Raw genomic sequence first — 72,089 nt, 5'->3', positions numbered from 1 at the left:
TTTGTCTTTCTGTTTCATGCATTAAACTTTACCATTACTGTTATTAACTATCAAACTTTCAACCAGCACTAAGTTTGGTTAAGTTATATTTGGGTTGAAATTAATAGACAAATGATTCACCCCCCCTCTCAGTTGCCTCTGAGTCCTAACAAGTGGTATCAAAACCTAGTCCTCTTTTTGTAGAAGTTTAACAACTTGAGGAGATCCTATGTCTACTAACTATTTCAGGAAGGACAGACTGAAGCTTGATGGAACCAACTATGGTATATGGAAGATCAAAATGGAGAAACATCTAAATTACATTGGAAAGGACATATGGGATGTTACAAAGAATGGCTATGTTGCTCCTACTCAAGGTCAACCTAATCCACCAACCTTGGCTAAAGATGAAGAAAATGATTGCAAAGCAAGAGAAGCACTTTTGAGTGCATTGTCAGATCAGAAAATCATGGGATTATCAGACTGATCTACTACTAAAAGCTATTTGGGATAAATTGGAGATATTAAATGAAGGTGATACCATTGTCAAAAATTGCAAAACTGGAATGCTTCTGGGTCAGGTATGAAAATCTGAAAATGGAAGAAGATGAAAGGATTTTTGCTTTTATGGAAAGAGTTAATGAAATTGTTTTGGGTATACAATGTTGTTGAGGATCCTTAAGTGAAGATGAAATTGTTTCTAAAGTTTTAAGAGCTTTGACACTGACATACAAAATGAAAGTAACTACTATTAATGAATTAAGAACAATGCCTAATGCATCAGTATCTAGGGATACTTTGGTTGGAAAACCTTCAGCTTTTGAACTTGAGGAATTTGGTCCTATTGCTTCAATTAAGAAAAATTTGGCTTTCAAAGCTTCATCATCTACAACATCATCATCATCATCTGAAAAATTTGATTGGAAAACACTTTATGCTAGAGAACTTGAAGAAATCAGAAGAGAGAATGAAGAACTTGAAGAGCTTGAAGCACTATTTGCAAGGAAAATGACTAAAGGTCCAGTTGGAAGTAAGTATGAAGGTAAAGCACCATTTAAATGTTTTAAATGCAATAAAATTGGTCATATGGAATCTAGGTGTCCTGATAGACAAGCAAGATTGAAAGAAGAAGCTAAAAGAACATATAAGCCTAACCCTAAATATCAGAGATGCAGATTTAAGAAGAATAGAGACTGTAGACGTATAAAAATGACCACATTCCTAAATGAATATTTTATGTTCATTTCTCTATTTAATTAAATCCAATTTAATTAAATTATCCACATTCTTCTATTTTATTAAGTAAATTACTCAATTTATTTAAATAAAATTCACTATATCCATTTAATGAATAAATCTTTTTATTCAATTAAATCCCCCTAGCCACTTTTAATTAAATTCAAATTTAATTAAATAATTATCCCAAATTGAATAAATCAAATTTATTTAATTACAACCAAATTGAATGAAAATCAAATAATTTCAATTAAATCCTATTATCCCCCCATCCACTTGCAAAATCCCAAACCCCTTCCTAATCCCTTCTAGAATCTTCTAATCAATTCTAATTAACCTAACCCTCCTCTAAACTTTGTCACATCCCTAAGCAAAGGGAAGTCACTTCTCAAATGGCCCAAAGTCTTGGATAACCATTAAAGGTTTTCAACCTTCAACCACCAAAACCCTTAAAGTCTTTGAAAACCATTAAAGGCTTCCAACTTTCAACCACTTAATCCCCAAAGTCTCCAATAACCATTAATGGTTAATTCAAACCCTCCCACATGGTTAAAACATTTGTTTTGACTCAACCTCTATCCAACCCAAGGGTCTCATCAGGCTTTCAATGCTTTGACCATGATTATCTCTTAATCATTTGCACAAAGGTTTATCCTTAGATTAACTCCTAATCCAGTGGGTAATCCTAACTTAGACTTGACCCTTAGCCTCTAGATAACTATGAGGTCTTCTCAGGCCTTTAATGCCTCCAACCTCTTCTCTCAACCCAATCCTATGTTGACACTTGTCACCATGTCATTGGTGCAAATTGTGCACATGGATCCCCAACTTTCAAACTTAGCCCTTGATTAAACCTTTCAATATTGACCATCCATTGCCCTATTTATGCTATAAATAGAGCTCTCATTCCTCCATTCTGAACAATCATCTGTCAAATTTGAAGCATCACACTTATGCTCAAATTATTTCAAGCTTTCATATCATTTTATGCTCATCATTTAGCCTATCTTTAAATCAAGAAATAGACTAAATATGCATGTTTAGAATAAGTTCTTTATCATTTTTAGCTCAATCATAGACTAAATATAGTATGCTAGGATAGTATTCATACTAATCTCGTCATCTTATCATCTAGTTTATTGCATTTTAGCATCATACATAGCTTCACATCTATTTCATACTAAAATCAATCAAAAGCATCTCTCGTTCTCATATTTGCCATCCCTAAACCATTTTGCTCAGTGATCTGAGAGCAAAAACATTGGTTTGAGGGACATTGTGAGATAGAGAACCATGGGACCCTCCTTGGGAAGCTGAGTAATACTACGTTACTCCATAGCTTGCATCAAGAAGTCTTGTGTGTGTGTGTGGACTAGTATTAACTAAATTTTCACATTTTAAGTTTTATTCACCCACTTTTCCCGCATACATTTCTGGCGCCCACTGTGGGGCCTGACCCCCAATAACACATCATTTTTTTGAAATTGATGACTTTTGCAGGTCCGCGGGAAACGAGAATCAGCGCGTCGAGAAGATATTTTAGCGCATCTGCCTAACAGTTTAGCGCTTCTAGCCTACTGTTTAGCGCGTGTGCTCTCTGACTTAGCGCATGAACACTGTTCCTTAGCGCATGATACTATTTTACAAATTTTCTTGTAGGTGTCGACGTAGGCGAAACACATATTAGCGCATGTACCTAACAGATTAGCGCATCTGCTCAACCTTTTAGCACTTGTAATACATATTCCAGCGCATTGCAACCGAAAATTAGCACATCAGATTCAAATTTTTCCTGCATAACAGACCGCAGGAAAAAGTAAAACACAGATTAGCGCGTACGATACACATAGTAGCGCATCCGGGTAACAGGATAGCGCAGAGAAAAGAAACTATAGCGCATCTGCGGCATATTGTAGCGCGTACAGTTTGTTCTGTAGCACATCACAGACAAAACAAAAAAAAAAAGAAAATTTATTGTAACCGAATTAAAATTCTAGACTTGTAGAAGTCTCCCGAATCAACTGACCATCTTATCATTTTGTTTATTTGCAGGGTTTTAACAGTTTCTTGCAGGTAAAGCAAGGAAATTTGCTTTTACAGCAAAACGATTTTCTTTTGTTGACCTTCAAAAACATCGAATTTTCTTTGTTGACTATTTATTTTTCATAGATTAGACAATTATTGCTTTGAAAGATTAAAAAGAACATCATGCTTTTGTGGAGCAACATCTCTGCATAGGTTTTAGAAAATCACTGCTTTAAAAGGATAAAATAAGACCTCATTGTTTGCTTTGTCTCGAAAGTGGAAGGTATATGCTCTCCCCTTAACTGGGTGATCAAAAAGCAAACCACTCTTACGCTTTCAGTACTTCAAGCATTTAAAATCCTTTAGCAGGTTTGCCTTCCTGAGGAGTTGCAATCAACTCTTAAAGCCATTTATGGTCGGTGTGAAGGGAACAACCTAAGTGGGGAACGACTTTGACGCCAAGAATTCCAACCCACTATAATCAAATGTGGAAAGTGACGAAAGTCCTTTTCAATGGTTGCACGCAGTGATTAGCCTTCCCCCAGTATCCTCGAGATACGTAAAGCCTTTGTTCTAAAGGTTGGGAAGCCTCCTGAGGGAGTTTATCACTGACGGCCGAACAGGAAGCCTAATTACGAGCCATAGAATTAGAAGCTTTGAGCCGAGTCAGTATCCAAACATTTGTAACATCATAGTGCAAGGGTGGGGAAAAATCTGCCCCCAAGATTACTCACCATATATCTCCCAAGATAACTACTCAACTGTGAAGCAATTCACTTTGGGTTAACTTCTGGCAAAAGGCAAAAAAATGGGCGCTCTCTAGGGGGTGACATGGCTGTTTGAGCTGACGGAGTATCGAGACTAGTGGGCTATGATGTTACTTATGACCCTTGAATAAAGAGTCTTTCTGAAGTGTTTAATTTTGTATCCAACCTGTTAAAACATTGGGGATTTGAACACATCCTCGACAAAACATACACTTTCTGTTAGATTAGGCGAAATGATTGTACTTTGTGTGCCGTGCTTGCATTTTTTATTTCAGAAAATCATCCATCACACTTGAAAAATCTCTCAATAAAATTCAAAATCCTCACAAAAACACCAAAAAGAAAAAAATCAGGGCAGTCTAGCGCATAAGAGCAATATCTTAGCGTGTATAACAGTTCTATTAGCGCATCCAAACATCAAATTAGCGCATGCAACTAAAACAGTAGCGTTTCAATCCTAAAGCAAAATAGTGAACAATTCTTTAGTGCATCTAAAACACATTCTAGTGCCTCTCAGGAACATATTAGCGCGTAGGTATCCAAAGTTAGCACATAAAACAAAACAGCTAGTGCGTATCAGGCCCAGTGTAGCGTGTAGATTTTCCGAAGCAAATTCCACAAAATTTTCCACAGTCCTGTTTTAGCGCGTGGAAGATACATTATAAAGCGTGGAATATACATATTAGCGCATTCGTCAAAACAGTTAGCGCATCTAATGCCCAGTATGGCGCGTATCTTTTCCAAACAAACTTAACATTAAATTCCAACGGCCTGAGTTTTAGTGCGTGAAACAAACATCTTAGCACGTGGAAACCATATTTTAGCGCATTAACCGAAACAGTTAGCGCGTGTCAATCCCAGTCTAGCGCATGAATTTTTCACCTGCTAGAGCAAAATTTTTCCAGAATCAAAATTTTAGCGCGTATGGAGGGGAAGATTAGCGCGTGTGTTTATTATTTTAGCGCATCAGGGAAATTCAGTAGTGCATTCAACTTCTGTTCTAGCGCGTGATCCAAAAAAAAAACAGAGAGTTAAAAACTGAAAAATTTTGAAAAATTCAAAAACATTTTTAGAGGACCTTTTCGTTGAAAATCATCTTTTTAAACCAGAGTTACAAAAACAAACCATTAAAAACTTTTCTCAAGTTCAATTTGTGTCAAACAAAGTTGTCAGAATCTGAAAACGAATCGAGCAATAGAGGACGTCTCTCCTATCATAATCCGGAAAATTTTCATCATCAGTATCAATCAAATCCTTTACCATCTTATGGATTTTTATCTCAAAACACTTGTCTAAAAATTTTCAAATTGTATCCAGTTTCCAGATCGGGAAACTTCTTATCCATATCATTTGACATGCTTTATCGTGAAGGGATATCTAAACCTTCATTTTGATAAAGTAAAATTTGAAATTTTCAAAACAAGAATCAACTAAATCCAAACAAATCAAAGGAAATCATTGATCACTCATGCATGACTAATCCCCTTATTCTGAGAAGAAAGAACCTCTATCGTAACATCGCGTTGAAGAAACAACAACCTAGCTTTTCCAAATTCATCAAGAGAAATAAATTTTTATACATCAATCGTCAACTCTTCAAATCCCATCGGGTATTTCTTCATCACGTCAAACGCTATATCCAAAACAAATCCAGCGAATTTAACAAAGAACCCCTGAAAACAAGAGCATACTGTCAAAAGTCTGCTTTTAATCAAAAGATAAACCGCGGAGGAAAGATCAATCCAGCATTCCTGCCTGACGAGTGCATCACATATAACACATCTCGACCAGAACCACCAACACCCGAGCAAAACATCAGCGAGGACTTTGTTCCTTTCATCACTGAAAGTTTCTATTAACATGCCTATCACTCGCTCTCAACGAAACAAACAAAGCGAGACACTCGCAGAATCAAGTATGAATCGCAGATTATCCAATCCTTTTGAAGTTCCATCCTCAGACGAGCCTGAAATTACTGACACAATTCTTTAGGAATGTCAAGAAAATCCTTCATTCCAAAAACTCATCGAAAAACTCATGGAAAATGACAAAGAAAAATATCTACTCATGCTTACAAGTAAAGGTGTCAAACTTCCTGAAGATTTCGACGCAAACGTCTTTCAAATCGGGTCTCAACAATATACATATCAAGAACGACAATGAGAAGAAGAAACTCGCATACCTGAACAACATATTCCAGAGCAATGTATACCCGAAATGCGCATACCTGAACTCAAAACCCCAGAACAACACATACCATTTACTACACCTTTTCAGTTAAGAACAAATACGAGGGAAGAACTCTTCCCTCGACAAGATAATGCGCCCTTGGTTGCTCTTACTCAACAAATGCAAATGTTGCAAAGACAAATGCATGATATGCAACAAGGGACAACAGTGCGGTACTCTATAAATGAAATCTGTCCTTATCCATTTGACAGAAGCTTAAACATGGTACCTTTCCCTCCAAACTCAGACGTTCCCAAATTCGATAAATATGATGGGAAAAGTGATCCTCAGGACCATGTTCGAGAATTTTGTACCATGAGTCTTGAATTTTCTCATGATGACACTTATCTGATGAGGTTGTTCCCAAGAAGCTTGGGCGGACAAACAATGGAATGGTTATCCAAGATTACACCACCTGTTAGATCATTTGACGAATTGGTTAACAAATTCATCACCCACTATTCTTACAACATCCAACATGCCATAACCATGCTAGATGTTTGCAACACCAAACAAAAAAATAACGAAACATTCATGTTATTCCTTCAACGTTGGCGACGCATGGTATCAAGATATCCTCGAGATATTCCTGAAAAAGAAAAAATGGAAATCTTCATTGATAACTTAAATGGTGAAATGAGTTACAGACTCAAACTTCAATGCATACCATCTTTTGCCAAATTGATTGAAAATGGCATCCAAGTAGAGGAAGCTTGTGTCAAAAAGGGAACACTCAAGTTCTACAAAGAAGGAACGAACTCATCACATTACAATAACCAAAACAACACTAGTCTGGACAAAACTCGATTTTGGGCTCGAAACAAAAACGAGGGCAACAATGAATCATATGATCCCAAATCTAAATAGCCAGTGCTTGCCTTATCAGGAAATACTCAAAATACGAAAAACCCTAAAAATGCTACTCCCGGTGCTAACACATATGCACCAAACAATACTCAAGGACAACTCAATACCAATAACGCCAACAATAATCAAAACAAAAACCTGAATCCAGGGCCTAACAACAATTCACGCAACAACACCAACAATTTCCAGAAACGTATCTTCACACCATTGGGCCAATCATTAGAGTCCGCATTCAGAGAACTATTGGCAAACAAGATTCTTTCTTTGCCTCCAATCAATAATTATGAACCCCCAATCAAACCACCTTGGTGGAATGATTCACACTATTGTGATTTTCATCGTAACAAAGGTCATAGAACAAACGAGTGCATGAGATTGAAACACATAATCCAAGACATGATTGATCGAGGTGACTTAACGGTGGATGGTCTCAAAACAAATAATGATCACGAAGCCTTCAAAGATCCTCTCCCAAATTATAACAAAGATGGAGCATCAACTTCAAATGATACACGCGGAGCTCGTATTAATCACATCTACAACAACACAATCAACCACATATCAGCCAAAGACCATCAAGTCAATGTTATAACCATTCGAGATAAACGTGATTATGAATCTGTCAATGTAACAACCCGGACTCAGAAATATGTCTTGAAGGGACACACTGCACCTCCAACTAACACACCAAAGATCCAATACGACTTAGTTAACCAACTACGCAAGACTCCGGCTCAGATATCTATCCTGGAATTGTTGAAACTATCTCCAAAACACAAAGACATATTGGAGCAAGCACTATTAGAAACAAATGTACCTCAAAATCTGGATACAAACAGATTCCAAGCCATGGTTGCCCATATGACAGAATCTCATAACATCACCTTCTCAGAGCATGATAATACTTCATTGAGTCATCCGCATAATACTCCTCTACATATTGAAGTCATTGTTTGCAAACACCGTGTCAAAAGAGTCTTAATAGATGGAGGAGCTGGACTTAATATATGTACTTTAAAGCTTATCCGTGCACTAGGTTTCTCAGAAGAATCTATTGATCCTTGTAAAAAGATTACTATAAAAGCATATGATGATGAAGAAAGGTCTTCTAAAGGAACAGTGATATTGCCTATTCAAGTAGGACCAGTGCAAAAGGATACTATATGTCAAGTCTTAGATATTGATCTCACCTACAATATCTTATTAGGCCGACCTTGGATACATGAAATGCAAGCAGTACCTTCTACATATCACCAGTGTGTCAAGTTTCCTTATGATGGACAGGAAATCTCCATATCAGCTGATCACAATCCATTTCAACATTGCAATGCAATGGGGGCAGCCCAAGACAGTTTGGTTCCTTATAATAGAGAAAAGCAGCGGTCTTCAACATCTGATCCACCAACAGCAAAATCTAACTCCTTATGGGGAGACTTCAAACAGAAAATGCAAATCAAAGACCAAGGCATGGGCAAATATTCTATGGAGCCTTTATGTTTGACCAGATTGCCAACATCACCTAGATCGCATGGTTTACCTACTATATCAACACATCTGGCAACTCAGCCCATAACTAAATTTGATGGTACCTTCATCCAATTGGGGACTCTAGCACATGAATCAGAAGATAAAGATGTTCTTAACTAGCTATACAAAGATGAAGAAGAAGCTAATAGAGCGACCGCTCTAGACATTGTTCTACCGACGCACCTATATGGAAAAGGCTACTTGATCATGAAACAAATGGGATATGGCGATAAAGGACCTATTGGGAAATGCCAAGAAGGAGTCACTGAACCTATAGATCTTCCTTCACAACCTAGTAGAAATAAAGAAGGATTAGGTTCTAAATTCACTTTCCTATTGAAAAGGCCACCACACACAAATGCAAAACCTCAATGGAAGGAAAAGAAGAAGTACAAGGAAGAATCCTGGCAGGAAGCACTCTTTGAATCAACTGAAACAATCCGTAAGGCACGAGAACGTCAAGATCAGAAGTTACATCAGGGAAAGCTTTTAAATCATAAGAAGGCCATATCTGCAGTAGTGGCTCATGTTAACACATCAATGGCTCAAAAACAAATCATGTCATCACAAGAAACCGTTATTCCTCCCCGAGAAAACACAATCTATGAACAAATCCAGACCGTGGAAGATGGATCGGATACAGAATCAACACAGAATATCAAAATAGTATCCATTATCAAAGATTTGTTTTCGCCATACAACATACCTGTTTACAGCACAAAAAGAATTTGGGATGATGACTATGAGATAGATTCAAATGACTATGAATGGGGTACCTGCTCTAATACTACTACAAATATCCTAGATGATACTGATTTCATATCCATTTCTCAAGAAGAATATAATGCAGAGGATAGACCTCTTGATTTTGGACCACAACATATCTATGACGTTCAGGAAACCGAATAGAAATATTACGAACAAGTCTATGTAGAAGATGATACCATCGAAGACCTCGATAAAACCCTAGACTTCTTTAACACCAAGACCCATCACGATGATAACTCTATCCTAACACTTACAGTAGCTGAACTTAACCCACCCAACGATTCCTTACCGCTTGTCTTCCTTGATCTCATCGACTAGAATGAACCTGAGACTCATGATATACCAATTTTCCCGGATGATGAATCTATTATCCATTACCTATGCACCGTCAATCCCGAAACAGGCTCTACCAGTGAACCAAATAACGATGTCTATTCTTCAGGGAGTGCCAAGTCTCTCAGTCACAAAAATGAATCAAATAATGAATCTAATGCTGAAAACCCGTCAATGGCAGCTATAGATCCCAAAAAAGTAAAAATAAAGGACGCATCTAAGGGTGAAAACCTTTTTAAGGCACCTAACGATGGGAGACTTGATACTCTTCCTGAACATTTTCATGAGCGATCACCCATATTGATTGAGCCCACTCAATAAATCAACATTGGTACCATAGAGGCAGTCCGAAACATTCACCTTGCAGAATCTCTGACAGAGGAAGAAAGATCAGCATTCATCATCTTCTTTAAAGGACAACAAATTAACTTTGCCTGGTCATATGCTGATATGCCTGGAGTAGATCCACACCTAATCATGCATCACTTGTCCATCTCTACAGGAATCAAGCCAGTCAAGCAAAAGCTATGAAAGATAAATCCATAGGTAGCACTCATGGTCAAAATGAAATTGAAGAAATTATTAGATGTCGGATTCATCCGACCTATTGACTATGAAGAATAGATTTCTAACATTGTTCCAGTCTCAAAACCAGATGGTAGTATCAGAATATGCACTGACTTCCGAGATGTCAATAAAGCTTGTCCAAAGGATGACTTTCCCCTGCCAAGTATTGATATAATTGTAGATCTTATAGCAGGTCATGCAATGCTCTCATTAATGGACGGTTTCTCAGGATATAATCAAATCAAAATAGCTCCTGAAGATCAAGACAAAATAGCATTCACCTGTCCTTGGGGAACATACTGTTGGAATGTTATGCCTTTTGGCTTGAAGAATGCCAGAGCCACTTATCAAAGAGCAATGACTACCATATTCCATGATATGATGCACACATTTATGGAAGACTATGTGGATGATTTACTAGCAAAATCTTTCACCAGAGCTGAACATCTCGGCATCCTAACAAAGATCTTTGATCGATTGCAAAAGTTCCAAGTCCGACTCAACCCTAAGAAGTGTGTCTTCGGGGTTACATCAGGCAAGTTACTAGGTTACATCGTCTCAGCTAAAGGTATTGAAGTTGATCCAGCCAAGGTACAAGCCATCATGGATATGCCACCACCAAAGAATATCAGTCAACTTCGATCTCTCCAAGGACGACTTCAATCAATCAGGCGATTCATCGCTCAACTAGCAGATAAAAGTCTGTCGTTTAACCACTTGCTACACAAAAATATACCATTCAGATGGGAGACTAAGTGTGCAGAATCTTTTTACCAAATTAAACGGTACCTAATGAATCCACCAGTTCTAGTACCACCAGTTGCAGGAAAGCCTCTTATACTATATATCTCAACAACAGATGTTTCACTGGGGGTACTATTGGCACAAGAAGATCAACAAGGCAAGGAACGCGCCATATATTACATCAGTAGAACATTGAATGGCTATGAACTCAATTATACATTCATTGAAAAAGCTTGCTTAACAATTGTTTTTGCATCTCAAAAGTTCCGACACTATATGCTAGCACACACTATCAAGCTAGTGCCCAAAATTGATCCTCTCAAGTATCTACTCAGCAAGGCAGCTCTCACAGGCCGATTGGCTAAATGGGTCATGATTCTCAGTGAATTTGACATCCACTACACAGAACGATGAGCCATCAAAGGACAAGCAATTGCAGATCAACTGGCTGAAGCACCGCTACCAGGAAAACAAACCATGGACATTGAATTTCTAGATAGGGACGTTTTTACTCTTTCCTCCAAAAAATGGACCCTATACTTTGATGGATCCTATACACAACATGGTTCAGGGGCCGGCATTCTATTCATCACCCCTGAAGGACACACTATGCCGAGATCATACAGGCTTATGTTTCCATGTACAAATAATGTGGCTGAATATGAAGCATTGGTCATAGGCATCAAAATGGCTGTCGAATGGAAAATCACAGAATTAAAAGTCTACGGAGACTCACAACTAATCATCAATCAAATCAACAACAACTATCAGACAAAGGACGACAAGTTACTACCCTACAAACGGATGGTGGATGACTTCAAACAGTATTTTGTGCACATCACTTTTGAACAAATACCAAGGTTGAGTAACAAAGCAGCCGATGCAATGGCTACAATCACTTCATTACTATTCCAGAACAACAGAGTCGTTATGAGTTCCTGGTAGAGCAACTATTCTCTCCCACCTATGACCACTCTGAATCCCAAGTTATATATGCCTTAACCGGTTCAGAATCTCCGTTATATGGACCAATATACGACTACCTCAAGCATAATATCTTACCCATTGACCAATCCCGTAACCAAAAACGTAACTTTATCCGCCAAGCTGCTCGTTACACCCTTACCGTTGATACCTTATATCGTCGAGGTCTAGATGGTAATCTTCTTCGTTGTCTTGATCGTAATGATTCCGATTGAGCTTTACATGAGCTTCATGAAGGTATTTGTGGCACACATTCAAGTGGCACTACTCTTGCTAAAAAGCTTCTACGAATGGGATACTACTAGCCCACAATGGAGAAAGACTCATATCATTTCACCAAGAAATGTCCTAAATGCCAGACCCATGGCAATCTGATACATGCACCAGCACAGGAACTGCAGCCATTTACAACATCCTGGCCCTTTTGTCAGTGGGGATTGGACCTGGTTGGCAAAATACATCCTTCATCTTCAAATGGACACAAGTTCATTATAACTGCAACAGAATACTTTACCAAATGGATCAAAGTAGTTCCCATGACCACAGCGACCGGGAAACAAATTGCCTCTTTTATCCTGAATTATCTGATCTGCAGATATGGTATTCCAAGTTCAATCGTCACAGATAATGGATGACCTTTCAAAAACCAAGATGTGCAGGAACTATGTGACAAATTCAAAATCCAACATCGGTTTTCTACACCATACTATCCACAGGGAAATGGTCAAGCAGAAGCATCTAACAAAACAATCCTAAAAATCCTCAAGAAAATGGTGAATGATGCAGGCAAAGATTGGCACGTACAACTTAATCCAGCACTTTGGGCATATAGGACCAGCATCCGCATGCCTACAGGGGCAACACCATATTCATTGGTATATGGATCCGAGGCTATTTTACCCTTGGAGGTAGAAATTCCATCTCTTAGAGTCTCTTTGAAAGGTTTAATCCCCGATGAAGAGTATCGAGTTAACCGACTGCAAGAACTGGCCCTATTAGATGAAAGATGCCAACATGCTTATACTCATCTCAAAGCATATCAGCAACGCATGTGCAGGAGCTACAATCATAAGGTCATTCCTCATAACTTCAAGGTTGGTGATCTAGTCCTAAGAGAAAATCCAAGAAATCAGCAAGATAGAGAAAAGAAAGGGAAATTTGAACCTAACTGGTTGGGTCCCTATGTCATCATCTCAGTCTATGGATCAGGTGCCTATCAGCTAACAAATTCTGAAGGAGATGTGCTCGATGATCCAACTAACAGCATTCATCTGAAGAAGTACTATACTTAGGATAGCCTAGTTCACGGAAAAAGCCAAAAACAAACAAAAAAATCAAAAAATCCAGAAAAAGCAAAAATACAAAGTACAATAAAAACAAATGGTGAAAATCTGGTAAACAGGCGCCCTTGTGAAAGACCGGCTCCTTTATCTATGTCCATGCCATTTTATCCATCAAAAGACTATCGGCCATAGCCCGACACTTAGCATATATCCATTCAGGACATACTTAGCGTAGTCACTATCCTGAGTTATCCATCTACTGCACTCCACCATGGCTTGGAAATCACTGTACATAATCATATCCAGAGGTACACTCAGCTAGGGGCATTAAAATTGTTCAACCACTTACAAACATTCAAAACATGCCAACTATTGCAAAACTCAGACATATGACATCCAACAAACACAACTACACTTCATCACAACAACCAAAACACAAACAAATACACAAGAATCTCAAGGATGGATGATTTTCTGAAGTACTAAATGTTGCACTATCGCATACAAGTCTTGATTATTTTGCATTTTGAACTTTTTAAATTGTTGGAATCTTCTTCTTCTCTCATAAAAAGCTTCAAAGCTAGGGATCATGAGGAACTTCCAAAATTTTCTTAGTCTTCTGTCTGGGAGGCCATCATTTGTACTGTGTGAATATTTGCCTCGAGACGTGATACATTACATATCACTGAAGGCCTGATTCTATTTCACGCATATAAATGATCTACTCTTGTATGTTTATGCAATACACACTCAGGTCGTCCTGGTTCAATTATACCTTGATGCTTGTGCTATCTTGCAAAATCAAATATCATGTAAATTTTACTCAAGTCATTATGGTTCAATTATACCATTATGCTTGTATGAATTTTTAACATATCCCAAAATCAATAAATGCTCCATGATGATATTTACAAAGAAAGCAAATAAATGGTTATATCGGATGGCAAATATAGAATGAGAGATGCTCCAAAAAAAATTAGTTGCATATCATTTACAATTAGTTGCATATCATTTACAATTAGTTGCATTTCATTTTACAATTAGTTACTTATCATTTTGCATCATTATTTCATCATTTTACATCATATCATATTACATGTAATAGCGTATTAGATCGTACATCTCATTTTCAAGATACATCTCACAACATATAAAAAACATCCATCCTGCATCATACATTACATCATATATGTAAACATTACTGTAGCGTCCTAAAATTGCGACTGCATTTCGGTCTTCACGATGGCGACGCAACACGCAACCTGAATGGAGACCCCGAAACCTAATTATGACACTGAAAACTGCATTTTCTTGCACCTTGGCCTGAACCTCCTTTGCACCCTGCTGTCCCGGGAGGTGGGACCAGAGCGCCCAGCGCCCTGGTCCTTCAAGACCAGGGCGCCCAGTGCCCTGGTCCCTGGGTCCTATTTTGGGCCCGGTCTCTTTTGGACTTCGGGTCTTTATGTTTGCAAATTGGAAAATTATCTTTCCTGGTCGGCCTAAGGTCGGGAAAATCAGTCTATCAGCCCTAAATGACAAGTATATAAACTACATTTTCCTCTCTCATTTGGATAGAGACACACATGAGGGAAAAAGCGTGGAAACTATACTCAAGCATTCAAGCATTCAAGCATTCCTTCAAGCAATTGATCATTTCAAGTCTCCATTCAAGGCTAAGTGTTGCATTCAAGACAAGGATTCAACCATTGAAGAGGAGATCACTTACTACATACTACTACAACATACAACATACAACATCTATACCTTCGCACATAAGGATACAAACATCCTTACAACAAGGTATTAGTACTTGTTTTATATTATAGACATTTACATTTACAGCATTGCTCATTTCTTGGTTAATTCTAAAACTGGGGTTTGACCTAAAGGCAAACCCCTAATCCCTAACCCCCCAATCGTCTTCGCTTTTCTGTGTGTAGGTTGCAGGTACGCGGCTAAAATTGAAGATCTGGAATCCTTGTGCAGAGACGAACAGATCCCCCTTCGTTTCGCGGATTTTTCGGAGGACCGTGGCGCTCGGGCGCCATTGTCCCGACAACTTTTGCTCAAATTTGCAGGACAACGCCGTATCGACATTTTACTGCTAATTTTGGGTCCGCAGCTTCATACTGTATTCCTATCTCAGTTTATAAGCGAATCTGTCTCACTTTCTATGCATTCCTAGCTTAATTCTTCTATCAACATTCTTTACAAAAGAGGGTAGCCTTGCTGTCATAACCCTTGAAACTCATTTAGCATCCAATCTTGCATTGCATGGGATTGGATCTTGTGGGTTTCAACCCCTCTTTTGAATGTAAAGTCTCTCCCCTAAGTGAAAACCATCAACCCTAGTGAATCTCCCTTCTCTCTCCTTGGAGTTGGAAGAGGGGAGAGCAACTAGGGTTCGATCGCGATTTTCTGCTTTACATTTTGGTGAACCCGATGTGAACATCCTTTCTGATTATTCATAGTTAGATCTGAAAATTGGATTCCTTGATTACATTTCCATGTTGATCTTTTGCAAAATTTTAGAGGTTAATTGCATAAAAACCCTAAATTTTCTTTTTAAGTAATTAAACTTGTGAAATGTTTAATTATTAATGCTTGTTTTAGATCTGCCCTTCTATTACAAATTATCAATTCATATCTATGCTTTAATTTTGAAAATTAAGTGGTTAAGTGTCAAAACCCTAATTTTTGAAACCCTCTTGATTCAACCTTTGTCCGACAATTTCACCAATCAAAACATTTTCAAATCAGCTGTAACTTTGGATTCCGCAATAAAATCACAATATCTTTCATCCCTGAAAATTTGGAAAAAAGTTGCGAGGACCGTGTGCACTCCGAGTGCCATTGTCCCCGACATTTTTTCCGAAATTTTGGGAGCTAGATCTTACTGTATTTTTCTGCTAAAATCCAGAATTTTGGCCGATTTTATCAATTTTAGCACCTTCAAAATTACAGTCAAAGTTGGTCTAGGGATTGCTTGGATTAACGCTTCTAATCATTCAAAAATTGTTGAAATTGAAATTTGTGTCAAAATTGTGTTTCTTACAGTCCTAAGTCTGAAAAGTGTGTTAACATTCATTCGAAATTTCAGTGCTTTATTCAAATTCTTGCAATCTGTGACTTTTGAAATTAAGTGCTTAATTACAACAACTTTGATTTCTGCTTCCAAAATTGAATTTTGCGTGAAATTGAGTCAACTTTTGAATTTCAAAACTTGCATTGCTTTTGGTATTCCCTCTAAAATCATAACATTCAAAATTTCAGTTTCCCTCTCTTTTTCAAAATTCAAATTTTGCATTTTTCGACAATCTTGGTAGGGTTCAATTTCGAGATTGCAACTTTAATTTGGCCTATCTACAGATCGTAAAATCACTCAATTTTTTCAGATTAGCTCTAAAATCATCATAACTTTCATCCCTGCAAATTTCGAAAAAAGTTGTCGGGACCGTGTGCACTCCGAAGCGCCACGGTCCCTGACATTTTTTCTGAAATTTCGGGAGATTGTCCTGATTGTATTTAACAGCTTAAATCTGGAAGATTGGCTGATTTTACTGAAAATTGTTACCTCTAAAATCAAAATTTTCTCTCCCTCTCTAGTGCATGAGTTTTACAACAATAAGCCCTACTTACACTATTCCCGTTAGACGAAGCCGTAGAATTAAGTCTTTCCGAGGTTTAACTACTGAGGAGATGGAACCTAATTTGAATAGCCTTTTTAACGAGGACATGGGTAATTCCTCTAATCCTCCTAATGATGAAGAAGCTCTCCATGAGGTTTCTGTAGAACAAATTTCAAAATTGGATAACCAATTTGACGATTTTCGACAATGGATGTCTCAAGAATACCCTGATAGTCAAGCTCTTCCTTTAATTGAGGGTCTAAAACGTATGCTTCAAAGTGATAAGAATGGAATTGATATTTTGTGTGGTATTGCACACATTGTGGATTCGAATGTGATGCCTATGAAGAGTTGTGCTGAAAATTTGGGTTATACACAACCTCCTACTCAAGTCAATCATTCTATTCCTTTGATGACTTCTATTGCTAGCATACCTACCTTTACATCAAACATAATGGCTACTTCTACACAAGACATTCCTCCTGTGATCACCAGTCATGGGGGCAACCCTTCTTCTTCAATTAACCCTCTTCCTTCATTTAATCCGACTTCTTCATTCATTCCTTCAATGAGTGTCCCTATTATATCTCCACAAATGAACATGACGCAAGGGGGCAATTCGTTTAACCATTCCATTCCTCCTTGTAGTGTTCCTCCTGTCCAATCATCTCCTATGACTAATTATCATAGAGTCCCACCACCTTACTCTTTACCTTCTTTCAATAACATAACACCTCCATCACAATCTAACACATCTAATATGAATTCTTCGACTCAAGCGACCATTAACAATCTTGCACAAACTGTCTCTTCTTTACAGCAACAAATTGCCTCTATGAATCAATCTAAGTTTAGTGTGCCCACATTTGATGTTGCGAGCCCACTTTCTCTTGACATTGTCCGAGCTATTCCTCCTAAACATGTTGAAATCCCGCATTTGGAGCTTTATAATGGTAAAGGTGATCCTCTAACACATGTTAAGACTTTTCAAACAATCTGTACTGATTTTGCCTATGACCAAAGGTTGCTTGCAAAATTGTTTACTAGAACATTAAGAGACAAAGCCCTACAATGGTATTGCTCATTGCCTTCTTATTCTATTACTTCTTTTGAACAACTTGCAAATGCTTTCATTCAACAATTTCAAAACAATATAAGTCCTAAAGTTACTTTGATTGATTTAATGCATTGTAAACAAGGTGTTAAAGAAAAAGTGACTGATTTCATTGGTAGATATAAGCATTTGTATGCTCAAATTTCTTTTCCAGTGCCTGACAATGATATTCAAAGAATCTTTATTTCTAATTTACAAAAAGATATTCGAGACAAACTTCTGTTTTCTGAGTTTACTTCTTTCCAACAGTTGTGTGCAACTCTTCACAATTATCAACTGACTGTGAGTCAAATGGAACAATCACATCCTATGGCTCCGAGTGATAAGGGTGATAGCAGTCAACAACCATTTGGGAAGTTTAAACCGAACAGAGATTCCATCAAATTCAATGAAAACATCATCAACAACAATGTGAATGTAGCATCAGGTGTGCCTCCTATTTCTAAATTTTTCAAGAAAGAAAAAAAGTATACTCCTTTGAATGAATCATTGCATAGTATTATGAATAAGTTATTGGAACAAAATGTGCTTACTCTTCCTCCTATAAGACAAATTGATCCTGCAAAGATTACTTCACCTTATTTTGATAACAAAGCTTTTTGTCAATTTCATCGTCAGCCTTGGGCATGATACTGAAAAATGTTTTTCTTTAAAGGGTAAAATTCAAGATTTGATTGATAATAATACTATTTCTGTTTCTGGAGTGAATAATAAAGGCAATACATTTGTAGCTCCTCCTAATAAAAATCTTCAGATTTTCACTGATCCATTACCTTCTCATACCTCTAATGCAATTGAGGCTAATGATTCCTCTCTCTCATCTGATGGTCTTGTGTCTATGACTCCGAATGTGATTAACTTTGTAGAGCAGCAAGAAAACCCTAAAGAACCTTCCATCACATTTGATTCCAGTGAAACCATTAGGGCACCTGATGGTCCTTTATACATAGTTGCAAAAGTCAAGAATACACCTTGCCGTGGAGTGCTTATTGATCCTTCGTGCATGGTTAATGTTATTACTGAAGAATTTCTTTTTACTTTGCAATTGAATCAAGTGATTTATGACAAAACAGATGTGATTGTGAAACTATTTGATGCATTTTCTTCTCCTGCAATTGGTTCTATTACATTGCCTATTGAGGTCCATAACAAATCCCTTGATGTGAATTTTTCTATTATTCCTTCATCCGAACAATTTCGTGTGAAGCTTGGCTATCCTTGGCTATCTTCCATGAAAGCTATTGCTTCTCCTATTCATAAGTGTTTGAAATTTCCCCATAATGGTGAAGTTGTTACTGTCAATCATAGTCTCTTTAACCTAGCTGAAAGAACTTCTAGCGTTCCTATTGATTACTTTTGGCCGAAACAATTCCAATCTCTTCCTCTGCGAAGTGATCATCTTTTCAAATTTTATCAAAAGTGGAAAAAAGATATGATCCTATCTCTAAGTGAACCTAGAACACCTAAACTTGATATTCCTATCATTCTTGAGAAGGAAGTTCTTCCTTTGAAAGATAAAACTAATGTCTTTCCTCAAGAAGATTCCCAACCCGTTCCCATGGATGTGATTATGTCTATGCCTAATAAACCTTCTAAGAGTAGACCTATACCTCCTCGTCATGATGGACTTCATCTTCTTCCTAAACCAAATATTCCTCCTTTGTATGGAGCAGTCCCTCCTCGTTCTTTTTATAGAGAGAAGAGACCTTCTTCTTCTCCTATTATCCAGCCTAAGAGACCACAACCTAAACACCCAAGTGCTAAGGATGAGAACATTCCTCTTCCTCAATCTGCTCCATTTCCTACTAAGACTAGACGTAATCATTCTGCACGTGAACGCCGATGAAAGCATCGCCTTAGAGCTCAAGCAGCTGCATCTCAAACTTTGCAATCTCCAAAAACACCTTCAACAAGAATTATTCCATTTTCTCCAAAATCTCCTAAACATAAGATGCATGATGGTCTTGATCCTGTACGAGTTAAAGACCCTATTTTTATAAATCTTGATGATGATATGGATGAAAATGTTATTCATGATGAAAATGTTACTTCTCTTGCTTATGATAGTGAATATGAACTTGTTGATATTGATAACCATTTATCTAATGAATTTTCTAAAGCACTTATCCTAGCTCCTAGACAAAAACAATGTGGCTTGGAACATGAACATAGCCCTTGTTTGGATCTTGTGATAGCTCCATCTGCTGTGTTGGATGTTCCTCCTCTAGCATGTTCCCTGCCTTCCTGAAACATTGATCAGCAAGATCGGGGGGTAGATGACGTGCTAGACTAGTTACATTAGCATAGCAGATTCTCTCCTCCTCTCTTGTGTTACTTCTTCTATATGTTATTCTCATTCTTCTATTTGTTGTCCTTAGTGTTGTCTACTTGAGGACGATGCAAAGCATTGAGATCTCTTTTGGTCTCTCTCATGTTGACTCAAAAGACACATGTGTTCCCTTCTTCTAGGTGACCTTCCTTGATTGGGGAATGAAGAACAATTATGCATACATACATATGATATACATGAATTATCATACAGCATACTGACCCCGAGGAAAGCGAAGTCACCTCGTGCTTTGTGTTTTTTGTCTATTATCCTTGGGTTTATCTCACACTTGGGGGCTAAATCCTTGCGATAACGTGCTCCTTTCCTTTCTCATTTCTTATGTGTATCACTACGTTAAAACAATCACCCCCGTTGAGGCGTGTGCGATCGCTTTAACGTAGGGGGGCATACACCCTGTCTATCCCTTCAGGATACATGAAAATTTCTTGGAGAACTCAGCTTTGCCTTGAAAATTTTTGGTATTTCTCTTGCATGACTCATAGTGAGGGAACCTTACTACTGACAGTCATGGTTCTCCCTCGTGATCTTCCCTTTTACTTTGTCAATCGAAGTCGTAAGATCCTTAGTCCACTGGGGGCTTGGTGTATCTTGCCTCCTTGACGTGGTGAAAGTTTTTTTCAATGTTGTTTCCTTGTACTTTACCGGAAGTATGAGCGTACACCTATACTCCCGCTAAAGTGGGGGCTAAATGTAGCGTCCTAAAATTGTGACACTTGCAATTTCGATTGCATTTCAGTCTTCATGATGGCGACGCAACACGCAACCTGAATGGAGACCCCGAAACCTGATTATGACACTGAAAACTGCATTTTCTTGCACCCTGGCCTGAACCTCCTTTGCACCCTGCTGTCCCGGGAGGTGGGACCAGAGCGCCCAACGCCCTGGTCCCTGGGTCCTATTTTGGGCCCGGTCTCTTTTGGACTTCGGGTCTTTATGTTTGCAAATTGGAAAATTATCTTTCCTGGTCGGCCTAAGGTCAAGAAAATCAGTCTATCAGCCCTAAATGACAAGTATATAAACTACATTTTCCTCTCTCATTTGGATAGAGACACACATGAGGGAAAAAGCATGGAAACTATACTCAAGCATTCAAGCATTCAAGCATTCCTTCAAGCAATTGATCATTTCAAGTCTCCATTCAAGTCTAAGTGTTGCATTCAAGACAAGGATTCAACCATTGAAGAGGAGATCACTTACTACATACTACTACAACATACAACATACAACATCTATACCTTCGCACATAAGGATACAAACATCCTTACAACAAGGTATTAGTACTTGTTTTATATTACAGACATTTACATTTACAGCATTGCTCATTTCTTGGTTAATTCCAAAACCGGGGTTTGACCTAAAGGCAAACCCCTAATCCCTAACCCCCCAATCATCTTCGCTTTTCTGTGTGTAGGTTGCAGGTACGCGGCTGAAATTGAAGATCTGGAATCCTTGTGCAGAGACGAACAGATCCCCCTTCATTTCGCGGATTTTTCGGAGGACCGTGGCGCTCGGGCACCATCATCCCGACAACTTTTGCTCAAATTTGTAGGACAGTGCCGTATCGACATTTTACTGCTAATTCCAGGTCTGTAGCTTCATATTGTATTCCTATCTCAGTTTATAAGCGAATCTGTCTCACTTTCTATGCATTCCTAGCTTAATTCTTCTATCAACATTCTTTACAAAAGAGGGTAGCCTTGCTGTCATAACCCTTGAAACTCATTTAGCATCCAATCTTGCATTGCATGGGATTGGATCTTGTGGGTTTCAACCCCTCTTTTGAATGTAAAGTCTCTCCCCTAAGTGAAAACCATCAACCCTAGTGAATCTCCCTTCTCTCTCCTTGGAGTTGGAAGAGGGGAGAGCAACTAGGGTTCGATCGCGATTTTCCACTTTACAATTACATCATCATATAAAAAGGAAGTGGCACACATAACAATGCATCCATAAACACATCCCATCGATCAAAAATGGTGCTGTATATATATATCTCTCAAAAAATGATCAAAATCTGCAAAATGTGTCAAAACTGTGTCCAGTACAAAGAATACAATGCTCAAAATTACAACAGAGACCATGTCTCTCAAGTGTGACTATCCCCTGATGGAGATGGTCTCGCTCCAGATGCACCCGCCCCGGGATCTCTAGGAGGGTCCTGCCTCGCTCCCGATGCACTCGCCCCTGGATTTGCAAGGGGGTCCTGTCTCGCTAGCCCTATCACTCCTCGGCTCTCAGACCATGTCCCAGCAGTTCGAGATCGACTCGATCTCAACTATGCAAAGCTCTCTACATGCCGGTCTCTGGGCACTGCAGCCTCATAATGCTGTCTATAATAATCAGCCTCCTGCACTCTCCGTGTCAGCTCTCTAAGGGTGTCTCTCAAAGAACCACCCGCCGCTGCTCTCTGCACCGTCGCTAAAGCCTCCTCTGCTCGACCCCGCTGCTCTATCTCCGTATCTCTCTCAGTGGTCAACTGAGAAATCTACCGCTGATAAGTCAAAATTTGTGCCTGCAGCTGCTGCACAGTAATCTGTAGGGTCCGGATCTAAGCATCCTCTACATGACCCGGCACTCGGACCCGCAGTGGTACCTGTGCTGGTGCCACCCCTCCCACTCGGCCTGTCCTAGGTACGGGAGGTGGGACTATATCCACTCTCCTCCTCTGTGCTGGTCTCACCACCTCCTCCTCTCCCCCCACTGCAGCTAGCACCTCTGTCACTCTCCCCTCTCTCCCGGCTCCAATGGCCAATCTTCCTCTCCCCCTCTCAATACTACCCTACCGTACCACTCTTTGTACACCTCTGCCACCCTGCCTCCCCCTGGCTCCTCTACCTCCATCATCTCCATCGTCTCCCTCATCTCCATCATCTCCCCCCTCCTCTCCATCCGAATCAAATGCTGGCCTCATCTCCTCTGGATCTGAGATCCTCGCTACTGCTCGCGCAGCAAATAAATGAGCGAACTCGTCAGTCATCCCTACATCCTGTATCTCTGGGGCATAGTCCCAGATCTGTCCTGCCAGCCCTGTGAACTCCTCTATGGCCACGACACTATCAATAGTCGGCCCCCAATCGGCCACATCCTGCTGCCACCGTGCATACAAGCATGCTCCCTGCGGAATCCCCTGCTGCCTCCCGAACTGCCGCAAAACTCGGGTCACCAAAAACTACTCAATGACGAACGGAGTCCTCCCAATCAAATACCACGTCATGAAAACAAAAGGCATCTCTATACCATCCTCTGCCCACACCTTGCAACCTATATACGGTCTCCAGGTGACCGTATCTATGTCATCAAAAGCTCTCCTCCAGTGCTCTAGTTTTCTCAGCTTACGCTAGACAACTAGGCCTCTGTATCCATAGGCGTATGCTACGCCTACGGGCCTATCTCTGTCTGCCAATGGCCTCGCTACTGGGATGTGCTCCCAGCACCATACCTGTAATAAGGTCACACCCGCTGATAAGCTCCCATAATCGAGGTATACTACCTCATGCAGGCTCCTATAAAGATGGGCCAACATCGCTGACCCCCACGCAAATCTCCGACCCTGTGTAACCATCTGCTCCAGGACCAGCCCCCATCCTACTGAAAATCCCTTTGACCTGCGATCAGGACAAAGGAATCCCCTAATGAATCCTGCCAATACAGATGGCAGCGGTGCATAATCCAAATCCAAAAACTCCTGCCAGGGGATCTCGTATCCACAGACAGTCTCATCATGAAAAATGTGGCGCAGTGCCTCTGTGCCGCCCTCCTCTGACTGCTCGTAGGGTAAAATGGCCCCTACCATGGGAATGCGCAAAATCCGGTAGCAGTCCTCCGATGTCATGGTCATCTCTCCAGTGGCAAAATGAAAGGTGTTCGTGTCGCTATGCCACCTCTCTGCCAATGCTGTCAAAAGTCCTCGGTTCACAGTGAACTGAGGCATATCTAGAAGCGAGGTCAATCCACATCTCTCTATAATATCCAAGTCTGCCTGTGACAGACGTGGTATCAGCGTCCATGGTCTCGGGAATCTCTCCCTTGACTGTACAATACCCAATCGCTCGTGTCAACAAACAAAATATATCCAATATCAGTTTCCACATCAACACAAAGATATCAAAATAAAACTTACATCAAAAACATGAAACAATTTGCTCATCTACAATCAAAGTTCAACATCCTATCATTTCATAACAACTTGTAAAACAACTCAAGTTCTTAAAAACCATATCAAAACTTGTAAAACAACTCAAGTACCACAATCACATAAACTTGTAAAACAACTCAAGTTTCCCACCCATATCAGCTTGTAAAACAACTCAAGTTTCCAACCCATATCGGCTTGTAAAACAACTCAGGCTTTTATACACATTGAACTTGAAACAGACAACACAAATACATCATATTCTGATCAAAACAACAGCTTGATAATCTATACATAACTTAGAAAATTGCACATCATAACAAGTTATACAAATACTCATCTTGGATAAATACATCAAAACGCGACAGGCAAACAAAAACACAACTTTTCAACTCGGCCAAAACTGCAAAAAAATTTCGGATGCGCTAAAACAGACCTTCAATGCGCTAAAACAAACCCACGCGCTAGGCTGCTAGTCCTACGCACTAATCTATATGTCCCATGCGCTAGAATATATCTACGCGCTACTCTTTTCTTCCGTTGCGCTACCTAATCTGTCCTATGCGCTAGAACCTATCTACGCGCTAATATATCCCTCCTAGGCGCTCCCCTTTTAGTCGTATGCGCTAGGTTAGTCCTATGCGCTAAACCCCTTTCCCTATGCGAACCCCGGTAGCTCCTATGCACTAGGTCATACCTACGCGCTACCCTGTTACCCCTACACGCTACCCATACCTTTGCATACGCTATTTTATCTACACGCGCTAACCTACAGATCCTATGCGCTAGCTAAACATTTTCGGATGCAACTTTTAAACTTAAATCTGATGCGCTATTCTACACTTCGTATGCGCTACTGTTGACCATAGATGCACTAAAACGAACTATCCGAACTTTAAAATTCAAAAAACACCTGAAAACGACAAAATGAAAAATCCAAAAGGGGTCAAAAATGTTGACGTACTGGCGGTCCACGCGCTACTAGTCTCCGGTACCTCCGAACGCGCTCGAAACGGTGTCTGTGATAGGGAATAGGCATTTTCTCTCCAGAGCAAATTCTATTTTCTTCAAAAGTCAACAAAGCACAAATGACTTTAAATCAAGCCCTTTTCCCCTTTTATAGGAGGAAAATGAAATTAGGGTTAGCCAACTGGACCTGTAATATGGTCGAGGTCTCCCCTATACCAAAACAGTTATAATTTATCGGGAGATGAATCAATTTACACACTTTGTACAAGCACAGAATCCTACACATCATACGAACTTCATCAATTTAAATCAAAAAATTTCCAAAAAACATTGATTCATCTCCCGAGGGGGCATCACCATCAAATCTCGAATCTGGGGCATCACATCAAATCTGGGGTACAACTTACAAATCATAAGAGCGACACAACAAAAATTGCATTTGATCATAAATCACAAAAACACATCATTTTTCTTTGAAATAACATGTGCACACACGTCACTTCAAAGAGGGGCAAAATGTAGACGTATAAAAATGACCACATTCCTAAATGAATATTTTATGTTCATTTCTCTATTTAATTAAATCCAATTTAATTAAATTATCCACATTCTTCTATTTTATTAAGTAAATTACTCAATTTATTTAAATAAAATTCACTATATCCATTTAATGAATAAATCTTTTTATTCAATTAAATCCCCCTAGCCACTTTTAATTAAATTCAAATTTAATTAAATAATTATCCTAAATTGAATAAATCAAATTTATTTAATTACAACCAAATTGAATGAAAATCAAATAATTTCAATTAAATCCTATTATCCCCCCATCCACTTGCAAAATCCCAAACCCCTTCCTAATCCCTTCTAGAATCTTCTAATCAATTCTAATTAACCTAACCCTCCTCTAAACTTTGTCACATCCCTAAGCAAAGGGAAGTCACTTCTCAAATGGCCCAAAGTCTTGGATAACCATTAAAGGTTTTCAACCTTCAACCACCAAAACCCTTAAAGTCTTTGAAAACCATTAAAGGCTTCCAACTTTCAACCACTTAATCCCCAAAGTCTCCAATAACCATTAATGGTTAATTCAAACCCTCCCACATGGTTAAAACATTTGTTTTGACTCAACCTCTATCCAACCCAAGGGTCTCATCAGGCTTTCAATGCTTTGACCATGATTATCTCTTAATCATTTGCACAAAGGTTTATCCTTGGATTAACTCCTAATCCAGTGGGTAATCCTAACTTAGACTTGACCCTTAGCCTCTAGATAACTATGAGGTCTTCTCAGGCCTTTAATGCCTCCAACCTCTTCTCTCAACCCAATCCTATGTTGACACTTGTCACCATGTCATTGGTGCAAATTGTGCACATGGATCCCCAACTTTCAAACTTAGCCCTTGATTAAACCTTTCAATCTTGACCATCCATTGCCCTGTTTATGCTATAAATAGAGCTCTCATTCCTCCATTCTGAACAATCATCTGTCAAATTTGAAGCATCACACTTATGCTCAAATTATTTCAAGCTTTCATATCATTTTATGCTCATCATTTAGCCTCTCTTTAAATCAGGAAGTAGACTAAATATGCATGTTTAGAATAAGTTCTTTATCATTTTTAGCTCAATCATAGACTAAATATAGTATGCTAGGATAGTATTCATACTAATCTCGTCATCTTATCATCTAGTTTATTGCATTTTAGCATCATACATAGCTTCACATCTATTTCATACTAAAATCAATCAAAAGCATCTCTCGTTCTCATATTTGCCATCCCTAAACCATTTTGCTCAGTGATCTGAGAGCAAAAACGTTGGTTTGAGGGACATTGTGAGATAGAGAACCATGGGACCCTCCTTGGGAAGCTGAGTAATACTACGTTACTCCATAGCTTGCATCAAGAAGTCCTGTGTGTGTGTGTGGACTAGTATTAACTAAATTTTCACATTTTAAGTTTTATTCGCCCACTTTTCCCGCATACAGAGAAAAATCATGTTACTATACTGATGAAGGAGTTAGTGATGATTCTAATGGGAAACTGGTAGACAATGGATGGGCTTTTGTTGCAATAACAGAAGATCAACCGACACCTACTGTACAACTAGTAGACCAGGTCCTGGCAGCTAAAATTGAAGAAAATGATGAATGGATCATTGATTCCGGATGTTCACATCATATGACTGGTGATAAAAGTAAATTCTTAACCTTTCAAGAATACAATGGAGATCTAGTAAGATTTGGGGATGATAAAGCTTGTTTGATCAAAATAAAAGGCACTATATGTTTTGATGGTAAGCACAATAATGACAACGTTTATTATGTTGAAGGTTTGAAGCATAATCTTTGGAGTGTTGGTCAATTACTTGAAAAAGAGATTTCAGTTACAATTCAAGAATGGTAAATGCAAAATCATGAATAGAACTGGTTTGGAAATTGCAACCGGTAATCAGGCTAGAGGTAATATCTTTCACTTGAATAACAATGAGAAAACATGCTTAATTGCACATATTGATGAAAGTTGGTTACGACATAAAAGACTTTGTAATGTAAATTTTGATTGCATTGTGAAAATGAGTACCACTAAGGTAGTAAGGGATTTACCTAAGATTGTAAAACCTCACAATCCGGTATGTAAGGAATGTCAATTTGGAAAGCAAGTTAGAGCAACTTTTAAGAGTATTCCAAAAAAATCTAATAATGTTCTTGATTTAATTCATACTGATTTATGTGGCCCAGCAAGAACTAGAAGTTTACAAGGAGATAGATATTTTATGCTAATCATTGATGATTATTCTAGAATGTGTTGGGTTACTTTTCTCAGGGAGAAATTAGAAGCTTTTGGGAAATTCAAATTATTCAAGGTAATGGTAGAGAATGAAACCTGTAAGAAAATCAAATGCTTAAGATCATATCAAGGAGGTGAATTCACAACTAAAGAATTTAAGTGAATGGAATCAGAAGACAGTTATCAGCAGCTCGAACACCCTAGCAAAATGGAGTTGTGGAAAGGAAGAACATAACTATTTTGGATGCAAATAGAAGCATGATATCAGAAGCAAACCTACCTTATGTGTATTGGAGAGAATCAGTGAATACAACAGTTTACACATTCAATAGAGTTCACATCAAAGGTGAAACTAGTAAGACCCCTCATGAACTATGGTTTGGTAATACTCCTACTCTAAAGTATTTCAGAATATTTGGAAGAAAATGTTATATTAGGACAAATGATTATATTGGTAAATTTGATCCTAGAAGTGATGAAGGAATATTTCTTGGTTATTGATCTAAGAGAAAGGCATATAGATGTTTTAATAAAAGATTGTAGAAAATCATTGAGAGTGCAAATGTGAAGATTGATGAACAAATTAGAGGTAATTCAAGGTCCATGGACTTTGAACCGACAGTTGAAATAATCACAAGTGAACCTACACCTAATACACCGGTACAGAATTTTGATCCAGTCACACCGACATCATCTGAAAATTCCATAGTGACTGAAGAACAATAGCAAGTGAATACACCCAGGTATGTAAGATTGAATCACTCTGAAAGTCAGATAATTGGGAGTAAGTATCAAGGTATTATGACTAGAGGAGTACTAGCAAATGAAGAGGTATGTCTAATCTCTCAAATTGAACCAGAAACTATTAATGAGGTATGTGAAGATAAATATTGGATTAAAGCTATGGAAGATGAATTAGAACAAATTGAAAAGAATAACACATGGACATTGATTCCCCGGCCTGAAAACAAAAATATAATTGGAACTAAATGGGTATTAAGAAATAAACTTAATGAAGATGGTAAGGTAATCAGAAACAAAGAAATATTAGTGTGTAAGGGATATTCACAGAAAGAAGGAATTGATTACAATGAAACCTTTGCACCTGTAGCCAGAATTAAGGCAGTTGGACTATTCTTAGCTTTTGCGGCTCACAAGAACTATAAAGTATATCAAATGGATGTTAAATGTGCATTTTTAAATGGTGATCTTGAAGAGGAAGTTTACATTGAACAACTTGATGGATTTTTTTTGACAGATGACAAAGATATGGTTTGCAGGTTAAGGAAAGCTTTATATGGATTAAAGCAAGCTCCTAGAGCTTGGTATGCTAGATTGGACAAATATGTTTTGAAGCTTGGTTACACTAAAGTTAATGCTGATAGCAACTAATATTACAAAGTGACTAATGATGAAATCTTGGTTATAGAAGTTTTTGTTGATGATATGATTTTTGGAGGAGAAGATGGATTGTGTAAAGACTTTTCTAATAAGATGCAGGAAGAACTTGAAATGTCTATGATTGGGGAGATAAAATTATTTTTAGGATTACAGATTTCATAGACTGCTAAAGGTTTTTCATATGTCAATATAAGAACTTGAAGGAACTACTAAAGAAATTTGGTATGGAAAACTCTAAACCGGTAAGTACTCCTATGACTACAACTAATAAACTATCATTGAAGGATGAATCAACTGCTATTAATACGACAAGATATAAATATATGATTGGAGTTTTATTGTATTTGATACAAACAAGACCTGATATTATGAATGCAATATGTATTGTTTCAAGATTTCAGAGTAATCCTGAGGAAAATCATGAATCGGCAGTGAAAAGGATTTTCCGATATCTACAAGGCACAACAAATCTTGGTTCTTGGTATCCTAAAGATGAAAATTTTGATTTGTGTGCATACACAGATGAAAATTGTAAAGGAGATGTAGATGATAGAAAAAGAACCACCAGCAGAGAATTCTTTCTTGGTAGCAGATTGATTTCATGGTTGAGCAAGAAATAGAGTTGTACATCATTATCAATAGCAGAATCAAAATGTATTGCAGCAACAACTAATTGTACACAAATATTATGGATTAAGAAAATGTTGAAGGACATAAAGGTAAAATGCAAAGAATCTATAATCATTTACTATGATAATATGGCAACAATTGATATATCAAAGAATCTGGTATTTCACTCCAAAACTAAACATGTTTCTATCAAATTCAATTTTCTGAAAGAGAATGTTGAAGCAAAAGAAGTGAAATTGGTTTATGTGAATACTAAAGAGCAGATTGCAGATATCTTTACTAAGCCTTTGCCTAAGGAAACTTTTGAATATCTCAGAGAGCAGCTTGGGGTTATACCCTCACCGGTAGAGACTTAGATAGTTGGAGCATGTCATCAAACCAACAAGAATTAATAGAGAAACCTTTTTTCGGCTTTGATGAAGGAGAGCTACTTCTCAGGGGGAGTAGATTGGATAAGTTGGTATTTGTAATAAGTTCTATGAACTGATTGTATTTGGTTTTGTATTGCTTTGGCATTTGATCTCAAAGGGGGAGAGATATCTATGGAAAAACACATTATCTTTGGGGAGAGATTATTCCTAGGGGGAGAAGTATTATGTATTTTGATTTCTGGTAATTGATCTCTTTAGGAGATTGTTGGTTTTTGGTTTTTGGCATTTCTGCTTTGGCACTTAGATGGTTTTTCCATCTTGTGTTGCCATCATTTCCAAAGAGGAAGATTGTTGGTATTGTGGATGTGTTACATTGTTTTTATCATTGATGTCAACACTTGTGAACACTTATCAGCACTGGAGATCATTGGTTATGTTCACCAACATGTTCAGTGACTTATGCACAGTCACCAGTATTTGGTTCAACGGTAGGTTATATTGTTCACTGACACTGAGAATGATTTGTTATCATCTAGATATTACTTGGTTATGTCGAAGACATTGTTTGGACATTTGGTTTTAGTCATTTGGCTATTGTTCTAATTGAGTTTGCATATTTGTTGTTACTGGCAAATTGGCCTAGGTTATGGATCGGCAAGCATTATCTATTCCAGATCAACACGACATGTTATGGAGATGTTTTATTGATTGGTTATTATTGTAAATGCATTGAGCCGACATGATGCATTGCATATTGATTCATTTGTAATTGATTTAATTGTAATATTCTTAGTGAGCCGACCTACACATTTTTGGCATTTTTTATGATTATGTTGTGATTGTCATTCATTGACACACACTTGCATTGAAACTACTTTTATGTATGAGTTATGCTCAACTGGCAATTGTTCCAACCGGTATGGTGCATTATAGTCCTTTGACTATTGGTGTTTTGTAGAAAGTAATTACCGATCTGAAGTGGTATGTTGACCCCAAGCGGTTCGAGGATCTCAAGCGGCACGAAGGATCAAAGTGGCTGAACACATATTTCCCAGTCTTCATTTTGTCAAACCGGCAACCGGCATTTTGCTTGAATAGGTATTTTGTATGAACCGGTAATACTCTATGATGAGTTACCAACCAACATTTTGTGATGAGTTACCATCCACTGATTGTTTGATGGTGCTTTTTGTGTCATGTTACCAGATACGTCTAGATGCATTGAACCTAGGAAATTGTATTGTAATCCTATTGGACCAACATGAAATCAGATTCCTTTATAAGGACATCATGTCTAGGGTTTTAGGTTGTTGCGGCTGATGTTATTGCTAGGGTTTAAGGTGGTTAAGGAGTCAGAGAGAGTATGAATGTATAGAAGACTGAAGTAATGCTGGAATGCATTAGAAACGAGCTATCAAGGATCTAACCAAGCAATCTGTGCTATTTGCTAGATCACTCACTTGTTGATTACTCACCTCTTCGACAAGTTTTGTAGCCCTTAACCAGGTAGGCCCAAAAGCCTTTTGTAAATCCTCTAATAAGGTGGTTCACATCTATGGATTTAAAATCCTCTAGAAAGGTAGTCTTTAGTTGAACTTATCTCCTAACAGAGATTGAGATTCCTAACAGGATCTGTTCTGGTAAAGAACATTGTAAGACCTTGACCAGTCTGACCTTAACCAGTCTAGTTCCTATTCTGCAGATAGTTACTTGTGAGTTCCATCTCACCATGGTTTTTCTCATTTGGGTTTCCACTTCAAAATCTCTTGTGTTATGGTGTTTGTGCTTCTGTGGGTGAATGCATTATTTGCAATTTGGTTTGCATGTGTGCTAACCAGTTTGTCTACTAAATTATTTTACCAGTTTACTGTTAGTCTTGCAAAGTGTTTAAGTGCAAAGATTTTTGGCATACTAATTCACCCCCCTCTTAGTATTCATCACACATTTGGTCTTAGGTTTTGGTATATATGTAAGATCTCATTTGTGAGATTGAGATAAGGAATGTAATAAGGTATTACAAGGTTGTGATATTTGGTATATGTTAATATAAGTAGAGCTATACACACAAGCATCATTTGAAGATTCAAGGAAGGTATGAAGAAGACAAATATATGTGTTATGTATTGTGGATGTTACTTTTCTTTCTGTTTCATGCATTAAACTTTACCAGTATTGTTATTAACTGTTAAACTTTCTACTGGCATTAAGTTTGGTTTTCTGGTATTATGCATTAAGTTTGGTTAAGTTATATTTGGGTTGAAAGTAATAGACAGCTGATTCACCCCCCCTCTTAGTTGCCTACGGGGCCTAACACACTCATGTACCCACTCAACACGAGATGGGAATCCCTCATATGATCTTTGGATATTTGGGGTAAGAGAATTTGGTATACCCGAGAAGTGAATGTGTTGTAAGGGGGAGCCAGTGCTACCAGAATCTCTATTTGTCTACTTGTTTGAGGTATCGCTTTGTGTGAGATGCCCATCTAATGGTTTCCATTTTTGAACTTAGGATGTATGCTTGAAGTGTCTTCATTTTGGATTTTTATCATTAGGCTAATCCAAGCTCTCAAATCACTTTTGTGCTTCTCATAAGAGTTAAATCCTTGGCCAATGTGTCTTTATTGTCTAATATCCTCCTGCCAAGAGTAAACCAAACTTTACATATTTTCCAAATTTGACCAAGTTTGACCAAATTCCATTAAAAAATTTCCTCTCAAATTGTCAAACTATCCTTCAATGTCTCTGCCCTGTCAAATTCTGAGTTTTAGCATCTCCACTACTACTATTTTGGTTTCTCTTCCTTGCTTCAACATCTCTGCCCTGATCATATCTCTAGTTAGTTTCCTTAATGCACCATAAAATGAATCTTCTCAAACACCCCAAGAAGTCCATATATCATCAAGTCAAGAAGAAGAAGCCCAATTATATGAAACTCCTTAAAAGCATAGAAATCTCTTGTACATCAATCAAAAACTCTTGTTGAAATATAGGACCTTCTTGCATTGTTTTCATGATTACCTTCATGGTCACAACAATGAGTTTGATGAGGAGTCTTTGTTAATCCTCGCCTTCCATCAAATATCGGGTTTAACCCAATCAATCAATAGGGGTAGTTGTATCCCTTGTTAGAAATATGATGACAAGATTCATGTGTCCTATTAGGATTTGTAGCCATTTATCACACCTTGACCCTTCTCTTAATGGGGGTTTGATCTCATAGGTAAAATCCACCCTGCGTCATCCAATGACCATGAATTCATAATAATCATTGTGGAATACTTCACCAAGTGGGTGGAAGCCATACCACTCACTTTTACCATTGGCAATCAAATTTCCAAGTTTATCCTAAACCGCTATGGATTTCCTCAGGTTAACATAACAAATAATGGAAGACCCTTTAAAATTCAAGATGTTAAGGAATCATGCCAGAAGTTTTCCATTCAGCACCACTTTTCCACCCTATATTACTCACAAGGTAATAGTCAAGAAGAGGCTTCAATTAAAACCCTTATCAAAATCTTGAAGAAAACAATCAATGAAGCTAGTCGTGATTGACACTTACAACTCCATCTTGCTCTTTGGGACTATTGCACAAGAATTTGCACCCACACAGGTGCCACCCCATACTCCCTCATCTTCGATTATGAATTTGTCCTCCCCCTTAAGATTGAGATACCTTCACTATGACTATCACCGCAAATCATTCTATTAGGATAACCAGTGAACAACTGAGAGGGGGGGTGAATCAGTTGTTAACAGATTATGAAAATTTAAGCACACAAAACCTTTTACCAGAATGCATAAACCAAATACTAGAATAGAAGATATATCAATTAAGCACAAACATAAACCATAAACCAAATACCATGGATTCACAACACATAGCACCAATATTTGTACTTGGAAAACTCAGTAAAGAGAAAAAACATGGTGGGAAGCCTACCCATAGTCAGATAATACTTCTACAGTAAGTATGTGATTACAATAAGAGGCTTGCACATGAAAGAAGGAAAATAGCTTAGAGTGCACTGCTCACACAAAGGAGCCTCATTGACTACGAAAGAAATCCAGACTACAATCTGGAAATAAGAATGAACTGCAAGAATAGCATCTCCTATGCTTGAGTACAGTTTTGGTTAAGCTCAGTGCCAGAGGCCTCAAGCCTCTTACACAAACCCAATTTGATTACCTATGATCAACCAAATGCTCTGCATATGATTACAACTTTACTCGCACATAGATAATCCCATAACCATGACCACGATCTACAAAGAGATATTACATCATATTTATACCAACCTGGGACCTAAACAATTAGGTTAGCCACCTAAAAGATAATACAATAAATCCATTACATAAATCTGCAAACCAATGATAAACCAAGTTGGCCTAAGACTAAACCAACATTAACCAAACAATAAATCTAACTGGCAACGCATCGGGAGCATCCAACAACATGTTACATAAACCGGTCCATAACCTAGAAAAATAAGACCAAACCTAAAATAGGTCGCCATAAACCAAATGAAATACCACCAATCAATTGGAACATGAACATGATAACCATCAGTATCCTGAAAACCTTCTAGAAGCTGCACCAATGCCACTTATCAAATCCATCAAAAAGATCTTCAATGAAGCTTTGTTGGTAGAACCCTTATCGATAACCAAAAGGCTTACTAGAACATATGATAGCTTCCGGATCACAAAATCTTGAACCAACTGAATGTGACATGCATCTAAATAACATGAATGACCGAACCAAACCAATTCCACCAATCAAAATATACCGAATAGAAATCTCCTAATCATCATCAAATTCCAACCACTCTACCAGAACCCGGTAGACAACCAAAGAAGCTAGTGTTGACATCAATGACAAAAATCAATGCAACACATAATAAATTCCTCCAAAATAACAACAATCTCCCCCTTTGGCATTGATGGCAACACTAGATGTGAAAAACATCCAAGTACCAAGAAGTACCAAACAAGTCTCCCCCAATGGAAGACATCCAATCAAATGATATAACAATGAAGTTCTAAACCAAATAACCAAACCATGGACCAAACTCCCCCTATGACCGATATCTCGGTTAGGCTATGTTTTTCACATGTATATCTCTCCCCCTTTGACATCAATGCCAGAAATATGACATAAACATCAAAGAAAAATCATAAAACCTCTGAACCATATAGCTGACTACTCCCCTTGAGTAGTAGTACCATCTCATAAATCCAAAATGAATGATAGTTTTGATAATGCATACCGCATTGATGCCAATTTGCATCACTCAAGTCTCAACTGGAGGGGTAGAGACCCCCAATCTATCTCTAAAATACTCAAGTGATTCCTTGGGAGAAGGTTTAGTGAAGATATTTACAATATACTCTTTAGTGTTCACATAAACCAATCTGACTTCATTTGCTTCCACATTTTCCTTCAGAAAGTTATACTTGATTGATCTGTTCTTTGTCTTAGAATGAAATACCAGATTCTTTGATATGTCAATAGCAGCAGAGTTATCATAGTGAATAACTACCAGTTCATTGCAATCTACCCTTATATCCTTCAATATTTGCTCCATCCATAGAACTTGTCTATAGCTAGTAGCAACAACAGCATACTCAGCTTCAGCAGCAGATAAAAAAGTACATGATTGTTTCTTGCTGATCCATGAAAAAGGTTTATTTCCAAGAAAGAAAGCTCCACCGAATGTGCTTTTCTGGTCATCTATATCTCCAACCCAATCTGCATTTGTATATGCACATAGTGTAAAGTCATCATCTTTAGGATACCAAAAACCATATTTAGTCGTTCCCTATAAATCTCTGAAAATCCATTTCACTGCACTCTCATGATTCTCTCTAAGATCACTTTGATATCTTGATACAATACAAACAACATTCATTATATCCGATCTAATCTGAGTCAAATATAAAAAACCTCCAATCATAGATTTATACCTTGTAGAATTTATTGGAGTTGATACATCTTTCTCACTTGTAACCATAGGAGTACCAACTTGTTTAGAATTTTCAATACCAAATTTCTTCAACAACTCTCTAGCATACTTAGTTTGACAGATGAAAATACCTTTATCAGTCTGATTAATATGCAAACCTAAGAAAAAAATCATTTCTCAAATCATAGACATCTCAAATTCATTCTTCATATTATCAGAGAATTCCATACATAACTTTTTCTCACCTCCAAAAATGATATCATCCACAAAGACCTCAATAATCAATATGTCATCATTAGTGATCTTATAATATAAGTTATTGTCAGCATTACCTTAGTGAAACCAAGCTTCAAAATATATTTGTCCAATCTAGCATACCAAGCTCTAGGTGCTTGCTTCAATCCATATAAAGATTTCCTTAGTCTGCAAACCATGTTATTGTCATCTGAAAGAAAAAATCCATCAGGTTGCTCAATGTAGACTTCCTCTTCAAGATATCCAATTAAAAATTAACACTTAACATCCATCTGATAAACCTTGTACTTCTTATGGGCAACATAAGCAAGAAATAATCTCACATCTTCAATCCTATCTACCAGAGCAAAAGTTTCATCATAATCAATTCCTTCTTTCTAAGAATATCCTTTACAGACCAATCTAGCCTTATTCCTCACAACTTGTCCATCTTCATTCAATTGATCCTAAAGACCCATTTAATTCCAATAACATTCTTATTTTTAGGTTAGGGAACTAAAGTCCATGTGTTCTTCTTTTCTATCTAATCCAATTCCTCTTCCATAGATTTCATCCAACATTCATTCTTACATGCTTCATCTACTGATGCTAGTTCAATTTGAGAAATTAAACACACCTCTTCAACTGCCAACCTTCTTCTTGTCATTACTCCTTTTCTCTTGTCTCCAATGATCTAATCTTATGAATGATTCTACCTTACATACCAAGGAGTCTTATAAATTTTTGATTCCCTGCTCTAATCTTCAGTTACTGTTGAATTTTCTAATACTGTCGAAGTAACTGGTTCAACATTTTGTTCTCGTATAGGTGCTACCGGTTCAGTTATAACCATTTCCACTTCCGGTTCTCTCTCATAAGTTATGATTTGATCTTTGTTCAACTCATCCACTTTGACATTAGCACTCTCCATAATTTTCAAAAATCTTTTGTTATAACATCTATATGCTTTGCTTTGATTAGAATAACCAAGAAATATTCCTTCATCACACATAGGATCAAACCTTCCAATGGAATCATCTCTTTTGATATAGCATTTACTACCAAAGATTCTGAAATACTTAATAGTAGATGTATGAGCAAACCATAACTCATAAGGTGTCTTACCAGTGTCTCCTTTGATATGAACTCTGTTGAATGTGTACACCATCATGCTCACAACTTCTCTCCAATAGATATTTCAAAAATTAGCTTCCATCATCATAGATCTAGTTGCATCCAGGATAGTTATGTTCTTTCTTTCCACAACTCCATTCTGTTGAGATGTCCAGGGTGCAGACAACTGTCTCCTTATTCCATGTTTTTCACAATAACTATTAAATTCACCGGATGTGAATTCACCACCCTGATTGGATCTTAATCATTTGATTTTTAATCATGTCTCTGTCTCAACCATAGCTTTAAATATCTTCAACTTTTCAAAGGCTTCATATTTCTCTCTTAGAAAAGTAACCCACATCATTCTAGAATAGTCATCAATGATTATCATAAAATATCTATCACCCTCAAAACTTCTTATTCTAGCAGGGCCACATAAATTAGTATGAATAAGATAAAGAACATCATTAGATTTATATTGAATACTCTTAAAAGAAGTTCTGACTTGCTTTGTGATTTGACATTCCTTACATACTAGACTATGAGGCTTCACAATCTTAGGTATATCTCTAACTACCTTAGTTGAACTCATCTTTACAATGCAATCAAAATTCACATGACACAACCTCTTATGCCATAGCCAACTCTCATCAATATGTGCAATCAAACATGTCTTCTCACCAAAGTTCAAATGAAAGATGTTACCTCTAGTCTAAGTATCGATTGCAATCTCCAAACTAGATCTATTAATGACTTTGCATTTTCCATCCTTGAACTATAATTGAAATCCCTTATCCACCAATTGACCTACACTCAAAATATTATACCTTGAACCTTCAACATAATTGTTGAACACAGAGTACCACTGAGAGGGGGGTGAATCAGTGGTTCCTAAGTTTTCCTTTTTGATCTAGCTTGAGAATATCAATTATGCACTTAATCACTTAAACAGTCAAACTGGTAATACAAGAAAGAAAGCCAAAGTGACCATACACACACAAGTAATTCACAACACCAGATTTACGAGGAAAACCCAATATGGGAAAAACATCGGTGAGAAAAACTGTTGAAGACTATTGCTTCAATCCAGCCTCACAGGTAAAACATTGAATTACAAAAATTTTGGGCACCAACCCAAGGAGAACTAACCCCTACACTTTTAGGGCACCAACCCAAAGAGCACCAACCCCTGCACTTTAGGGCACCTACCCAAAGAGAACCAACCCCTATACCAAGCTTCAACTTGGCAATGTATATTGTGTAATGCCCATACCCTAGTTAGACTTGTAAAACCCGTTTGACCATGATTGACTTCCTATGTGGCATTCTTGAAAGGTAGGTTAACCATGGTGAAATGTGTAGTTTAGATAATATAAATAACTGTGCATACTTATTATTGTGCTTTTGCATCGATTCTCATGTAAATGTAATTGTTCCTAACCCTTGTGATAAATCTTGAGCTAACGCCTTCATTGAATATGTATATGTATATGCATGCTTGTATGAATTCATGGGTGCAGGAGATTGCAGGTACAACACCGCTTAGGGCAAGGTTCATCTCCTTTGGGATTTGCAAGGTTGAGTATGCCTCTTTCATCTTTAGAATTCGGATTTGGTGGTCATATAACTCTCGTCTTGCCTTAGCCATGGTTAGGTGAGCATCGTGTGTGGATTCGTGGGGCTTGCTTTTCATTGGGATGCATGTCGAGAGATTTGGAGGACTTCCTCATTTTGCGTGCCTTGTACGAGGTAAGTGGAGTTTGTTGTTCTAGGTATTAAATTCAAATTTATAAGTCGACGTGCACATTAGTAATTTAGAAATTTAAATGGGTAGCTTCCTTTATATGATTAATCATTAATTTAAGAGATTTACTTTAAATTATTATTGTAGCAAGCTTAAGGTATTTAACTGGGGTTAGTGTGCTCATTTACACATTTGTAACATTTACGCATTTGTAGTTGAGAAATTAGAATAAATAAGACTCTTGCATTAGATTAGTCATTTATTTAAAAATGTCGCTTTATTATGTTATAGCGAGTTAATTTAATAGCTAATTTTAAAATAACGAATTTATTGAGTTATGCGTTTTAGAAAGGAAAAATTTTAAAGTCATTTGGGAGATAGAAATAAATTACTCATTTCCGCATTTTGGAAGAAAAAGGGGTAAATTATTATTATTTAAACGCAATCATTTCCTTTTTTACTTGTAAAGTCGATATAGTATAAAAGTTTGATTTTTAGAAAATTAAATTAATCAAATGCCTTACCCTGGTCAATAGTTTCGAAATAAGAAGTAGGCCTAAAATTTATATTGAGAAATTAAAATTTAAAAACGCAATAAGAAATAGAAGCATTTTAATTTTAATAAGGAAAGCAAATAAGATGTAATAGATAATGGTAATGAATGACTTCCATTTGGATTTTCACTTGTTTTATTTAAAAAAAAAAAAATGCCTAATTTCGAAATTGAAAATTAGGGCAAAAATAGGGTTTCTCATTTTAAACTAGTTGGGAAATGTTTTTGGGGGTTCTTGGCTTTTGGTCATTTTTTTTGGAAAACATGGTTTTTTGGAAGAGAGATTGGGGGATCTTGGACAAAGGATGGAGTTTTAGAGCAGCAGATTTGGGGGCTCATCATCAAAACTCTTCCCGGAATGCATTTGGAGGTAGGATTCTACCCTTCCCTTGGTCTTTGCTAAATAAAATAAGAAAATATAGATGAAAAAAAAAAAGGGGAAGTTTTGGTATAGTTGTTTAAATCTTAATCTTAATAAATGTACCTTCTCATATTAACTTCATATAACCAAAAAGAGTAATATGCAATAAGATAATGGTATTTTAATCCTAATAGGAGAATGTCACTATGATCTTATTATTATAATCTTGAAATGAAGAATTTCATCTAGCTAACGATATTTTAATTTAAAGGATGCTCTCGTGTGCCTTAATGCATATCCACCATAATGAAATTAGTCCATTTATTTGCATTATCAAAACTTCAGATGAATTCTATGGCTACTCACATTTTAATCTTTCACATAAGAACTACAACTCATTAGTTGGCTATGCAGGAAAACAAATGAAGGGACCTCACTCTATTAATTGTAGTTAATCCTTAATGAATGAATCTTGTCTGATTAACCATGCTTTTAATATTAAAGGATGACATCGATTGTGAACGGATTCCCTAATCCCAATGAATGATCTTCACTATATTAAACGCATGAACCTTTTTGGAGGCCTCTTAATGTAAATATGAATTAAAGTCCAATGAATAAATAACTTCTCAATGGCCTCCTAACCACCCAAAGTAAATGAACGCTTCCTAAAATTATAAGACGTCAAACCATTGAACACTTATATAATCAAGATCCATGCATTATCTCGTAATTAAGATATCTAGTTTAATGGATCTAATGACGCAAGTTGAGTTAGATGTAAGGTTATGTAATCACGTTGGGAAACTCCTTAGGATCGTTTTAGCCTTCTGCTGTGTTATCTAGTTAGAGATAACTTGAGATAACTTCAATCTATCTTAATAGTGTAACTTTCCATTAACGCTCTTAATTATCATTAAAAAAATAAAAAAAAATAAAAAAATTTACACTCTATCTGAGTGTTTTTAACTTAAACCCTTTGGGGTTTCCTAGCGGGGGCATTACATATTGAAATACTATGTCATGCTCAAACTTTTGGACAAAAAATGGAATAACAAATTTTTTTCTCAACAACTTAAACTCATAATATAATCTACATTAAAAAGAATTCAATTAAGTTTTGTCTTAACTAAGGTGTAAATAGAATTTTTTAATAAAGTTGAAATAATTAGCTCAATCAATAAAGCAACAATAATTAAAGAAGGCAGATAAAAAAATTGATAATGTTATCTTAAATTAAAATTAATTAATTGGGCACATGCAAATTCACTTTTTAAATATAATCAATATGGTTAACAAATTCAATAATAATATTTTCCAAATAAATATAATTTATATTATAGTCAATTTTAAATGCCCCTAAACCTTCAAATTCTTGACTATTAAGTTCTTGGCCAAAATTGACCTCATAGACTAGATTTTGCGTAAAACAATTATTACTATTCATTAATAATTTGCCCCAAATTAAATTTAACTTAATGTCCATATTTAATTAAATATGAACATTAACTATATAAGAACCCTAGTTATTAAAATAAAATCAATTATTGTGAATTAATATATCCATATAAAATTAACCCCCATATTAAATTATGCGTTGATAAAAAGACTAAATTAAAATAAATTAACCTTCCCTTAGACAAATAGGGAGTTTATAATTTAAATTCCCCACTTTCTCTGGTTGGGAGGGAAATTCTTTTTCAAATTTTAAAAAGAATTCCCCCTCTTTAACTAATATTTTTAAACCTCAAACCCTAAATAGGGTTAAGTTATTTCTCTAGTAAATTTTATTTAAAAACAACTCTAAAAATTTATTTTAAAATTTCTAAATGCTAACCCTAACCCGAATGTGGGCTCGGGTTGCATGACTAATTTCCTTTAATATTTATATGCTAACCCTAACCCAAAATTGGGTTAGGGTTGCATATTTTAACATTCCATAAACTCTCCCCCTTTATTTTCTTTTATTATTCGAATGCAAACCCTAACCCAAAAATGGGTTAGGTTTGCTTCCCTAACATTTTCTTGTTTAGGTGTGAGTGTGTGTGTGTGTGTACAGGGGGTTCGAAGAGGGCGGCGACCGAACCATGGCGGCGGTGGAGGACTCGTAGTGGCTGCAAGTTTTATCAGGGTGGGGGGGGGGGGGGGGGGGGGTTCATGTAGGCGGCGGCGACATATATAGGAATGGTCGCGGAAGGGTTTGGCGCCTCCCACAGCAGCGTCGTGGGTGCCACTATGGGTCACGGCCCGCAGTGACGTTGCGGCATCCCTACGGAACGCGGCCCACAGTGGCGGCCTTGGCTGCCCCTGCGGATTGCGGCCCGTAGCAACACCACGGCACCCCTGTCGACCTCGACCCACAGCGGCGCCTCAGCGCCTCCATGTGTCGCAGCCCACAAGGAGCCCACACTACTCGTGGGAGCCCTCAGCTCCGAGGTAACCCCCGGGTAGGGTTAGCAATATTTTTTTGTTTAAAGAATTTTTTTTTAATATGTTTTTTTGTTTAAAATATATATATATATATAACCATCTCAAGGGACATCTAGAGTTAGATATATATATATTTTTTTTAAATATATACTTTTTTTTTAACTTGCAGGAAATAAATAAAATATAGACAGCATAAAAGATAAATATGCATTTCCCTTCTTAAGTATGAATTATTTTAATATGTATACCAATATTCATTTAGCTAGGTTAACTAGATTTTGAATATGCAACATTAAAATTATTAGGATTATCAGATTTAATAGCTTGTTAAATATGTCAAAAGTTCATTTCTTCATTAAAATTAGACATAAATCTATTAGTCATGTATTAGATTTATTTTTGTTGTTTTCCCTTTTGTTTTTTTATAGAGTAATAAAGTAAGTTAATGGCTGACAGAAAGCAGACTAGACATAAACTCAATAGTTATCCTTTACTTTCATTACTTATCTTCTTGTTTTCTGGTTTTCTCCACTAAGTCTAAATCTGAATGTATTTTTTTTTTAATCACATAACAATAGAATTTTTTTAGTAAACTAACAGATTTAACTAACTGCATTTCTTTTCATTTCAACTTCTAATACTTAACTATAGGAAAAGATAAATTTGTCTATCTTAACTTTCTATTTTTTTTTCAAATAGATAAATGACAGAGATAAATAAAATTACAGCAGCATTTAAATAGTCTAGAAAACTCTTAAATACATTATCATTTTGTGCAATGTAAAATTGTTATTCTTCTAAAGCCTATTTAACCAGATTTGCATTTGAAATAAATAAATAACTATGACTAAATAATTATTTTTATTTTACTAACATTTCTTCTTTTCTACTTCATAATATTTCCATTTCACTTTCTGCATTTTTTTTTCAATAAATGACAGAGATAATTAAATGACACCAGCCTAATATTGTTCAGAAAATACTTAGATATATTTTAAAAATACAAAACTATTATTCCTCTGATATCCATTTAACCATCATTTGCAATTTCAACTTAAAAAGGTGCATTTCTTATAAGAAAAATCTAAATACAATTTGTCAACTTTTACAATGGGTGAAATACCCAACTGGTCTCTCATTCCTAATAAATAAGGACTTAAATAAAATAAGTACATTTATTTTTACAAAATAAATACAACATAAAACCCCTCTTTTACATTTCTGCAACTGAAATACAATATTACATTTCCTATTCTTTTTCTGCAACTAAAATAAATTCAGCAAGGCCATTTCCAAGCTTTTCCTTCAATCCCTTCACAAAGCAACCTACAATACAAAATCTTAAGGCTGTGACCATGGAGAGCTCACCTCCCAGCCTAGACTTACTAGAAGCCACCCCCGAGCTTAGAGAACCAAGACCTAGATGGGTTACACTAAAGAAAACACAAACAAGCAAGGGAAAAACTCAAACAAACACATTCCCATCCCAAGGCTGAACTTTATCATATAATGTGATGTTTACATGGGTGGAAGTGGACCAAGTACCTTGAGGAGAACTGCAAGATAGTAGATCAAAAGTGAACTCATGGCAACCAAGAACACAACATAAGTCCATCTTAACCCAACATTCTTATGACCCCCAAGGCATACATGCCATACTTTCTCCCCTTATGACCTCCAAATGCATAAACAAAACTATGCAGCAAGGGTCACATAAACAACCCCTTGAGATCACTCTCTTAATGAGAGCCTCTCACTCTAAGGTTGTCAAACACCTTCCACCCACAAGACCATTTTGCCCTCCTAAGGGTAAGATGGTCTTGGATACTCCCAAAACACAAGAAAATGCATACAAAAAAAATAAGAGAAAGATCACATAAATAATTTCACAAAGGAAATACAAGGGAAGCAAACAACTACATTCAAGCAATCTTTCAAAATAGATTTTCAACATACAAAGTAAGAAAATCAGCCAACCTTGAATTCTGTCAAGGGTTTACTAGGGATAGCTTGGAGAAGAGCAGCCCAATTCCACACTTCTTTTCTACAACACTTAGCCAAAATTCTATTATAAACTGGTTTCAAAACTGCAAGATCACATCTCCAAAGATGGACAGTGGGTGATTAACTCTCTAAGTCTCAATCCCTTGCCTAAGAAGGCTTCTCCCACTCTTTCCAACCTCTTTGATAGAGTGAGAGACTCCCATTGGTTAGTCTTCCCTAGGTCTTACACACTCTTCTAACCAAGGCACCCCAAAAAAGGGAATGGAAATGGGGAAAAGGAATGACACATACCAAGAAGGTTATCTAACCAAGAATGACTCTCCTAAAGATGAAATTCGGCCATCTTGGGAAATCCACTTTTTGGGGAGGTTAAACAAGTCCTAGTGGGTGGACACATGGCCAAATTTGGCCCTTGCCCATAGGTACCCCATGGGGCCCACTAAAAATTCTTCAAAACTGACTCTAGGAGTTGGTTTAACCCTTTGAAAGTCCACCCAAAGTTTACATATGGGTCAACTCTAAGTTGACCCTCCTAATGGCTCACTATCCTATATTTCTTGGTACCTTCAAGGATAATTTTGGAAATATATTATTGGTAAAATAAATAAATCTCTCAAAAGGTGACATGACAATGCCAACACGACATACAACATATGTGTCAAGTGACACTACAAAAGAATTTCACATCACAAATACACACATGGTAATTGTCTCTTGTAGGATTTACACAAATAAATAAATACAATTTAACACACATGCAAACATTTACATTTATGAATAAAATATGATACATATGGGGTGTTGTCTCTCCAAATAGACAACCTCTGGTTTTACAAACGTACATCGGTATAGGCTTGATTCTCCATAATGTTTCCATGGTCACATGGATAATTTTCCTGTGCATCTCAATTACACATTAGTAATTCCCAAATAGTCTCATATAATATTAAACACATAAATAAGAATACAAATCAATCACTCTGCATACAATTGACATCATAAAAATCAATTTACCATATATCAAAGCAAATCCACATGAGCAATTATCATAATCCTCATAAATTTAATCCATTGATAAGATATGCATCATATTTATAGAATCATAATAAAGTCCTGCAAATCAAATAATGACATACACCATCTCAATGTTATCCTATTCTAGAATCATATAAGATTCTATATCCATAATGCATAGAAATGAAGCATCAATATATCAATGTTATCCAATCCTGGGATCATATAAAGTTCTATATCCATAATGCATAAAAATAAAGCATCCATAATAGTTTCAACATGAAAATCACTAAAATGCTAGGATGGGTCAAGGTAGGGTCTCACACCCTCCCCCTCTAGGCATGAACTTCCTCCTGGAGTTCATCAAAAAGATGAGGGTACTGTGATCTTATACATGTTGCGTCCTCCCATGAAGCTGTAACCTCATCATAGCAATCCCACTGGACCCTAACCTGGTCTAGCTTTTGACCTCGAAGGGCTAATGTCCAACGAGCCAAAATATGAATGGGCTCCAAAGCTAGCTGCCCATCTGACTCCACCTGCAAGGCATCCCAATCTAAAATATGAGACTCATCATATATATACTTCCTCAAAACTGATACATGAAACACATTGTAGATGCGTGACAGGTTAGGTGGCAAAGCTAGGCGATAAGAAATTGGTCCTATCCTCTCAAGGATCTCAAATGGTCTGACAAAGCAAGGTGTGAGCTTAGAACCCTTTCCATAATGGATTGGACTCTTATGCGGTCGCACTCTCAGGAAAACTCTATCCCCAACCATGAAGCTTCGGTCTATCCTCTTTGCATCTACATACTTCTTCTGCCTATCCTGTGCCTCTCTAAGGCACTATCTAATCAAAATTACTTGCTACTACATATCACGCACTATCTTAGGACCTATGGCCACTCTATCCTCAATACGGTCCCAAATCAAAGGTGTCCTGCAAGGTCTGCCATACAAAGCCTGAAATAGTGGCATTCCCAAAGAAGTGTGATGCCCATCATTATAGGCAAACTCAACTAAAGGAAGGTACTCCTCCCATCTGGTCTGATGATCCATGACGTACATGTGGAGCGGATCCTCTAATACCTGATTTACCCTCTCTGTCTGGCCGTCCATTTCTAGATGATAAGTTGTACTAAAGTTGAGTCTGGTACCCATGGCTATCTGTAACACCTTCCAAAAGGAAGAAGTAAAGAGGGAGTCCCTATCAAAGATAATCTTGCATGGAACACCATGAAGTCTGACAATGTCTCGCAAGAACACATGTGCCACTACTGGTGCTGTGAAGGTAGTCTGAACTGGTGAGAAGTGGGCTACTTTGGTCAACTTGTCAACTGTCACCAAGATGGCATCATGGCGACGAGATGAAATGGGAAAACCAATGATGAAATCCATGGATATAGTATCCCACTTCCACTCTAGTATAGTATGGGACTGGAGCAACCCACCAGGATGGCGATGCTCTGCCTTGACTCTCTAACACTCAAGACATCGGGCTACTAACTCAGCAATAAGTTGCCGTATACCTGGCCAATGATATAACAATCTCAAGTTTAAATGCATCTTCTTAACCCCAGAATGTGTTGCATAAGGAGCTCTATGAGCTTCCATGATAATAAACTCTCACAATCCCCTGGGAGAAGGTACATAGATGTGCCCTCTATGGCATAATAGTCTATCAGACTTTAAGGAATAATCCACATACTTCCCCTATAGGGTCTCCTGTGATCGAATCACCTGACAAACCTCTAGATACCATACATCCTCTAGCAACCACTACAATATATGATCTCTCAAGTTTGTGCTCATAGATATGGAGTATACCTCCTATCATCTCCTATTCAAGGCATCTGCAACTATGTTCTCTTTCCCCTTGATTTAGTGGACATCAAAATCATACTCGCATAGAAACTCCATCCATCTCCTCTGATGGGCATTAAGATTAGGCTGGGTGAAGATGTACTGCAAGCTTTGATGATCTGAATGAAGCTCGAAATGATGACCCAAAAGGAAGAGTCTCCACCTCACGAGTGCATGCACTACTGCTGCAAGCTCAAGTTCATGCATAGGGTAGTTAAGCTCATGAGTCTTAAGCTTCCTAGACTCATAAGCTATAACTCGACCCTCCTGCATAAGGACTGCTCCTAATCCATCCAAAGAAGCATCTATGTATACCATGAAATCAGTCATGGGATCTGGCACAATAAGAATAGGTGCACTAGTGAGTGCCCTTTTAGGTCCTAAAAATCCCTCTCACACCTTTCTATCCAGTCGAATTTATTTCCCTTTCGCTAAAGGGATGTAATGGGGTGTGCAACTTTGGAAAATCCCTAAACAAAGCATCTATAGTACCCTGCTAGACCCATGAAACTCCTAACCTCTGTCACACTGGTTGGCACTGGCCAATCCATAAAAGCTCTAATCTTTGATAGGTCAACTAAGATCCCATCACTAGATATAACATGCCCAAGGTACTTGACCTCTTATCTAAAGAAAGCACACTTCGACAAACTATCGTACAACTGGTTTTCCCTCAAACACTGCAAAACCTGCCTCAAATGCTCCTCATGCTCCTTCGCATTCTGAGAATATATCAATATGTCATCGAGGAACATAATCACAAATCAGTCAAGGAAAGTGCGGAATACCCCATTCATGAGACTCGTGAATATAGCTGGAGCATTCATAAGACCGAATGGGACCACGGTGAACTCATAGTGGCCATATCTGGTATGAAATGCGGTCTTGTGGATATCACACTCCACAATCCTCAACTGATGGTATCTTGACTTCAGATCTATTTTGGAAAACACTTTAGCACCCTGGAGCTAATCAAACAAATCATCGATCCTGGGCAAGGGATAATGGTTCTTGATGGTTACTTTGTTTAGCTGCCTATAATCCATGCATAACCGAAAGGACCCATCCTTCTTCTTCATGGAGATGACTGGTGCACCCCAAGGGGAGATGCTAGGATGAATGCAACCCTTCTATAAGAGTTCCTCAAGCTGCATCTTGAGCTCATTAAGCTCATTTGTGGTCATCCTATAAGGTGCTCTCGAAACTGGCTCGGCTCCTGGTACAAGATCTATGTGGAAGTCAATCTCTCTGCTAAGTGGCATACCAAGTAGCTTGGCTAGAAACATATCTACAAACTCCTCAAGGATGGGATGATCATCTAGGGAAGGCTCCTTCTCATTCTCTTCCTCTCTATCACTGATGGTGATTGCAAACAACCGGCATCCCTTTCGCATGCTCCGCTTAAGTTGCATAGAAGAAATCATACGAAGAGACACAGGCCTCTGAATCCTAGTGATTACTATGGGAGCACCATGATCATCCTCACACTCAATCTTTTTCAGACAAAAATCCATCTTGGCTCTGTGGGCGTAAAGCCAATCCATGCCAAATAGGATGCCATAAGATCCGAGTGATGTAACTCTAAGGTCTACTAAGGTGGTGGTATTACCAATCTAGAGCTGACACCCCCTAACCTCTAAATCCACTGACACTCTAGCCCTTGAAGCTAACTCCACTTCCCAACTGACACCTTGCCTAATTGCCACTAGCCCGCAATGCTCCACAACCAATAGAGATATAAAGGAGTCAGTAGCTCCTGAGTCAAACAATATAGAAATACTGATACCTCTGATCATACCTGCATCCTCAATGATCGTGGTCTGGTGCTCTGCCTGGTGGTTGTCAACCACTATGAAGACTCTATGGGACCTGCCCATATCCCCAACTATAGGCTCTGATGCTGCCATCCTTTGACTGCCTACCATTTGATCCTGCAGACACTCTCTCGCCATGTGCCTCATGGCTCCACATGTGAAACAAGCACCGCGTGCCTGAAACTGTACGCCCTGAGGCCTAGAGAAAGACTGTCCACCTGTCCTACTCTAACCACTATACCCACCCCTGAAGGATTGTTGAGTCTGTATTGGAGGTGTATGAGTGCCCTGTGCTCTCTGGTCACACCTAGGAACCTATGAATACTACTGCTTGGGCTTAAAGCCCTATTGTCCTTGAGGGGGCCTCTTCCTTTGATTCTATTGTGACTGTTGTGGGGGAGGGGGTTTAAAGGACCCCGATGTATTTTTCATGCCCAAAATTTAGGGCAAAACACAACCGACAAATTTTTTTTATTTAAATCACATAATTACATGCATTCATTTGCTTAAATAGTTGTGACAATTTAACAAGTTGTTCCAGACGAAATCTTAATTGGTATTAAATACTATCATGACAATTATGATAACTTCTATTATCAAGCGGAGCAAATAAGTTTCATGAGGGAGTTATTAAATTCTCTCGAAAGTCCCTTTCTTTTCAGTTGCGTCTTATTAATACTTAAATAGATTCTTTTCTACTAAATAGTCTTTAATAAATTTACTTGGTTCGACATCAATTATTTAATAAATATCAAGCTCCCATCATCCTGTTAATACACCCCTTTCTTAATAATTTAATTTAACTGCGGGGTGCTAATTGAGTTAATTTTATTATCACATCAAATTTAGTCAAAAGATTGATTTAATTCATCACTCTCTAAATAATTGTCGAAGATCTAATTAATCTCCAATTGGGGCCCTTCAATTAATTTTAGGAACTAGTTAAATTAGTCCAAGCACATAGTTTTATAGATGTCTATATTTTATTTTACCTAATTAAAAAGTAGTGTATACTAATTCGACTAAAAGGGTCAATTAAACCCATAACGAACATCGTTCTATAGGATTAAATCTCTAAAACTTATATTTTAGTTGGTTTGAAAAGATTTCCTCTCAGCTATAACCAACTTACCAACTTTGACCTAAAACTCCTTAGAAGATTTAACTTCCTAAGTAATTCAAATTTTAAACATCTCCCCTTTTTTTTTATATATATTTGCCCACCTAAATATTAAAGGCATATTTAGATTATTAAAATATTTAATCTACATTTGCCCTTTTTCATTATATTTACCGGTTTATTTAACAATTTATAAAAGTATGAACGTTTTAAATAGACCATCATATTATGCCCAATTTATACATTCATTTTAATAACCATATATATATATATATATATATATAATTTTTATTTATTTATTTCTTTTATCCATAACACATATATGTTCACCTGTATAAAAAAGAAAACAATTTTTTTTCTATATTAAACAATTCCATATCACTTAACCTGTATATTTTTAAAAATATAGAAACCCTAATCTTTTTTTTTAAATCATTATAAATGGCCCCATTATTTATTTATTTCATTCTTTATTGTTATTAGATCCTTTTGAATACCCTAACCCAAACTGGGTTAGGGTTTCAAAATTTTTATTTGATGCAGGTCCGAGCAACTAAAAATGGCGGCGACCGAACAACTGAGTGGGGAGGGAGAGACCGAGGGTTAACGGGTCGGCGGCGGGCGTCTCAGGGGTACCACTGTGGTGGCGAACCCGAGCTCCGTCACTATGGAAACCACAATGGCGACGCACCCGGGCGCCGCTCACTGTGGATACCACAGTGGCGACGTCCCCGCGCGCCGCTCACTGTGGAAACCACAGTGGTGACGATCCCAGGCCGCGCCTCAAACCCTTTGCCCCTTGTTGGTATTTTATATATTATTTTTTTTGTTTTTTTTTTTTTGTTTTTTTTTTATTTGTTTTATAATTAAAATAATACATTTATATATATATATATATATATATGTATTATATATTTATTTATATATATACACCAATAAGATAAAAGTGTTGATATATATTTAAACTAAAATTTATAAATAAATATATATTCAGATACATATATATTTATTTATATGCTTATGTTTTGGAATTCTCATTAATTTCTGAGTTTCTAAAGTAAATAAATAGGCTAACTAAATATAGGTTTTCTTTTAAAAAAAAAAAAGAAGTTAGCTACATTAGATATACTTAGAACTATATTTTTAGAATTTATTCATTTCCATTAAATCTGATTAACTATAGGATTTATTTCTGCAGTAAATAATGTCCGAGTATACAACAACCATCCAAAAGACAAATTTTAATGAAATAAGCAGCAACCATAGAGGGATGAAATTTCTTTAAATCTTTTTGCTCATTTAATCATTGGATTATATTCTCTGTAACTAAGTAATTTACAGTATTCGATAATTTAAACACATTCATATAAATGGCGTAAATCAATCATTTTAACAGTAAGTAAATGTTTTATTAGTTAATTTAAAACTTAGAGATTTGCATAGAAAATAGTCTAATTTTTATTTTCAAAATAAACATGCATGCAAGCATTAAAATTTTAAGAACGATGCAAACTGATACTCAACAGAATCCTTTCATCTATGCAATATTAAATTTATAGAAATAATGCATTGTTTTAAGGCATTTTCAGAATACAATATAGACATTATTACAAGAGGGTGAAAAACCCAAACTAGTCCCTCATTCCTATTATATGAGGACTTTAGATAAATTAGCTACATCTTCTTTCCTAAATGGGTACAACCTATAGTTTCCTTTTACATTTCTGCACTTATAATATCAATTACTCTATTTCCAAATCTTTTTCTACAAACTATTAAACCAGCAACTTCTATTTGTCCTTTTTTTTTTTTTCTTTCCCTTCAACTACCTGCAAATAAATCATTGCTATGACCATGGAGTGCTCACCTCCCAGCCTAGGCTAACTAGTAGCCACCCCCGAGCTCAGAGAACCAAGCCCTAGACAGACAACAAACATGCAAACACAAAAGACAGAAAATACACAGCTCAAACACAACCCCAACCCGGGCTACACTGCACCACACACTGGTGATGTCTTTTCAAGGGTGGTAGTGGACCAAGTACCCTAAGGAGACTACAAGTATGGTAAAACAAATAGCCACCTCATGGCAAACCAAAACATATAGCCACCTCATGGCAAACTAAATACATCAAGTATAACATAAATCAACCCTTTATTCCTTATGCCCCCCAAGGCATTCATGCCTTATTTCCCTCCTTATGACCCCCAATGCATAAACAAGCCATGCAGCAAGGGTCACATGAATTCCCTTGTGATCGCTCTCATAATGAGAGTCTCTCACTCGAGGGCTGTCACTTCTACCACCCACAAGATCCTCCTCTCTCCCAAGAGTAGGAGATCTTGATTACTCCCAAACACACATCCAAAGTATAAACAAATTTCCAAATAAATCTCCAAGAGAACATGCACGTAAACAAATCTTTTTCACAAACATTACTTACTAACACATGCAATAAGAAATCCATTATATGATGAATACGACCAACCTTAATCTGCCCAAAGGTAGGTTAGTTTTGTTGAGGATGAGCAACCCAATTCCATGGTTCTTCCCTTTCTACCCTTAGCTAAAATTCTCAAACCAAAATTCATTCTTTTTCTTTACAAAATTCTTGTCTCCAAAAATGGAGAGTGGGTGATTACCCTCAAATTTTCAAATTCTTGCTTAAGAAGCTCATTCTCTCCATTCTCACAAGTTTCTAAAAAAAACTAAAGAGGAAGGTAAGACAGAATGGGAAAGAGAACTCTCATTCGAAAAGGAAAGTTTACAACTAGGTTCAAACTTCTATTTTCAATTTTCGCACAACTCAGAAAAGTCAAATTTTAGAGTGTCAAAAAGGTCACTTAGGAGTAGAAACTTGCCTAAAGTTACCCCTAACCCTTAGGTATACCTTATGGGCTTTAGGAAACCCTATTAAACTATCCCTAGGTGTTCATTTAACCCATTTTAAACCCCTCTGAAGTTTATTTTCGGGTCAAACATATGTTGACCTCTCCAAAGATTCTTTTCCCAAGGTATTTATGACATCACATTACATTAATTGAAAAGGCTATAGTTGAACACTTTCCCACCAAGAGACAAAAATAAAACATTTAAACTTGAATCCACACATGTGTCAAGTGACACAAATAAAACATTTTTACAATTTAAAACATGAAATCGTTTCTTGTGGATTTTACACAATAACTTTAAATAACACTTAACACACATGCAACATATACTGTTACGAATAAAATACAGCACAAACGGGGTGTTGTCTCTCCAAATAGACAACCCTTGGCTTACGAACATACATAAGTCTAGGTTTGGTTCTCCGTAATATTCCCATGGTCACATGGATAATTCCTATGCAACTCAATTTACACATTAGTACTTCCAAATAATCTCATATAATATAAAACACATGAATAATAATGCACTACAAACACTTTGCATACAATATACATTTATCAATCAATACATCTTTCATCCAAACAACTCCACATAACAATTATCATCATTCACATAATTTTGATCCATACATTAAAACATGCATTCCTATTTCTATCCTCATAGTAAAGTCATGCAAATCCAATAATGACATACCTCCTCTCAAATTTATCCTATCTTAGGATCATATAGAGTTCTTTATCATAAAGCATATAAATGAAGCATCAACATTCATCATTGTTATCAAATCATGAAATCATATACATTCTACATCTAGACATAGCTGACATACGTTAAATCAAGATCATCCAGTCATTGGATCTTTTAGGATTTCAAATTCATAACATATCGAAATGTACACCACAAGGTGCAATAACTCTATAACTTGGTTCAATTACCTTTCTCACCAATCTATCTGTCTAACATAGTCCATTCTATTGAATTATAAAGCATTTATTAATAGGTCGCACATGGTCAACTAAGTAAATCAAAGCTTGGTTTGGGGAAGGCCTTACAGTATTCCTGTGGTTGCCTTTCCAGCGGGGTTTCTGATATCCGAAAGACTGGGGTGCAGGGTTTCAATTCTGAAACTGATCCCTCATGTCCTTGGGCCTGACCTATATTTCCTCTACTATCAAGGCCTTCTCCATGACAACCCAAAGGATTCCTAGAGTGGCCATCCTCACCGGTCTTACTATCCCGGCATTCAGTCCCCTGATAAAATGGTTGATGAGAAGCTTCTCATCCTTCAAGTAATCCACATATGGTAGGAGCTCGATGAACTTACTCTCATACTAGGTCACTAAGAGACCCTTCTGCTAGAGGTCATGGAACTCATCTATCCTACGCTGCCTGAAATGTTCCGATAGGTATCTCTCCCTAAACCTCTCTGTAAAGATCTCCCATGTGAGGGTGTCTGCAACTAGGCCACACTTGTATTCCTCCTATCTCCACCATGTGGAGGTCGTTCCTCTCAAAAGGTGAACTTCTACTTGTGCCTTCAGATTACTTTCATAGGAACGTAATGCAAAGCACTGATCTAGGCTCAAAAGCCAAGCCTCAGCCTCTACCCCATCGGTAGATCCCCCAAAAGATGGTGGCTGGAGGCACAAAACCTCTCTGATCAGATCTCCTGGATCACAATGTGCTCTCTCAAGATATACAGGTGTTGCTACTGGAGGTGGTTCGGGTAGATGAATGGACTCAGGCTCATGCTCGGCCTAGCCCTCTAAGGGATTAGGAGGTGGACTCCTACTCTGTTCCATAACTATTGATCTATGGCTCCCTAAGTTCTGGTTTTTTGCATGATGGTCAACTGCTGGAAGCCTATCCTGTACTATCCCAATCAAGTTCTGAAGTGATAATAAGATGTCTCAATTTGGGTCAACCAGTTGTTTAGGAGGAGCCTCTGAGTTCCCTTTCGGAACCAGTTCCTCCCTATCAACATCTTCGTGTGCCATACATGCACTACTAGGACCCCTACCGTGCTTACGAGCTTGTCACGTAGTCAGAGGCATCCTTATGAGACAATAAAATAAAATTAAATAAATAAATAATTCTTGGAGAAAAATTTAATTAATTAAATAATTAAAGCCCAACGTAATGGAGAAAGGTTCCTAGTGTTGGAAACCTTGCTCTGATACCAAAATGTCATGCCCAAACTTTTGGGCATAAAATGGAATAACAAATTTTTTTTTGACAACATAAACTCATAATATAATCTACATTAAAAAGAAATCAATTAAGTTTTGTCTTAACTAAGGTGTAAATAGAATTGTTTACTAAAGGTGAAATAATTAGCTCAATCAATAAAGCAACAATAATTAAAGAAGGCTAATTAAAAAACTGATAATGTTATCTTAAATTAAAATTAATTAATTGGGTGCATGCAAATTCACTTTTTAAATATAACCAATATGGTTAACAAATTCAATAATGATATTTGCCAAATACATATAATTTATATTATAGTCAATTTTAAATACCCCTAAACCTTCAAATTCTTGACTATAAAATTTTTGGCCAAAATTGACCTTATAGACTAGATTTCGCATAAAACAATTATTACTATTCATTAATAATTTGCCCCAAATTAAATTTAACTTAATGTCCATATTTAATTAAATATGAACATTAACTATATAATAACCCTAGTTATTAAAATTAAATCAATTATTGCGAATTAATATATACATATAAAATTAACCCCCATATTAAATTATGTATTGATAAAAAGACTAAATTAAAATAAATTAACCTTCCCTTAGTCAAATAGGGAGTTTATAATTTAAATTCTCCACTTGCTCTGGTTAAATGGGAGGAAAATTCTTTTTCAAATTTTAAAAAGAATCCCCCCTCTTTAACAAATATTTTTAAACCTCAAACCCTAAATAGGGTTAAGTTATTTCTCTACTAAATTTTATTTAAAAACAACTCTAAAAATTTATTTTAAAATTTCTAAATGCTAACCCTAACCCGAATGTGGGCTAGGGTTGCATGACTATTTTTCTTTAATATTTATATGCTAACCCTAACCCAAAATTGGGTTAGGTGGGTTAGGGTTGCATATTTTAACATTCCATAATCTCTCCCCCTTTATTTTCTTTTATTATTCGAATGCAAACCCTAACCCAAAAATGGGTTAGGGTTTCTTCCCTAACATTTTCTTGTTTAGGTGTGAGTGTATGTGTGTGTACAGGGGGTTCAAAGAGGGTGGCAACCGAACCATGGCAGGGGTGGAGGACTCGCAGTGGTTGCGAGTTTTATGAGGGCCGGGGGGGGTTCACGCAGGTGGTGGTGGTGTATATAGGAAGGGTCACAGAAGGGTTTGGCGCCTCCTGTAGCGGCGCTGTGGGCGCCACTGCGGGTCAGGACCCGCAGTGGCAGCCTCGGCCACCCCCGCAGGATGCGGCCCGCAGCGGCGTTGCAGCACCCCTATGGACCTCAGCCCACAGGGATCCCGTGCCACCTGGGGAGCCCATGGGAGCCCTCAGCTTCGGGGCAACCCACAGGTAGGGTTAGCAATATTTTTTTGTTTAAAGAAGTTTTTTTTTAATATGTTTTTTTGTTTAAAATATAAATATATATATATATATATATATATATTTGTGTGTGTGTGTGTATACCCATCTCAAGGGAAATCTAGGGTTAGATATTTTTATTTTTTTTATATATATACTTTTTTTTTTCAACTTTCAGGAAATAAATAAAATATAGACAGCATAAAAGATAAATATGCATTTCCCTTCTTAAGTATGAATTATTTTAATATGTATACCAATATTCATTTAGCTAGGTTAACTAGATTTTGAATATGCTGCATTAAAATTATTAGGACTATCAGATTTAACAGCTTGTTAAATATGTCAAAAGTTCATTTCTTCATTAAAATTAGACATAAATCTATTAGTCATGTATTAGATTTATTTTTGTTGTTTTCCCTTTTGTTTTTTATAGAGTAATAAAGTAAGTTAATGGCTGACATAAAGCAGAATAGGAAATAAACTCAATAGTTATCCTTTACTTTCATTACTTATCTAATTGTATTTCTGGTTTTCTTCACTAAGTCTAAATCTGAATGTTTTTTTTTTTTAATCACATAACAACAGAATTTTTTTAAAAACTAATAGATTTAACTAACTGCATTTCTTTTCATTTCAACTTCTAATAGTTAACTATAGGAAAAGATAAATTTGTCTATCTTAACTTTCTATTTTTTTTTGAAATAGATAAATGACAGAGATAGATAAAATTACAACAACATTTAAATACTCTATAAAACTCTTAAATACAATATCATTTTGTGCAATGTACAACTATTATTCTACTGAAATCTATTTAACCATATTTGCATTTGAAATAAATAAATAACTAGGACTAAATAATTATTTTTATTTTACTAACATTTTTGTTTTTCTACTTCATAATATTTCAATTTCACTTTCTGCATTTTTTTTTCAATAAATGACAAAGATAATTAAATGATAGCAACCTAATATAGTTCAGAAAACACTTAGATATATTTTAAAAATACAAAACTATTATTCCTCTAATATCCATTTAACCATTATTTGCAATTTCAACTTAAGGTGCATTTCTTATAAGAAAAATCTAAATACAATTTGTCAACTTTTACAATGGGTGAAATACCCAACTGGTCTCTCATTCCTAATAAATGAGGACTTAAATAAAATAAGAACATTTCTTTTTACAAAATAAATACAACATAAAACCCTCTTTTACATTTCTGCAACTAAAATACAATATTACATTTCCTATTCTTTTTCTGCAACTAAAATAAAATCAGCAAGGTCATTTCCAAGCTTTTCCTTCAATCCCTTCACAAAGCAACCTGGAATACAAAATCTTAAGGCTGTGACCATGGAGAGCTCACCTCCCAGCCTAGACTTACTAGAAGTCATCCCCAAGCTTGGAGAACCAAGACCTAGATGGGTTACACTCAAGCAAACACAAACAAGCAAGGGAAAAACTCAAACAAACACATTCCCATCCCAAGGCTGAACTTTATCACATAATGTGATGTTTACATGGGTGGAAGTGGACCAAGTACCTTGAGGAGAACTCCAAGATAGTAGATCACAAGCCAACTCATGGCAACCAAGAACACAACATAAGTCCATCTTAACCCAACATTCTTATGACCCCCATGGCATACATGCCATACTTTCTCCCTTTATGAGCCCCAAATGCATAAACAAAACTATTCAGCAAGGGTCACATAAACAAACCGTTGAGATCACTCTCTTAATGAGAGCCTCTCACTCTAAGGTTGTCAAACACCTTCCACCCCCAAGACCATTTTGCCCTCCCAAGGGTAAGATGGCCTTGGATACTCCCAAAACACAAGAAAATGCATACAAAAGAAATAAGAGAAAGATCACAAATATTTTCACAAAGGAAATACAAGGGAAGCAAACAACTACATTCAAGCAATCTTTCAAAATAGATTTTCAACACACAAAGAAAGAAAATGAACCAACCTTGAATTCTGCCAAGGGTTTACTAGGGATAGCTTGGAGAAGAGCAGCCCAATTCCACACTTCTTTTCTGCAGCACTTAGCCAAAATTCTATTCTAAACTGGTTTCAAAACTGCAAGATCACATCTCCAAAGATGGACAGTCGGTGATTAACTCTCTAAGTCTCAATCCCTTGCCTAAGAAGGCTTCTCCCACTCTTTCCAACCTCTTGGATAGAGTGAAAGGCACCCATTGGTTGGTCTTCCCTAGGTCTTACACACTCCCTAACCAAGGCACCTCAAAAAAGGGAATGGAAATGGGGAAAAGGAATGACACATACCAAGAAGGTTATCTAACCAAGAATGGCTCTCCTAAAGATGAAATTCGGCCATCTTGGGAAATCCACTTTTTGGGGAGGTTAAACAAGTCCTAGGGGGTGGACACATGGCCAAATTTGGCCCTCGCCCATAGGTACCCCATGGGGCCCACTAAAAATGCTCCAAAATTGACTCTAGGAATTGGTTTAACCCTTTGAAAGTCTACCCAAAGTTTACCTATGGGTCAACTCTGAGTTGACCCTCCTAATGGCTCACTATCCTAGATTTCTTGGAACCTTCAAGGATAATTTTGGAAATATATTATTGGTAAAACAAATAAATCTCTCAAAAGGTGACATGACAATGCCAACACAACATACAACATATGTGTCAAGTGACACTACAAAAAAAATTCCACATCACAAATACACACATGGCAATTGTCTCTTGTAGGATTTACACAAATAAATAAATACAATTTAACACACATGCAAACATTTATGTTTATATGATACATATGGGTGTTGTCTCTTCAAATAGACAACCCCTGGTTTTACGAACCTACATCAGTCTAGGCTTGATTCTCCATAATGTTTCCATGGTCACATGGATATGTTTCCTCCGCATCTCAATTACACATTAGTAATTCCCAAATAGTCTCATATAATATTAAACACATAAATAAGAATACAAATCAATCACTCTGCATACAATTGACATCATAAAAATCAATTTACCATATATCAAAGCAAATCCACATGAGCAATTATCATAATCCACATAAATGTAATCCATTCATAAGATATGCATCATATTTCTAGCATCATAATAAAGTCCTGCAAATAAAATAATGACATACACCATCTCAATGTTATCCTATTCTAGAATCATATAAAATTCTATATCCATAATGCATAGAAATGAAGCATCAATATATCAATGTTATCCAATCCTAGGATCATATAAAGTTCTATATCCATAATGCATAAAAATAAAACATCAATAATAGTTTCAACATGAAAATCACTGAAATGCTAGGATGGGTAAGGGTAGGGCATCACATACTATTTGAATACAATTAAGGCTTCTTGTTGCAAATGAATTTTGCAACTCTTGAATCAATTAACTCTTGTTATCTTTCTCTCTCTTTCACACACAGTCTCTCAATGCACCATGTCACACTAGGATGTTGCCTGCTCTGCCACACCTTACCGGTTAGGCCCAACTACCTAACTACAAAACTACCAGTAGAATCCTCTCATCGGTTTGCCTGCTTACTCACACTATAACTTGATCGGAACCCCTTATCAATTTTTCTCCTTGCTTACACTAACTTCTCTCCACTACACAATCTTCACAATAGCATCATCTTCTTTTGTCCATAGTTCACCTCTCTTATCAGATGATTTCCCACCAAGAAGTAATTCAAAGTTTTTACTATTAGGGTTTCTTCACTATCTACGAGGCAAACCAAATCCAATCAGATCCTGCAAGATCTAATCACCTTGATGTCCATCTATTCATCTCCGTCATTTCCGCACCTTTTAATACATGTTTTTCTGACAAGGGAAACATGATCCATTATATAGATCTACATTTGTCAAACTACTATTAATGCCTCTGATGTTTCCTTCTCGAGATATTATTTCAATCTAATCTTCTTTCTTCAATCCAGGTGCCAACTACTCCTCTGATTTTCCTCTATCATTCCTTCTTCTTCGAGCCGCATTCAGTCTGATGGAATCCCATTATTTGCGGTTCCTTTATTAATGTCGAGTATCTATTTCATCAACCCTGTGGATGAAGCTTCACCAACCACACCCTACTTGCCACCTCATCTTCACATGACATCACACTGATCAAGACACGGCCTCCCAAAATGCAGTCAATCTGACAAACACATATCGGTAAAACCCTTTGCCACAAGAGTAGACTTCTCCTGTTGACCAGTGTAGCATCCTGCACCAGTTACAAATCTTAACATTCTGCCTCTTCATTATTAACCAAGCAACCATCCTCCATGCTCAATCTCCACCGGTTGACATCAATGACAACTTAGTGTCAAAATGCCAACAATCTCCCCTTTTGGCATTGATGTCAACCTCTCACACTCCACACCATACTGGTAAATTTCTCCCCCTTTGACATAATGACAAAGGGTACTTGTGCACTCCCCCTTTGATCCTTACTATGTTCCCCATGAGCCACATAAACCTTCCTAGGCATATGATACAACTCCTAATTTGTGTCAGAGGTACTCAAACATGCTTACTAGTAGTGGTTTGGTGAAAATGTCTGCTACTTGTTCACCAGTAGGAACATAGTCCATTCTTACTTCTTGTCCTTCAACCTTCTCTCTAAGGAAGTGGTATTTGATTGCAATGTGTTTTGTTCTAGAATGCATGACCGGATTCTTATCTATGTTGATTGCACTCAAATTGTCACACCGAATGAGAATGGGATCAGTGATGTCCACTTGGATATCTTTGAGAGTTTGCTTCATCCAAAGCACCTGAGAGCAACATGTAGCAACAACAATGTATTCAGCTTCAGCAGTAGATAGGGAGACTGAGTCCTGCTTCTTGCTATGTCATGAGACCAATCAGTCACCGAGAAAGAATGCACCACCGCTTGTGCTCTTTCTATCATCAATGCATCCTACCCAATCGACATCAGTGTATGCTTCCAAAATAAAATTTCCTTGTTTGGGATACCACAAACCATAGCTGAGTGTTCCTTGTAGATACCTAAAAATTATGCTAACAACATTCATGTGTGACTGCTTTGGTGCAGCTTGAAATCTGGCCACCATGCATATTTCCTGAACAATATCCAGTCTTGGAGCAGTTAGATATAGTAGACTACCTATCATGGATTTGTACAAAGTCTGATCCACTATCGATGATTCATCATTCTTACTCAATTTACTGCCAGTCACCATGGGAGTACTTACTGGTTTGCAATCTTCCAATTGGAATTTCTTCAACATCTCCTTTACATACTTGACTTGTGAGATAAAGATTCCTTTATCTTTATGTAGTATCTGCAAGCCAAGGAAGTAAGTCAATTCACCAAGCATTGACATCTCAAATTCTGACTGTATCTGATCAGCAAATTCTTTGCAGAGAGTATCCTTGTTGCCACCAAAGATGATGTCATCTACATACACAACCACAATAATCATGTGATTCCCATCTTTCCTTATGTACAAGTTGTTGTCAACACTTCCCTTTTTGAATCCCTGCACCTTTAGATACATATCTAATCTTGAGTACCATACTCTGGGGGCTTGCTTTAAACCATACAGAGCTTTCTTTAATCAACATACAAATGTTTCATCATCATGCAACAGAAATCCTTCTGATTGCTCCATGTATACTTCTTCTTCTAAATTTCCATTTAGAAAAGCAAATTTTACATCCATTTGGTACACTTTGTAGCCCTTGTAGGCAAAGTTAGCTAGAAACATCCTAATTGCTTCTAATCTAGCCACCGGTGCAAATGTTTCTTCAAAGTCAATCCCTTCTACCTGAGAGTATCCTTTGCACACCAGTCTAGCTTTATGCCTCACAACCTTACCTTCTCCATTCATTTTGTTCTAGTAGACCCATTTTGTGCCAATGATGTTCTTGTCTTCCGGTCTAGGGACTAATTCCCAAGTCTTGTTCTTATCAATCTGGTGCATTTCTTCTTCCATGGCATCCATCCATTCTTGTCTCCTGCTAGCCTCAATGAAATTTTTGGGTTCAACTTTAGTCATGAGGCTAAGGTTGACTTGTCCATCATTTCGGGCAAGTCTTCTTCTAGTATGCACACCATCACTCTTATTTCCCAGAATTTTCTCTTCCGGATGATTCAACTGTACATACCGATTGGGAGCCTTCTGAGGTGTTGCCTCTAGTTCAGTGTCAAACTGAGCTTCAATATTTTCATCATCGAAGTCATCATACCGGTTAATGTGTGGTTGACATCCTTTGTGCATATCCTAGTCAACTCTTACATGCACACTTTCAACAATTCTTCTTAGTCTTTTGTTGTAGCATTTGTAGGTCTTGTTGTTTGACGAGTAACCAAGGAAGATCCCTTCATCACTTCTAGAGTCAAAGCTTCCCAAACCATCCATATCTTTCTTAATGAAGCATTTGCTTCCAAAAACTTTGAAATATTTGACTGATGGCTTCCAATCATACCATAATTCATAAGGTGTCATCTTGTTGTTTGTTCTTAACTGAACCCAGTTCAAGGTGTATGCAGCACTATGAACAGCTTCTTTCCAATAGGTATTCGGCAGACTGGCCTCATTCAACATAGTTCTGGCCATCTCCTTGACTGTCCTATTCTTCCTTTCTACCACACCATTTTGTTGTGGTGTTCTAGGAGCAGAGTATTGCCTTCTAATTCCATGTTTTTCACAATAATTTTCAAATTCATTTGATGTGAACTCTCCACCCCTATCTAATCTTAGACATTTTAATTTGTACCCACTTTCCTTTTCCACTATCTTCTGAAAGATCTTGAATCTTTCAAATTCTTGTGATTTATCATGCAAAAAGGTGACCCATGTCATCCTTGAGTATACATCAATGAAGAGCATAAATTATCTTTCAGCGGAAAGTGCTCTTGTTCTAGTTGGACCACATAGATCTGTATGCACAATTTCAAGTGGCTTTGAGGTGTTTTTCTCTTTTGTCCTAAAACTTACTCTTGTTTGCTTGCCTTTTACACATTCATCACAAAAAGTGTTTATTGGTTTGATGATGGGTGGAATATTCCTCACATACCCCTTTTTTCTTACTACAACTAAGTTATCAAAATTTATGTGGCCTAATCTTTTGTGCCACAACCAACTTTCATCTACTTGTCCTAACATACATTGGGACTCATAGCATTCCTTCAGATTATAAACATTTCCATCAGTTCTCTTTCCTTCTGCCACTACTTTACCGATACTTTCTTTATCTGACAATTGGTTGAGTCAAAGGTGAATTTGTAACCTTTGTGGCACATCTAATTCACACTCAGAAGATTATGTTTGAGGCCTTCCACATAATATACATCATGTGCCTTCAGTTTCCCATCAATGCTTGGTGTTCCTTTTCCTTTTATTTTGATGGAGGAATTGTCTCCAAACCTTACCGACCCACCATTCCAATCTTCAAGATTAATGAATTTTCTTTTGTCATCGGTCATATGGTTTGACCAACCACTATCTACCACCCATAGATTTTTTCTTTCAACATGCAAAGCAGTCTGCACTATGAGACTTGATTCTGCCTTTTCCTTTTCTTTCTCAACCCAGACCGGTTTGATTTCCTTCTTCTTGTCACCTCCTATATTCGGCTCAAGTTCAGATACCGGTCTTTGATCAAGATTTTCCTTCACTTGCTTGATCTTCTTGTTTCTACATAATTTGGCTATGTGTCCAAATTCTTGACAATTATAGCATTTTATGTTTTCAATAAAGGAAGCATCCTTAATGTTATTGTAGGATATCAGTTGGTTCTTCCTACAATCAAAACTCTTATGTCCATATCCATTGCACTGATAGAAAACAACATTCATATCTTGGAGTGCATTAAATGAATTTCTACTTTCAAAATTTATAGAAGGTTTATTGTTTAACCTACAGTCAGCTATTTTCTACCCAAATTTATTGCACCAGCAACAATAACCATGAAAATTTGATACATAATGTTCATGCTATCTTGGTCCTAAATCAAACTGCCTCATTGGGGGTCTTCCATTCATGTTGTTGAATCTGGTGAATCCTTCTCGATCAATCTTGGCATTCCTCCTTGGATCTACAAATTTGTGCATGAAAGGTGACCTCCGGTTCATTTTTGTATACCATTTTTGATTTCGATTTCCAACAGCATCAACATATGTATTTTTGTCGGTTTCCTTGCCTACAGTGAATGTCTTCCTTTCTTCACCTTCAATTGAAGAAGTGAACATTATCTCTTTGTCATATTTACCTTTGTGAGTTGATCCTTGACCAACTTCAAAGCCTAATCCACTTGTGTCTTTGGATTGCTTTTGTTTGCTTAACATCTTATCCAGAGCTTCAATGTTACCTTCATACTTGCTTCTTATTTTTATTTCTTCCTTGCTTTCTTCAAGCTCCTTTATGAGCTTTATTATTTCTGCTTCCAGCTCTTGATGCTCATTTTCTTTCTTTGTCAAGTCAAGGGTTGTAGCTTCATGGATTCTCTTAGTTTCTTCCAGCTACTGCTTCAAGTCAGATATGATTTGACCGGATTCTTCTAGAGACTGCTTCAAGAGATCTTGTTCATCTACTACAACAAGCTTAACTCTCTTGAGTTCTCTTCTTGTTTTACTTAATTCTTCAACTACATTGATAAGTTCACTCTCCAAATCTACTTCAGCCTCAACATCCTCTTCTTCCTCATCTTCAATAGCAGGTCTGTCAAATGCCATGAAGAGATTTAATTTTTTGTGGTTCTCATTGCCATCATCTTCTGTTGCATCCTCGTCATCTATTGTGTCATCCTCAATGGTATATAAGCTCTTTTGGTTTTGGTAGTCTCTTCTTCCTTGTTGGTAGATCTTTTTAACTCTCTTGACTCATCTCCATTGGTTTCTTTGTGAGGACAACTTGCAGCGAAGTGTCCTACCTTCCCACAGTTGAAGCACTTAAGTGGTAGCTTTCCTTTGTATCGGCCTGATCCTCTTTTGAGCTTCCTGACAAAGTTTGCTACTTCAGCACCAAAGTATTCACTAGATTCTTTATGAGTAACAACTTATTTCCCCTTTTTGGTGGTGTTGAAAGCAACTTCTTTTCTTGAGGAAGTCTCACTGGTTGTTCTCACCTCATAGGCTGTCAGGGAACCAAATAGTTCATCCATAGTAAAAGTCTTCAAATCCTTGGCTTCTTCTATGGCTGACACTTTAGTATCATATTTGGGAGTGAGAGATCTAAGTATATTTTGGACAAGAATTTCATCTGCAATCTCTTCACCAAGTCCTCTAATAGTATTCACAGTTTCATCAAATTTGTGAAGGTAATCTGCAATTTTTTCATCATCTTTCATTTTGATGCTTTCAAGTTGGATCCTTAGAGTTTGCAGTTTGGCTTCCTTGACCTTTGCATCTCCCTCAAACAACCTCTACAACTTGTCCCATGTTTCCTTTTTCGAAACACAGTGCATGACTTTGACAAACTCATTATCAGACAATCCACACAAGATGGTATGTTTAGCCTTTGCATTATTTTCATACTCCTTCTTTGCATCTGGATTAGTGGGAGGAGTATTAGCAAAAACATACCCATTCTTGACTAACATCCATACATCAAAACCAAGAGATGAAATATATGTCTCCATTCTTCTGCTCCAGAAGGCATAGCTAGATCCATCAAACATGGGGGATTTTGAGCAAGTAGGCTCACTTCTTGCCATTGTGCTCAAAGTCCAGAATCTACCCAAGGTTTTGAGATAACCGGGAACTTGGCTCTGATACCAATTGTTGAACACAAAGTACCACTGAGAGGGGGGTGAATTAGTGGTTCCTAAGTTTTCCTTTTTGATCTATCTTGAGAATATCAATTATGCACTTAATCACTTAAATAGTCAAACTGGTAATACAAGAAAGAAAGCCAAAGTGACCATACACACACTGTTAGTATTTTGGATATGTTGATATGGTTTTGTCATTGATGTCAAAACTTGTCAACCTTATCAGTACTTGGAGATCTTTGGTTATGTTCACTGGCATGTTCAGTGACTTATGCATAGTCACCGGTATTTGGTTCATTGGCAGGTTATATTGTTCACCAGCACTTGGAATGACTTGGAGACTACCTGGTTATGTCGAAGACATTATTTGATCACTTGGTTTTGGCTATTTGGTTATTGATCTATTCAGGTTTGCATATTTTCTATTATCGGCAAATAGCTCCAGGTTATGCACCGGCAAGCATATCTATTCCAGATCAGCACGACACGTTATGGAGATGATTTATTATTATTGTAAAGAAATTGAGTTGACATGATGCATCACATATTGATTTATTTGTAATTTATTTTATTGTAATATCTTTAGTGATCCGACCTACTCAATTGGTCTTAGGTTATGGTATAAATGTAAGATCTCATTTGTGAGATTGATATAGGATTGGAAAAAGGATTGTAACAAGGTATATGCGAATATAAGCAAAGCTATACATGCAGACATCATTCAAGATTGAAGGAAGGTTTGAAGAAGGCATATCAAAGCTAAACCGGTACTGAATCCAGCATATGAAGATGTTATTTTGAGCAGTACATTATCATTGGATTTAACCATCCAACTGTAGTCAATGAGACTTCCATTTTGTGTTTGAGCAGTGAGCTCTAGGTAGCTAGCCTTTCTGCATGTGCAAACTCCATATTGTACACACATACTATCTACAGTAGTATCATTTGATTATGGGTAAGGCTTTCCACCATGGTTTTTCCCCTTACAGGTTTTCCACATACAAATATGTGTGTTATGTGTTGTGGATGTTATTGTCTTTCTGTTTCATGCATTAATCTTTACCGGTACTGCAATTAACTAATAAAACTGTCTACCGACATAAAGTTTGGTTTACCGGCATTTAGCATTAAGTTTTGGTTAAGTTAATTTTGGTTTGAATTTGTTGGACAACTGATTCACCCCCCCTCTCAATTGTCTTTGGGACCTAACAATTGGTATCAGAGCCTAGTCCTCTTTTTGCAGAAGCTTAACAGCTTGAAGAGATCTAATGTCTTCTAACTATTTTAGGAAGGACAGTCTGAAACTTGATGGAACTAACTATAGCATATGGAAGATCGAGATGGAGACACATTTGAGTTGCATTGGAAAGGACATATGGGATGTTACAAATAATGGTTATACTGCTCCTACTCAAGGTCAACCCAATCCACCAAACTTGGATAAAGATGAGGAAAATGATTTCAAAGCAAGAGAAGCACTTTTGAGTGCATTATCAAATTAGCAAATCATGGGATTATCAAACAGATCTACTCATAAAGATATTTGAGACAAATTAGAAACATTGAATGAAGGAGATTCCACAATCAAAATTGCACAACTTGAATGCTTCTAGGTCAAGTATGAAAATCTGAAAATGGAAGAAGATGAAAGAATTTCTGCTTTTATGGAAAGAGTAAATTAAATTGTTTTGGGTATACAATGTTGTGGAGGAACCTTAAGTGAAGATAAGATTGTTTCTAAAGTTTTAAGAGATTTTCCACTGGCATATAAAATTAAAGTTACTGCTATAAATGAATTGAGAACAATGCCTAATGCATCAGTATCTAGAGATACTTTGGTTGGAAAACTTTCAGCTTTTGAACTTGAGGAATTTGGTCATGTTGCTACTATTAAGATAGATTTAGCTTTCAAGGCATCATCATCATCTACATCATCATCATCATCATCTGAGAAATCTAATTGGAAAGCCTTTTATGCAAGAGAACTTGAAGAAATCAGAAAGGAGAATGGAGAACTGGAAGAACTTGAAGCACTATTTGCAAGGAAAATGCCTAAATGTCCAGTTGGAAGTAAGTATGAAGGTAAAACACCCTTTAAATGTTTCAACTGCATTAAAATTGGTCATATGGCTTCTAGGTGTCCTGATAGACATGCAAGATTAAGAGAACAAGCTAAAAGAACATATAAGCCTAACCCTGATTATCAAAGATACAAGTTTAAGAAGAATAGAGACAAATATTGTTACTATGTTGATGAAGGAGTCACTAATGATTCTGATGAGGATCCCACAGACAATGGATGGGCTTTTGTTGCTATAAAAGAAGATCAACTAGCACCTACTATTCAACCGGTAGAGAAGGCCCTAACAGCTAAAATTGAAGATAAGGATGAATGGATTATTGATTCTGGATGTTCATATTACATGACTGGTGATAAGAGTAAATTCTTAACCTTTCAGGAATACAATGGAGGTCCAGTGAGATTTGGAGATGATAAAGCTTGTTTGATCAAAGGAAAAGGAACTGATAATGTTTACTATGTTGAAGGTTTGAAGCATAATCTTTTGAGTGTTGGTCAATTAGTTGAAAAAGGATTTCAGTTACAATTCAAGAATGGTAAATGCAAAATCTTAAATAGAACTGGTTTAGAAATTGCAACCGATAATCAAACTAGAGGTAATATCTTTCATTTGAATAACAATGAGAAATCATGTTTGATTGATCATATTGATGAAAGTTGGTTATGGCATAAGAGACTTTGTCATGTAAATTTTGATTGCATTTTGAAAATCAATACAACTAAGGCAGTAAGAGATTTTCCTAATATTGTTAAACTTCACAATCCGATATGTAAGGAATGTCAATTTGGAAAGCAAGTTAGAGAATCTTTCAAGAGTATTCAAGAGAAATCTAACAATGTTATTGATTTAATTCATACTGATTTATGTGGTCCAGCAAGAACTAGAAGTTTACAAGGAGATAGGTATTTTATGCCAATCATTGATGACTATTCTAGAATGTGTTGGGTTATTTTTCTCAGGGAGAAATCTAAAGCATTTGGGAAATTCAAACTATTCAAGGTGATGGTAGAGAATGAAACTAGCAAGATTCAAATGTTTGAGATCAGATCAAGGAGGTGAATTCACATCTAAGGAATTTAATACAATTTGTGAAGTGAATGGGATCAGAAGACAGTTATTAGCACCCCAGACACCCTAGCAGAATGGAGTTATGGAAAGAAAAAATAGAACTATCTTGGGTGCAGCTAGAAGTATGATATCAAAAGAAAATCTACCTCATATATATTGGAGAGAAGTAGTCAATACAATAGTTTATACATTCAACAAAGTTCCCATCAAAGGTGAAACTGGTAAGACCTCTCATGAGCTATGGTTTGGTAATACTCCCCCTCTTAAATATTTTAGAATATTTGGAAGTAAATTCTATATTAGAAGAGATGAGTATATTGGAAAACTTGATCCTAGAAGTGATGAAGGAATATTTCTTGGTTATTCATCTAAGATCAAGGCATATAGATGTTTTAATAAGAGATTTGTTGAAAATTGTTGAGAGTGCAAATGTGAAGATTGATGAACAGTTTAGAGGAAATTCAAGGTACATGGACTCTGAACTGGCAATATAGATAATCACAAATGAACCTACTATCAGTACACCGGTACAGAATGTTGATCTAGTTACATCGGCATCATCGGAGGATTCAACAGTCACTGAAGAAAATAAACAAGTAAAAACACCCCGGTATGTAAGATTGAACCACTCTGAAGATCAGATAATTGGAAATAAGTTTCAAGGAGTTATGACTAGAGGAAGATTGGAAAATGAAGAGATATGTCTTATTTCTCAAATTGAACGTAGAACTATTAATGAGGCATGTGAAGATAAATATTGGATTAAAGCTATGGAAGATGAATTGGAACAAATTGAAAAGAATAACACTTGGTCATTAGTTTCCCGACCCAAAGACAAAAATGTAATTGGAACTAAATGGGTATTCAGAAATAAACTTAATGAAGATGGAAAGGTAATCAGAAACAAAGAAAGACTAGTATGTAAGGGATATTCACAGAAAGAAGGAATTGACTATAATGAAACCTTTGCACGGGTAGCTAGAATTGAGGTAGACAGACTTTTATTGGCCTTTGCAGCTCACAAGAACTATAAAGTATATCAAATGGATGTGAAATGTGCATTTTTGAATGGATATCTTGAAGAAGAAGTTTATATTGAACAACCTGATGTATTTTCTTTGACAAATGACAAAAATATGGTTTGCAGGTTAAAGAAGCTTTATATGGACTAAAGAAAGCTCCTAGAGCTTGGTATGCTAGATTGGACAAATATCTTTTGAAGCTTGGATATACTAAAGGTAATGCAGATAGCAATCTATACTACACAGTGACTAATGATAAAATCTTGGTTATTGAAGTTTTTGTTGATGATATAATCTTTGGAGGAGAAGATGGATTGTGTAAAGACTTTTCTAATAAAATGCAGCAAGAATTTGAAATGTCTATGATTGGGGAGATAAAATTCTTTTTAGGATTGCAAATTTCACAGACTGATAAAGGTAGATTCCTATGTCAATCTAAGTACTTGAAGGAATTACTAAAGAAATTTGGCATGGAAAACTCTAAACCAATAAGCACACCTATGACTACAACTAATAAAATATCTTTGAAGGATGAATCAACACTTGTTAATCCGACTAGATACAAGTCTATGGTAGGAGGTTTACTATATTTGACACAAACAAGACCTGATATTATGAATGCAGTATGTATTATCTCAAGATTTCAGAGTAATCCTAAATAAAATCATGAATCAATAGTAAAACGGATTTTCTAGTACCTACAAGGCACTACAAATCTTGGTTTATGGTATCCTAGAGATGAAAATTTTGATTTATGTGCATACAAAGATTCTAATTGGGCAGGAGATGTGGATGATAGAAAA

This window comes from Cryptomeria japonica, chromosome 7 (assembly GCF_030272615.1).
Source record: "Cryptomeria japonica chromosome 7, Sugi_1.0, whole genome shotgun sequence".
Taxonomy (NCBI): Eukaryota; Viridiplantae; Streptophyta; class Pinopsida; order Cupressales; family Cupressaceae; genus Cryptomeria; species Cryptomeria japonica.
The sequence above is the reverse complement of the archived record's forward strand: the minus strand, read 5'-3'. Positions refer to the sequence as shown.